This window comes from Haemaphysalis longicornis, unplaced genomic scaffold, assembly GCF_048455015.1.
Source record: "Haemaphysalis longicornis isolate Haplotype H1 unplaced genomic scaffold, Haemaphysalis longicornis Haplotype H1 scaffold_13, whole genome shotgun sequence".
In the NCBI taxonomy this organism is placed as follows: domain Eukaryota; kingdom Metazoa; phylum Arthropoda; class Arachnida; order Ixodida; family Ixodidae; genus Haemaphysalis; species Haemaphysalis longicornis.
This window is the reverse complement of record NW_027526233.1, coordinates 50,676,936-50,749,024: the sequence shown is the minus strand read 5'-3', so window position 1 is coordinate 50,749,024 and position 72,089 is coordinate 50,676,936. Positions and strand designations below refer to the sequence as shown.

The following is a 72,089-nucleotide window of genomic DNA, read 5'->3' as shown; positions in this document are numbered from 1 at the left end:
AAAAACACTGTCCACACGAACGTTATTTCCAACACCCTGCTGCAAATCACGTTTCGGGTGGGGAAAAGCGCTACCCGTGCAGCAGAGCGAAACCGCACTTATGGCGTCGGCACCGCCACGCAGGTAGTTCCGTTGCATAGTCGAAAGCCTAGTGCATACGCCCGTCAGCAGTGCAAGCAACAAGAGCTTGTATGTCTGTGGAGAGATGTATAGCAGACTGAAGGTATGCGATTTGGAAAACGGTTTCTTATTCAACTCAGGCTACATATACATAGAAAACGATTTATGTGAGTGGTCTGGTTACACGTTTGTGCATGTCATTGTAAGTGAGGAATTTGGTTTCTCATGGCGAGCACATGGCATATAGCTTCATGTGGTACGTAAACACCTACAGTGCCATTTTTTAAACAACCAATTAGTACTCCTTAACCCATCGCAATCATTTAGTTTTTTAAGCGAAAAATTACGCCTGTGATATGCTTCAAACTCAATGCAGTGATGCGCTGCATTTTGCCTCTTCTGTGGCGTTGAAATCATCGACCGGCGGACTTGTTTTCCCACCTGCTGGCGCATTGAGGAGTGCTCTTAAAAGTTCTTCTAGGTAAGCCTTCCCATTCAATCGCAATTTAGAAATAACCTTTTCGGTCAGATTGGAGAAAAAGCTACATGGCGACGGTGTTGGATTTGTGTGTTGGGTCATGGCCAGAACCACCACTCTTCCCATCAATGTTCTGAAGTGTTGTGAAAAGTAAAGACAGTTTCGCTGTCGAGGATAAGCTCTCAGGCTTGCTGCGATAATTCTAAAACTGTGTTGAACACTGCCCTGTGTACTTTGTTGGTGATGCCCTAGTGTATGGGGCCAACACTGAGAGCAGGTTATTTTGTGTCCTCTTTGGTGCACGTCGGAAGTTCTACGGCTGGCACTCCTTTTTACTCTGGAAGAACAAATCTCCATGTGCACCGCACATTAAAATTGGTCTTATCAATGCAGTTGCACTACATTGCCCTCATTTTGCAGTGATTCCGCGTACTCATGGCACAATAATACGACCCTAGTTCGCTTGTTCTAAATGGGCCGGGGAAAGTGCTCCAACTATCCTATTATTCCGGTAAAAAGGATAATTACAGCAGTTTGTCTTAACCGGTTTCAGCATGGCCAACTTCAGCGAATAGCCGTGGCAGTCTAACGAGTGCTGAATGCTGGAGGAAATAATTTCAAGATGTAGCATGGCTTTTCTGCCAACAGACTGAATCTAAAAAAGAGTGAAGGACGTGTGGGTGTCGAAAATTTCAGTCACCACTTGCACGTGTCTCGTGGGAACTTTTCGCTGAACCACCAGGCGTTTTGGAAGTGGTGCGGTCTGTTGCTGCAAAAAAAAAACATTTACCGCGTATCGGCTCCTTTCGTTGCAAATGCCGTGCAAAGACGACAGTCTTTATCGGATTTTGCGAAGTAAATGCTTCCCTTCGCTTTCCCGCTCACTTCTCATGTTGTTCCTCTTGCGTCGCGCTCCTCCCAAGGTAAAGACGCCAAAGGTTTGCTTAAGTCATTTCAAATTTCCCGCCTTCCTCTGCTCCAAACCGGGTGTCTCGATGCGAATGCTATCGTACGTCGAAGACGCCCGTTAATCGAGGCGCCCTACTTCAGCGTTTATTGAACCGCGTTTCCCTACTCCACGTGAGTTGCAAGCAGAACGTGGAACTTCTCTAGTTGAACCTTGCGTAACTGTTGCCGGTTGATTTCTTAAAAAGGCGTCAGAAGCTATAGGGGCGCGGGCGACAGCAGGCGACGGCGGAGTGAATTCTTTTTCTGTAGTTGATGAAGTATTTATTTAGCAAAATTCAAGCATGTTTGATTTTTTTATAAAGGAACACTGCAAATATCACTTCTGTATTGATTTGTTGTCTCATATTTGCGTAATGTCTTGTTCTTCTTCAACAGTGTTGACAAGTATGAACATTACACCGGACATAGACGGGTAGATTTAGCTGTGACTATATTGTTGCAGGCAGTGTTTTGCTTTGACCGGGTGGCTGAATCAAGTCACAGACACACAGACGGGCAGACAGACAGACATACAGACAGACCAAAATTTCTGGGTTTAAGTAGCCGAAGAAAGACTATCGTCTTTAATAGCCATTTTGACGTTAATGCCAAGCACGTCGGTGAGATCTTTTAAGTCGCCATCGCACCTATACACCTCAAAGTTTTGGTCTGAGTCGACCTTTGAAATGGAATGGCGCTTTTTTTCTTCACCAGGAGCTTTCTTCGGTGTTCCATGAAAACGTAGCGTTTTTTATCCATTCTGTGCAAAATATATTTTGTGTAGAGCTACTTTGGTAGTCACTACCCGTGAAAGACCAGGAGAGCGGTCTGTCAGAGCCTCGCGTATATATCGCCTTCTCGCGTAACAATACACAGGAAAAGTACTTTATTAAAACACAATTCCTAAATGTCTTTGTTATTGAATTTTGAATCAATTTTTTTTCAATAGTGGTCTAGAAAAACTGTCGGAAAGTCAAGGCAAAGCTCCTTGAGTAGGCAGAATCGCTGCACAATAAGGGCACGTTGGTGTCTGCAGCAATTCTTCCTACTCAAGGTGCTTTGCCTTTACTTTCGGGTTTTTTTCTTCACCAGCATTAGAAAACAACAGCTGACACTTCGAAAAGACATTGATTCAAAATTTAATAACAAAGGCATTTAACAATTGTGTTTTACCAAAGGAACTTCACGTGTATTGTTACGTGAGCGGACGATTTAGATGCCGGGCACCGACTGAAAGCTCTTCTCGTTGCCGCATGTAATGGAATGACTGTAATTTCTACGAATATGGTATTTCATAGAGAATGTATTGAAAAACGTTCTTGTGGAACATTAAAAAAGCTGCTGGTGGAGAGAAATACAACTCCTTTTCAAATGTCGACCCCACCCGAATCCTTGACGTGTATTGGCGCTGTGGCGACTCGAAGCTTCTCCCTGAAATGCTTGGCATAAATGTCAAGTCGACCACATTTCTTGCAGCAACGAACCGCAGCACCGCCAAAAATCATTTTTGTTGAACAGATTTTCGATGAGGTGCTCATGCAAGTTCTGTCTGAAATTGTAGACAACCCGTATTTTATACTTCCTCCGATTCGGTCTGCTATTAACATAGCCATTTCAGGCCTTGAGATTAGTTCCTCTTGCATTGACCACTTGTTTGACAGCCATAAAAGTTCGCTGGAGTTGGTCACAGTGAAGCGCCGTGAGTACGCAGGATCGTTGCTGAAGGTGGGCACGATGTTGTAATGTCACTACATTAATGATACCAATTTTAATGTGAGGTGCATCTGAAGTTTTGTTTTGTCCGAGCGAAGAGTGTTGCTCCTGCTGTAAAACTTGTGACGGACACCGAAGAGGAAACAAACATCCTGCTCGTAATGCTGGCCAACAGCGCATTCACTCGAGTATCGCTGACAAGGTACACTAGGCCGTCTTCGACGAATTTCGTGAAGAATCATTGCAGCGAACCCAAGAACATGACCCCAATGGCGAAGCCATCTTCACCTTTGACAATGCTTCAGCCTATTGACGGGCTGAAGTGACGACTTTGGCCTTGACCCACGACAGAATTCAGTCTGCCGCTGTTCCATCCGACCAAATTTTTTTTTCAAAATTAAAATTGGATTTGAAGGCTTACTTAGATGAACCTTGACAAGCACGCCTAAATGATCCAGCAGGTGGAGAAAAAATGCTGGTCAAGGCTTGTGAATGCCACAGAAGGGACAACATGCAGCACATCAGCCACATTGAGTGTGCTCCGTATGGCAGGCATGGTGTTTCGGTTGCTTGCGCTGCATTGAACATAGAGAATATGCAAGAACCTTCACTGTGTCACTTAAAATGACACTGGTTTCAGTCATAAAATGACACAGAACTGTTTGCTTATTCCTTGTTTGCCTAAATAATGCTTGTTCAACACAACATTTAAAAATCCTGCTTAATGTTGAACTCCCAGTTAGTAAGAAATTTCACCTAAACAAGTCGCAGTCATAAACATATGATTGTATTGGACAAATATTAGTTGGTAAACCAACCTTTTGTTGATTTCGTCCTATTAATATATGTAAAAAAATTTAGCAATATAAATGTTAAATCGTACCTAACAGCCATAGGGTGTCATTCAAAGAGCTAAATATAATGACAATATGTGAGTGTGGGGATGCGTCTATCTCGTACCTGCAGTGAAAGACTTCATACTTGGATGCAAGTTAAGAACAGCGATAGATCGTGTGGTGTATCACTCTGCTGAAGCGACAGATCCGGATGTCAACCTTCGCTCTTCTTGAAAGGCAATTGGCTCATGCACGGCATCGTCTGCTTTGGCTTGGTGAGCTCCTGCGGCCCATTTTATGGCGATGAGCTCATGCTAGCACAGTTTAGAGTCTCGGTGAGAGCAGGCTAATAAAGACTGTTGGCTGATGCGCATCAAAGGTTTGTCGGTAAAGCGACATCAATGGCGAACAAACATGTTGGCAAACAAAAAATGGACACATTGGTCACAGGATATCATTAGAGATCATTGGGCAACAGCCTATGGCCAGTGGAAATCAAGGTTAATGGGCCTTGGCATTTTTTAGGTCTTCAGCTGCATGCAATGGTCTATGAGTAAACCCTCGCAATATTCCACGTTAACAGTGGATCAGGGCACACAGCTTTCATAATTGCATGCTTTGCACACCAGCTTCAGACATAGCGCCATTTTTCTAAATCCTTTTTTGTGGCGCTATCTAAAGGCATAAAGAGCAAGTAACCGCTTGATTTTTTTTACCTGCAGTATTTGTCGACAGCTACATCTCATTTTTGCCTTGTTTTGTTTTGTTTTTCTTTTTAGGTGCCATTCGGAACTTGGGGACAACGAAAGATGAGGGAGCTAGGTACATCGCAAACAGCAACAGCTTTACGCGGTTTATGGGCTCCTGCTTTAAGACCCAGGTTATTCGTGGAGACAGCCTTCCAGCAAGGGACCTTCGAATACGTCTGCTGCGATGGATATAATAAAAATGTAGCCTGTGTGCATGGACAATACCGTTCCATATCAACGCGCGAGAGTTGGCAACATAGAGATGTCTCGCGTAAAGATATGAAGAGGCAATAAAAGGGAATTTGAATTTCCAAAATATCCTGCCGTAACGTATTCCAGCGGCAGCGCACGCGAAAAACAGCGCCAGCGCGCGCGAAAAACAGCGCGAGCCCACACAAAAAACAGCAACAGCACACGCGGTGTCCACCAGACAGCGCCGCTGGAAAACGCGTGCGCTGGCCCGGAAATCATGCGCGCGCTGCCCGCTGCCCGCCAGCGCGCTGCAGTTTTGGATAGAGAAGGTAGAGGCAACTGAAGAAACCTCAACTGGTAATGGCACTGGCAACTTTGGGGAGTAGGGGAGCTGCGTCAGTCAGCATCTTTGCGGAAGGGGGGGGGGGGGCTTCCCCCCTCCCCTCGGAAAATCGCGGAGGGGACCCCGGCTCCCTCCGAGATTTGAAATCACAAGCTTTTAATGCATCTCCACTTCCGCTATTCTAGAAATAAACGAGTCACTTTTCCAATTTTACACTAACTGCAATTGAATGGCGTTAGAACGTTGGTACATATTCGCGAAAGTTCTTATTCACGTTTCCGTCGCTTTTTTTCCTGGGCTGTTTCTTTTTTTGTGTGTGTGTGCGCTGCACAGATTAATATATGTTTCATTTGTGTAATCAAGTTTTATAATGACCAGGTTTTTCGTGCGTTTTTTGTTGTTCCGATATTCTGTCTGATGCTTCACCTACATCACTATATTGCAAGGAATAAATGAGTACATTCGCCTATTGTTCATTTTTCGGGAAATTGAGTATTTGTTCTGCTTTCGAGAGTTTTTCCCGTGTTTTCGTCGTAATTGTCCCTGTTTTTTGCTGTCTTCTTTTTCGGAGAGTGGTGTATTGAAGCAAAGCTAGCTAGCTCTACCACGCAATGGTTTTTTCGTCGCGTGAGGAACAAGTCCCAACAGGGCGGAGGCTGTGGCGGGGGGAATGGGACGGAGGTTATCACTCACGCAGCACACTGTAGATGGCGTGGCGAATTTACCCTGCGTTCCCCACGCTGAAGTACCTGCTCGCTTGCGGCAGCGTCGTCGGTGGTACGGCTTTGTCGTCTGCTTTAGAGATGGTTCTTTTGTATCTGTTTTAGAGCAGCTTCGCGTCCATTGCACGGTGCCTTCGCACGGCTTGATTAACGTGTTCGACAGCCCCTCGAGGGTAACCCGCACCCGACGAAAATAAGTGGTCATACAGCCAACATGCGTTAAGGATACGCTTTCAAGGCGGGAACACAAAATGTAGAGAAACATACAATATTCTGGCCACTAGGGAAACGCTACCTTTTGCGCACTGCTTGCCACGAATATAACTTTTTTTAAGTTTGTGAATACTATTTCGGTTGTGTTTAAGAGGCATTACAAAAGACTAAAGTGGCAACTAGATCTGATAAATAGCAATTATAATAGTTCCCTCAGCTTTCTCGCACTTATGAAACTTACGAAAATAACTAGTTTAAATCGGTATTATTGAGAATCACTAATCTCACATGCCTAGTTGTTTCGGTGTGCACTTGTGTCGCACGGTGTTGTAACCCTAAGGTAGCACATCAGGATAGCTAGGATCCGTTGTCTCACCCTTCGAAAGACGCTCCTCTCGTTCAGCTTTTTCCGAACTCAAGGCCGGGCGGGCTACAGCCGCGGCGTCCGCTGCTCTAGCCTAGCCATGGCCGACGCTGCTGCGGCGTTCGGCACGCCGCCCCCGCGAATGCCAGGTAACGGCTGGAAGAATCTCTGCTTTCACTCGTTGTAGGGCCCCGTGTGTGAATTCAAGTGACGTCTCATAGGAAGTTGTTGTGAGTGCCGTTTAACGCTTTGCTTTCCCACCACCTTAAGAGCCTAGATGGAGCCAATTTTTTTTTAAATTTCTTAGTTCAGTTTTATTAAATTGGCTGTTTCCTGACTTTTGGGTGGGTTTTGGAACTTCTGTTTGAGCAATAGCAATTATCTCCATAAATGCAATTATACCGATAAAATGTGTGACTTCCGCAAATCATGCATTTGTGTTCGAATGCGTGTCGTCGCAAGGTTATTCATGTTTCCTTCCTTCTTTTCCTGGCTTTTTATAGCGGCTTTCGTTTTCGAGGTGGCGTGAAGGGCCCATATATTTGCTTTGGTTTGATCATATTTTATTCAGTTTTTCTTTGCGTATTTCAAGCTTTCTAAAAACGTTTTTACTGTGTTATAACAAATACATTTACGCCGGTATAACGTATAAATGTGTTACTTGAAGTCAAGGGTATGACGGAAGCCCGTCTGGTCGGGACGCCTTTTGATGAAGAAAAACGAGGACGCCTACCACTAGTCCGAGTTTAAAAAACAAATTAACGTTTCGGCTTCCACTCGGAAGTCTTGGTCACAATAAAATCTTGAAGGCAAATAATCGCCTTAAATACGTTTGATAACGCTGTGCAGTTAACTTGCGTCGATTGGCGGCAGGTTTTCGGAGTTCCTATTCAGCGTGTGTTCCGTCATTTGTACGTGAAGTGGTTCCAGTAGCAGGCATGAGGTAGCATTTCTTTCTATGCCCGCAGCAGAACAGTTGATTGTGTCCAGTGCTCGGCAGGGTGCTTGTCGATACGTGGCTCTTGTTTACATCATGTCGATGTTGCTGCAGGCGCTTGGCAAAGTTTCCTGACTCAGCAATATACGTGGGAAGGCAATCTCTACAAGGAATGACGTTAAAAACGCCGGGATGCTTCTGTGTGTGCAGTTTGTCCTTGACGTTCACAAGTTCGTGCCTTAGTTCGCGAGACGGCACATGCGCAGTTTGCGCGTGTATAATCTGTGTATAATCGTAACTTTTCTGTATCTGTTGTACTTTTGCTGCTATATATTTCCCCTTGTTTCAATAAAATTCAGTTGGAAGTAGCGCTTGCTCTCATCTACTGCGTCCTTGTTTTTTTCTGCGCTTAAGAAGAACGTTACGGACTCCAAAAGCACGCGCCAATTCCGTACGTGCCTGGAATCAGCGAGGCTCTGTCGAGGTACGCGCGACAGAGCCTCGCTGATGCCAGGCATGTACGGAATTTGCGCGTGCTTTTGGAATCCGTAACGTTCATCTTAAGCGCAGAAAAAAACAAGGACACAGTAAATGAGGGCAAGCGCTACTTCCAACTGAATTTTATTGAAACAAGGGGAAATATATAGCAGCAAAAGTACAACAGATACAGAAAAGTTACGATTACACACAGATTAAAATAAGGCAATCGCTTGCCGCTGTGCCACACGTGTCAGCTAGTCATTACACGACCAGTTCTTTTTTAAGAAAGCTGCCTCTTTATCGGACAAGGCTACTGATGCCGTGCTGACACACTCAAAATCACCTAGTTGCATTTCAGCTGCCTCTACTATCTCATGCGTGCGCTGATCAGAGTCGTGAAACGATATCACAGAGTTTTTAAAGTATGGTTCACACTTGAGGCATTCACAGCAGTGTGTCGACAGGTTACCATCCTTTCTTTTGTGTACGTTATTTGGATGCTCACGTAACCTGGAGTTGACGCACCGTGCCGTCTGCCCTATATATACCCTTCCGCAGGCTAACGGAACACCGTACACAACCCCTCTATCGCATTTCACGTACTTGTTTTGGTGCCCAACGTGAAATGCGATAGAGGGGTTGTGTACCGTGTTCCGTTAGCCTGAGGAAGGGTATATGTTGGTGGCACCTGGTGGCAGTTGGTGGCACCTCTTGGGCCGTCACTAAGGGTTTTAGTTGTTGCCGCAGCCTGGATGATTCCTGTCTGCACCACCTGACGCTGCTGAGCTTGGTTTGCACAACCTGCTCAATGGATGTCAGGATTTCGTCAGCGACACGCAGCAGGAGATGATGATTGGCTGAGACCTTTGGGCTCTTAGGTGCAGCACGGGCACCAGGTGGCAGTGACGCGGTGGCATTGCCTTCATAACGCCCGGCCTACAGGCATTCGCCGCAGTTGGTGGCACCTCTTGGCCCATCACTAACGGTTTTCGTTGTTGCCGCAGACTGGACGATTCCTGTCTGCACCGCCTGACGCTGCTGAGCTTGGTTTGCGCAACCTGCGCAATGGATGTCAGGATTTCGTCAGCGACACGCAGCAGTGGATGATGCTTGGCTGAGAAGTTTGGACTCTTGGGCGCAGTGCGGGCCCCAGGTGGCAGTGGCGCGGTGGCATCGCCTTCATAACGCCCTGCCTACAGGCATTCGGGGCAGTTGGTGGCACCTCTTGGCCCGTCACTAACGATTTTCGTTGTTGCCGCCGGTAAGCTGGATGTAATGTATATTGTTTAGTTACGTTCAAACTGCGACTGAGTTGTGCCGCCAACTGCCACTGTGTTTTGATCTGTGATGGCTGAAACAAAATGTGCCCAGTGTCTGCAATGTTTTAAAGCAAAGCTTTCTACCTCTACCCCCCAAGGGTTCTTTCGCGACCGTTGGTGTCACCAGAAAACTCCAGCGAACAAATAAAAGAATTTACTGGCACCGCCGGGAATCGAACCCGGAACTAATAGACTAACAAAGCGAGAGCCCGTTGTCTTACCGATTTAGCTACGAGCCCACGCGAACACCGGAAGACAAATGGTGTACTGGCCAAGCACGTCTACGGGTTTACCCGCTGCGTTCTCGCTGAAGGCCACTTGAAAGCGTCACGCGACCACTCACGCCCGGCCCTGTGCGCATCCTGCTCATGTGCTAAGGGTTACAAAAATTAAAGGAAGCTCACACCAATCCATGGAATTTCACTTTTAGTACGACAATGTGCTAAAGCCTGTGGCCTCCAGTGTTCACGTAAAAAATCACAGCTCCTTGTTGTCCGCCCTGACGCCAAATCAAAGAATACATTCAAATACTCCTTGATGACCAGGCCATCACTCCAAACCCCAGCATCAAGATCCTGGGCCTACATTTCCAGGCCAACACCAAGAGTGACGTCTCCTTGCAGCACCTCAAAAACAGCATTAATCTAATCATACACATGATCAGGCGAGTTGCCACCAAGAAGCGAGGCCTAAAAGAATCCGGTACCTTTCGATTAATTGAAGCTTTTGTCCTCTCGAGAGTTACTTACGACAAACCCCTATCTTCTTCTCGACGAGGAAGACATAGAGATGCTTTATATAATGATTAGAAAGGCGGTTGAGCAGGCCATTGGTCTTCTCAAGAGCGCGTCCACACTGAGGCTGCTTAGCACGGGCTCCACAACACGGTGGAAGAGCTGATCGAAGGCCATCTTTCTAACCAGAAGGTCCGACTCAGAACTGCGGTGGGTAACCGCATGCTTCACCAGATTGGCTGGGCAGCCCAGAATGTCACTCCGCTTGGCGTACTCCCAGACTCTTGGCGACTAAAACTAAAGATGCTCCCTTTGCTTAGAAATATGAACCCCTCACATGACGAGGGTCAACGAAAAGCACGGGCTCAAGCGCTAAACACCACCCTCGGTGGGGATCATGCAGTTATCTACACAGACGCCTCGAAACATCGAGGGCAGCAACACGCCATCATCGTGGCTACCTCAGGAACCAACCTCCTTGCGTGTACCTCGCTTAGGACCCAACAAATGACGGCACCAGAAGAGGCAGCCATCACCTTGGCTCTCACTCAACCAGGGGTTCGGAGGGTAGTCACCCATTCCCAGCAAGCCTACTGGAATTACCAGTCGGGTTGGGTGTCCTGACCTGCACTGTGCGTGCTAAAAAACCACTCCCCAAACGGTTCCATTCAGCTCATCTGGACACCTCCTCACGCTTCAATGGAGGGCAACAAATACGCCCACCCAACAAGCCTGCGCTTTTACCTCCCATGCTAAGGAGCTGCACGAGGACAGTCACCCGCTTGTCACGTCCAGGGAGATAATCCAGCATTATCGCCTTCTGAGACAGACCGCACCTTCGCCTTACCCTGACCTTTCCAGAGAACAACAAACTACCCTGCGGCTCATACAATCCGGGCTCCTTCCCACAGCCTACGCGTATTCACGTAATGCATCCGAATCGCTACGACGCTGAATGTAAATTTTTCTCAGAAGTAGGAATACTCCGCCCCGTAATCGGGGTGTGCGACTTTAGCCCTCAGCACCTCCTCTCTTTCCGTCAACTACCCAATTAGAGCAATGGGAGATGCTGCTGTCCAGGCCCTCTCTACCTACCCAGCTTCAGCGGGTGGACAATACACAGGCCGCGCGGACTGCATATGGGCCCCACAGAAGAAGGAATCACTCCCCAGGGCTGCACTCTGGGCCGTTCAGAAATCTGAACAGAAGCATTTCTTCCTCCTCCTTCTCAGCCGCAAGTCTCGTTGCCTCCGTCCGCGGCGCAGAGACGGAGAAGTCAGATCGTCTAACACCGGGTTGGAGCTTACTTTGATTTTATAAAAAAAAGTTTCCACTCTTGTGGAAACTTTTACCAAGAATATCTCTGTGAAGTAATAAATGGTGTGGTTAAGTGCATTTCACTTCTCTCTGGTTATACTATTTGTAGAGCGATGTGAGTGATTTTAAGTGACGGCGCATGAGTAATCGTTATGGGTGCCGTTTACAGCTTTGCTTTCCAACCACATTCACGGGGTGGATTGGCGCGATTTTTTTTCTGCAACTGATCGGTTCATGAAATGTAGTAGTTGCGCATGCTTGAATCACCTCGGACCTGAATGTTCCGGGATAAGTGAATCGACGTTTTCGTCTGTGGGTGCGAAGCGTGAAAAATGGTGGTGCAAGCAATGCCCTTCAGGGCCTCTTTTACAAACAGAGATGGAGACCACGTCTGCGCAGATCGGTTCTATCAATGACAGGCTCAAAATATTGGAATCTAACAAAGAGCACGTTGAGTCGATTGCTTCTTTGAACGCCAACTTCGACGAACTTCTAACCTTGAAGCCGGAAATTGAGATTGTCAAAACTGCGATAACAGACCTATCTGATAAGTACGATTCCCTTTTGGCGGAATCAAAGGCTCGTGATAATGTGATATAGGAGCTAACTGCGCAAATGAAGACACTTGAGAATCACATTTCTTCCCAGGACGCCGTGATTGACAGACTGCATGTTGAGCTGAACGAATCTGAGCAGTATAATCGAGCTGTCAACCTAGAAATTCAGGGCTTGCCTGTAACTCCTCATGAGGATTTTTTGAAAGAAATGACCGACTGGGCGATCAAGCTTAAACTCACTTCCTCCAAAGTAGACCAGGTTATTGCTGTACATAGGCTTCCTGTGCGTGGAAACAAACCGGCCCCCATCCTGGTTAAATTTGCAAATGTTGTCTTCCGTGACGCGTGGCTGAGTGCTCGGTCAAAGCTACGGAAGCTCTGCGAGTATGATGAGCTACCGCAGATATTCCTTTCTAAAATCTGACCAACCAAAACAGGGACCTGTTCTGGGCAGCGAGGGCAAATGCGAAAGAGAAGGGTTATAAATTCGTCTGGGTGAAGAGTGGAAGGATTTACCTACGATAGAAGGAGGGGATCCGGCTGTGCGTGTAATTCACTGTTCTGATTTGGCTCAGCTGCGCTAAACAAGTGGCATTGCTATTTCTTCTAATATTTTTTTTCTTCTGGCTTTTCTTTTGTTTCTTTAACGAATTGAACAGCGCTACAATTTCAAAACTTTTGTGGTTGTCCCGATGTGCTTTTAACAACAGATCCAGGTTTTACTGTTTTGCACGTGAACATAAGAAGTATTCGCAAACACTGGGATGAATTTTGCCATGTTGTTAACATACTCCACGATTTGGTAGATATACTTGTACTGACTTAGATAAACATATCAAAGCAGCTGTCAGATCAGTTCTTTCTTAGCGGTTTGCATACTTACTTCTACACTCGCGAATCTTATCTAGGAGGCGGAATCGCGTTATTTGTTTGAGATAGCTGCGTTTCTTGTTCCTTAAACATTTTCTTTTCATGTCCAGAATCCTTGGCCGTCCGTGTTCATAACTTCGTTTTTGATATAACACTGCTAGCTATAAATTGGCCTCCGAATCAGAATGCTTATAAATTTGTTGAAGAACTAAGTGCGATTCCATTTACGCCAGGGCATGTTTGCATTATTGGGGATGTAAAAATTGATGTTCTGAAAGGCAGAAATAAGGTAGTTGTCCAATATTTAAACGTGCTTGCGGGAGCGGGCATCGTGGCAACAGTTACTATTCTAAGACGCGTGTTGAGATTCTGGGCGACACGTTGGCACCTTCCTGCCTGAATCACGTGAATTTCCGGCCAGAGCAAAACGACATCCTTTCTTTTATGATTGAACAGAAAATGGCTCATCACTTCTTCATTGGTTGTCGTATTTTATCACAACTTGCACACCAAACAGAAAATAAGGGGCCTTCTAATCACATTTAAATTACGGACCACTCGAGGCTGGGCCGATATCTTTCAGAGTATAACTGGGTGTCCTTTTTAGACGATGTACTTGAGTGCGACGTTTACGACCAGTTCGTCAATATTTTCGCGCTGATGGTCAATGCATCCAAGTAAATGATTACAGTAAAGCGAAGACGGCCCATTTGTCCTTGGATTATTCAAAATGCTCTTTCTGCTATTGCCGAAAGGGAATGTGCATGGACAAAAAGTCGCCGTTCACCGAAAAATGCTCAGCTGAAAGCACTTTATAAAACTGCACGTAATAGAGCACATGCGTTGCTTCGGGCAGGAAAGCGCAAACAATTCAACTACCGCTTTCAAAAATTGAGGACTAGCCCATCGAAAACATGGACTCTTGTCAATGAATTGCGCGGCCTAGCCTCCAAAAACACGGTCGACACTATCATTAAAAACTTCGGAGGAATATCTGCTTAGCTGGCTGATCACTTTAATTCCTCTTTTGCAATGGGGCTAACGGCTGGGCGTTCCACTGCAAGTAGGGCAAATGGGAGCATGTGTGCCCTTGATTCCGCCTTTTTGCCGCTTTGTGCTGAGGAAGATTTTGGATGTATTTGGTTTAACTTTAATCGGCGAAAATCTCCCGGTTTGGATGGCGTATCTGTTGATGTTCTATGTAAGCATTTTGAGCAACTCAAACACGTATTTCTTGCTATTTTAAATAACATATTCTCTACGCAAATTGTACCAATGGGTCTGAAACAAGCCTTATTTAGACCTATGTTTAAAAGTGGGGAAAAAAAACAATGTCAAAAATTATAGGGGTATTTCAACCCTACCAACCACAGCTTTGATACTGGAAAAGCATGTTTGTTCAGTATTACTTAGTTTCCTTCAATCTAGTGATGTCTATTCACCTAACCAGTTCGGTTTTGTAAGTGGTCGAGGCACACAAAAAGCCTTAGAAGAAATTTTTGATTTCCTGAATGAGGCCATTGATCAAAATGAATTCGCTTGTGCTCTCTTTTTAGATGCCACCAAGGCATTTGATTGTGTTCGTCATAGGATATTGTGTGATAAACTGTATAATATGGAATTTGTGGTCCATTAATTATCTCACTGACAGATCTCGGACCGTTGTCATTGGAAAAGGTACAAGTGCACAAATTCCTTTTTGTAGTGGAGAGCCACAAGGGTCTATTCTTGCACCTGTTCTGTTCAATTTATATGTTAACGATCTGAGTGATTCCATATTTTACTGTCGCGTTGTTCAGTACGCAGATTATACACTTTTGATTTCTAGACACATTGAATATGCAACAGCTGTGAAGAATTTACATTACGATTGTGAACAACTAATGGAATGGTTGGAAAACAACGTGATAGGGATTACCAAAACTAAAACACAAATTCTATGTTTTCACAATCCTCTCAAACCTACCTCCCAAGAAATACCAATCTTCCTACACAAGTCGTTTTTTAATAATTGCACTTGTTCTCCAGTTAATTATGTCTGGACTGTTAAGTACTTGGGAATATTTTTCGATTCTGACATGTTATGGAAAAGCCAGTTGGTCTACATTTGTTCCCATCTTCGTAAAATGGTCTGTTTGTTATTTTCAACGCGCTCAATATGTCCGGTTTCACTCCGTAAACAGATCGTGCACGCTCTTGGTTACAGCGTACTGAGCTATGGTATTTGTTGCTTTTATTTTTGCTCGGCCTTTTGGCGGAACAAAGTTGACAGTTTATTAAAACTGGTATTGAAATCGATGTTGTACAGTACGAATATTGTTGGCAATGTCTGTATTTTCTCATGGTCTGAAATGCCAAAATTCTCAGTTCTGTATACACAAACAGTAGTTCTGAAATGTGTTTGGATGAAAGAGTACTGCGTTCCGTACATTCCTGTGAGGGACCTTCGTCATCGCAGTCGTTTCGTTTTGCCTAGGACATGAACTAGGTATGGGGAACGTATTCGCGCTTTCTATGTCCCACATACAATGAATCAGTTACCAGACGATGTTTTCTCCCTCAGTAGCCGAAAATAAATTAAGAAATGTCTGTTTGAACTTTTCTATTAACTATTCGCTCATCACTCACCACATTTTTTTCTCTTTTTTCTTTCCTTCTCTTTTTTGTGTGTCCGTACCGGCGAAGCGATTGTCCTCGGTGCCGCCAACTGCCGGGCACTGCCCTACAAGCCTTCTGTGGCTTCGGCAGGCCCGCAAATGTACCATGTATATTGCAATAAACATATATTATTATTATGACTTGCTGCAGATCCTGTAAGCTCTGCGGAAAAGGGAGGCGACCACAGACCGCTTCTGTGCTGCCGGATGCACCAAATTCTAGTGTAGGTACCGGCCGTTGTGAGTCATTCTGAACACCGTAAAAGACAGCGCCACACCATCAAACTTCACCAGGAAGTCTAGGATGGCAGACGCCCATCCGCTTCTTTCTGAGTCTGAATTGGATGGCCGGGTACATTCTATTGAGGTGAGCTGGGAAATACTCTATTGAATCTTCTGGTAGCACAGAAGCAGTCGTCGACGTAACGCAGGAACGTCCTCGGGTGCTCTGCAAATGAGTTGAGGGCATGCTCCTGGAGTACCTCCATCGTCAGGTTGGTGATTGTCACCGAAATAGATGCACCCATCGCCGCTCCGTGAATTTGCATGAAGAATCTCTCGTTTATGTGAAGTGTGCGTTCGACAAATAAAACTGCAGCAGCCGCCCGATGTCATGTGCCTCGATGGGGCTTCTCCTTGTAGCGTGGGGTCAGTACTGACTTCCGAAGTGCACAAGTCCACAGCCAAATCATTGTAACGCTCGTAAATTGTGACGTTACGTGAAACGATGCCATTTTACCGGAGACGTTGAGCTGAAGGTTTTGAAAGCTTTCATTGAAGTCCTCACTGGTGCGGAGATGGGCTTGGCTGCATCTGCCGAGTGGGCAGAAGACGTGATGCAGGAAGCCGGGGAGCCTGTGGAGCACGAACGGGTGAAGTCTGCTATTTGCCGCAATCGAGCACCAGGCTTGTGCAGCTTGGGTAGACCGTAAATTTCTGCTGCTGATCCGTTGTGGCAGAGCAGCTTGTAATACAACCCCTTGTGTTGCGGTGGTACAGCGTGGAAGACGTTAGCCAAGAGCTTCTGCAGTTATCTTTGAACCTTTTGAGTCGATTCCTTCCTAAGACTTGCATAGGTGCCAGCATGGCCCAACAATGCGAGCATTTTGATCCTGTACTGCTCAGCGTCCACTGCGACGATGGCGTTGCCGTTGTCTGCAGGAAGTCCAACGATTTGGTCGTTGTCGCGCAGGCTTCTTAAAGCCTCGCGTTTAGTTTCTGATAGTGGGAATACGTCAGGTTTGGCGCGTAGCTTGCAGAGGACGTTAAGTCTACGTGCACTGGCCTCGTCACGGAGTGAAGGCTCTACAAGAGAGATGGCCTCTTCCACCGCCCATACTACTTTGTGGGGTCGAGTGCAGGTCGCGTATTGAAGTTCAGGCCACGCCCGAGAACAGACAATTCAGCCTCTGTCGGCTGGTAGAACGAAACGATATGCACAGCATTCTTCGGAGCTTGAAGAAAGCGTTGTCCCTTTCAAGCTTATTTTAGTGAGCGCGTTCGTTTTTTTTTCGTTTTTTCGGCTCGGCAGAGACGGGTGAGAATTCGCGTGCAACTGGATACGCGCAAGCTCTAGCACTCCTCAAGATGTCGGCGAGCAAAGAGGGTGTCATTTTGTAGCTGCTTCATCCTATCTTTGCATTCAACGACAGGCGCTCGTCATCCAAAAGTGTTACTTGCGCAAAATACGCATTTTTGTGCAAATGCAGAGAGTGGCACTATTGGCGTTGGGAGTAAGAAGTATTGGCAAAATTATACGCATTAACACTGTATGTTTACTGGACGTTTTCAAGACCGTGCAAAGGAGGGTAACCCCACTCACAGAACACCAGCAATCTAAACCTGTTCTCTCAAGTGCACTGTTTCGCAAATCTGGTCATGGGCTGGTCTCTCACGTTTAGAGTTGAGCACTCATGACACATTGCTTCAAGTTTCACCGAATGAGTCATGCATTCGTGTCTAGTTAAATTCCCCGATCCAACATCCTGCATAATACCTTTCCAGAGAAGTGAGACGTCGCCTCGGAGGCCCTTGCTGAAGGAGCAGGAGAAGGAAAGATCTCGTGGCATCGTCAAGGAAGTCTTCGCGCGTGCCGTCGCTGTGCTCGTACTGGCAAGCGTTGGTGTCACTGTTGCCGTCCACCTGGAAGGGTGGCCTCCGGTTCCGACATTCGCGCCAGATCCCCCCCCAAGCAAGGACCATGTTATTCTACAGAGGATTAACAAGGTCATGGATACGAAGCAAGACCCTTGCAAGGATTTCTACGCTTTCGTGTGCGGCAACTACAAGAGTGCCTATGGCAGCATGTTAGTGAATTTGGACGGCGAGATGTACAAGGAGCTGCACGATACCATCGACCATTTCAAAGTTTCTTTGCATGCACAAGACAATCCGTTCGCAGCCCATAAAGCCGCCGCCTTGCATAGGCAGTGCCTAGTCGGAAGACCGGCCCGCAAGCCGAAGGAGATACGGTATCTGAAAGATTTCCTTGAGAGTGTGGGTCTTAACTCGTCTTCATACGCAAACAGGCCAACCCTGGATAAGGTTCTGTTCATGTTCTTCAAGTACAACATGAACACGCTGCTAGGTCTCTCTCTGGAGGACGGCGTGCTGCACCACAGCAAGCGCATACTGCGGCTCAGCTTGAACGAAAAGCAGGTGTGGTGGTTTAGCATTCGCGAAAACCCCACCGGGATAGCGTTCTACGAAAACACGCTTGACTTCCCCAAGGAAGAAATCGTCCAGATCGAAAACGAGGCCGCCGGGAGGCTCACGCAAGATGTCCTGCGTGGGCTTCATAATATCAGCTTCGATACTGTGCTCGGACTGGAGAGTCTCACGCCTACACTCAACGAGACGGGAGGAAGGTGGACGACACTCGTCGAAGCTCACACCGATAACTTGTACCTCAGGGACTATCCGGTTCTGGTAAGTTACTCCTTCCTTTTGGTCAATGTAAAGTGTGCGTTTATCCAGAAAGCTAGGCTAGTGTACCACAAGAACAAAGACGCCACACTCCCGGTGCATTGTGGGTGGGGTTTCCCGTCAGTGCCTCCTCGTAAACAGCGCACGCAACTAGGAGAAAAACTTACCCTATCCTTAGTATGAAAGGGCGAAATGCGGCAGCCATTGAACTAGTAAGGATAAATATTTCTTTAAACAGACCCAGATGGAAATGATTTCCAGTCCCGGCTGTCTTATGAAAGTCTTCCAGCCTGAAATCATTTTCAGCCTGGACTGGAGCGAGGTGTCAGCCGGAACCACCGGCTGGAAATCAAAATTTCCAGGTTAGTCTCCTGCCAGAAATGGCAGGTCTACTAACTGGAAATTGCACCATTCCCAGATGGAAAACTGCCCACTTCTTTTCCTTTTCTTTCACCCTTTTCTTTCGGGAAATACCATTATTTCCAGCCAGATTGCAGTAGCTTACCAGCTGGCACTTGCTTTATTCTTGCTGGATTCTGCCCACTTTCCAGCGAGAAATCACTTCTTTCATGCTGTGTTCTTTTTCATTCCCAGCAAGAAAATCACTTCTTTGGTACGTTTTGCACTAGCGCACATTACGAAATTTAATTTTTATGTACATCATTCTGACCTGAAGTCATTTGTAGCAGCCACCAAAACACCACCAGGATTTCTGAATGAAAAAACTCTTCTGTGTGAGCTGTCGTGCCCTGATGCAGTAACACAGAGGCCATATTAAATATTTAAATCTATATTGTCGCGCCATATATTACATATCTTCAGCATTGTCACTTGTGTACCCTGAACATTCACAGGGGCCAGAAACTCTACCTTCTTTGGTTAAATGGGTGTTCCAGTGATTAAGGTAGCCTATAGGTAGCGTATTCAGGTAGCTATTAAGGTAGCCTATTCAGGTAGCCTATGAGAAACCGCAAGGTCAAGTGATTTTGTGAGCTTTGCAAAACTGCCAATCAAACCATTTCCATCTTTTTATGTGCTTACCAGAGTTCGTGATGCCACTTTTCGGTCATTTTGCCGGCACTCTTCTGGTTTGCAAGCCTCGTGTACCGCATTCTGCCACGTAGACGTTGCTTCACAGATACTTGAAAAAACAGAAGATAAAGTGATTTATTATAGATTTTTTCACCTTGTAACACGTTGCATGTGTCTGTCTGCTGCAGTTCAACTCTTGATGGCGCAGGACGGCTCATGCATTAATTACGCTGTGTATTTAAATAGACGCCGAGGTCGGGAACGCAATAACACCTTCGACAGGCACTCTCTCACTGTGCACAGGCCACAGGCAATGAGCCTGTCGAAACTTAGCGAGGCCCAAAGCACTGTTTTTACGAGCGCCACTACACATAGTGCCAAGTTGCTGCAATGACCAAGATTGCATTAGGGCTACAAGCTTTCACGCATTTTGATTCCGAAGACCACAGAAGCCCAACATTAAAGAAATCTACAAGCTCATGAATTTGAGCAAATCAATATGAATGTGCACTTACCTATATTTGGTAGTATCAGTGCATGTCAACGGTACGCAGTCCATGGTTGCAACCACATCTTTTTCCGAGCATATAACTTTGTTATAGGCAAGCGACGTGATTAACGCGAAAACATTCCTCTCAGCGTCCTTCACGAAAGCACGAGCGCGCACAAAACAGCTGTACAGAACAGAATTGGGTACACTGTAAAGTTGAGTACAAAAGAGGACGTAAAAAGTGCTACAGCCATGTGCGGGCCTCTGCACGTGCGCCAACTGGAGCGGCAGAACACATTATAATAAGTGAGATGGCGCCGAGTACAGGCGCATAAAATTGTAGTCCGTGCAGAATTAAAACACTTTTGAAGATGTTGTTGCTTTTTTGTTTGGGACTGCTTATTGTTGAACTATTTAAAGTGATAAGCACACTTTTTCATGTTGTTAGGCATTTTAATAGCTCGAAGTTTACAGTGTTCATTTCCAGGAGCACCTCCGGCTGGGGCTGGAAATATCTTTTCCAGCCAGAATCAGGAATTCCAGCTCCAGCTGGAAGTCTTTCCGGCCGGGTCACAAATTTCCCGTGAGAAAAAAATTGTGTTCTGGCTGGATATTAATATTTCTCGTTGGGAAAGTTACGTTCCCAGGGGGAAATTGATATTCACAGCTGGAGCTGGAAAATTACGCTGGAAATGTGGCCGGAAATCTATATTGCCAGCAAGAATATGCAGTCTACTTTCATCTGGGTAGAGCGCATAACTTTTGCGTACCCTAAATGACAGTGGACCGGCACCGCACGACTCGCTCTAGCTTAGATGTAAAATGCCCTGAACGCTCCTTCAAAAGACAGTAAATTCCTTGCTCGGCGTGAATGCAATTCAGTAAGTCAGCAATGCTTCCTTGCGAAATCACAGTGGCAAAGCTCCACAGGACTTTGAATAACATTGTCTTGTACGGCTGGCGTCCACGCAGGTCAGCAAAGCCGCCATGCAGTACTTCGACAAGCTGTACGCTGACCTCGGCAACACAAAGCTCTGCCTTCTCACTGCATGGGAGCTGCTGCGGAAGCTGATTCCTTTCGCCAGTGTGAAACTGCAGTCTTTTTTAACCACGGATACGTTGAGAGTCTTGTGCCGCGAGGCAGTCTTAGATGTCATGGAGGTGCCGCTAATGTCGTGGTACCTGTTTCCGGTGGTGCCGTCCGAGGCGGTGCGTCACAGCGCGAAAATTGCGATCCAGATACAGCTTTCTATCCTGAAAGAAATCCAACGCTCGCGCTGGATTGACGACGACACCAGAAAGATGGCACATTACAAGATTAGCAACATGAGCATACACATGGGCTACCCCAAGCACCTCGCATCCTTTGATGCCATCAACAAGGTATACAGGAAGTACCCGTGGGCTCCCGACAGCTTCCTCTACCATTGGTTCCGGGCTATGAAGAAGACCATGTGGAACCTCCTGCAGGATGCCACTCATTTCAGGTTAGCATTTTCTCTTTACACGTGATGTCTCGAGCAGTTACCACGTGCGGGTCACCTATGAACTGCGGTGAACTCACATCTTAAGTTCGGGCCCCTCACTTATTTATTAAAACTGCCCGGCAACTAGACGCCTTTCGCTGGGGTTTGCTTGTGTACCTGTATGCTGTTTGTTTTCACCCAGACGAGCCAAGAAAGCTGACTTGGGCGCCAGGGATGTAAGGAGAAACCGCGGAGGCATCTTTGTTATTGGCCGCGCTTTTGTGTCCACCCGACGAGCGGGACCGCAGATCACGCCTACAAGCGCGTCGGTCACTCAACAATAGCTGAAAGCGATGTAAGCTTTCATATAAGGATTATTTCCTTGCGTTCGTTTGAGAACCCGGCGGAAGGGGACCGTTGACATTTTAATGACCGCGATAATCGCCACGACAATCCCCGAAACGAACGGGAGCTGAGGGTCAGTCAAGGGGTGAAACCTTGCGTCAAGTATAGGGAGAGGTCACCAGACGTTCTGTCTGTGATAGTTGCGCTGCTCAAAGCTACTGGGCAACGATTTTGTTCGTCACGCTTCTGAACCTCGCGATTCGGCGGCTGGGCTGCGTCAATAGGTAGGCGACTGCGCTTTCTTAGGAGCTCGACCTGTCTACAAAGGAAAGAACTGTGGCGGCGCGAAGCACAAACATAGGCGTGCACGGTATGACAATAATTTGAGACGCGCCGCCCATGAGCCGATTCGCGGCGTTTGGCCAGCTTTTAGTTGGTTAGTTTTTATTTCTGTTATATTTACTGCATTTTACTAGAGAAAAATAGAGGCGGAAGAAGAAGTACAGAGAACACTCGCAAGACACTCCCTTGCGAGTGTCCTGTGCACTTTTTCTTCCTCCGCGTTGATTTTTCGCTAGTAAAATGCAGTCAGATAACCAACTAGCCCAACTTGATGCCTTTACTGTAATATTTACGTTTTGCGGAATACCTTTGGGTTTCTGTATGAGAGTGAGAGATGTAGGTCACGTGACTATTTTGAACCCACCAAGCTTTGTTTGTCAAGGTGGCCAATCAGTGGCCCAGTGTGGGGTAATCAATGAGCCATCCTCTCTCTGTAGTGTTGACGTCCCTTTTGTGTGCGGGGTTGGTAAAACCGAGGAGTTTCAGGTTTTTGTGGACACAGAGGAGGGAAGAAAGAGTGTGGCTAGCCCCGCTCGACGCGGGCCTTGCCCGACCTCTTGTATGCGATCATGAGCCATGGAAGTGGTAAATATGTAAAGTAAATAAAGTGTACATATTGTACATCTTGCGTTTGCTTGGAGTAGACTCTAAAGTGTACATATTGTACATCTTGCGTTTGCTTGGAGTAGACAGTCGTCGGCTATGTGCCACCGGCCAACGAGCCAGCCATTCGTCGCTTCATCGGATCAGTGATCATCGACTTCGGCGACCGAACCACACCTTCAAAAGTTAACTGCTGCCGTGACCAGAATCGGTCGACATAACACTTTTTGCGGACGACGGAGAGCGCACTGAAAGGCTGGGGCGACATCTTGGTGACAGGCTCCAAGGAGCAGGCGCTCCAAGCTGCAGCGACGACACCAAGCCAGAGTCCGGGGTGCCATCTTGGCGAGAGACCCCGGGGAGCAGAAGCGCCAGGCTGCAGCGGTGTGTACGACCTAGATCGACAACGAGAGAGAACTGCCTTCTCTACGGCAGCACCCGGCGTCATCAGCGGGAGGCGTTCGAGAGTTCGAGCTTAAGCACGGAAGCTGGGGCGACATTTTGGTTAGAGGCCCCAGGGAGCAGACGCTCCGGGTGCAGCGGCAACAAGACCAGAGTCCGGGGTGACATCTCGGTGAGAGACCCCGGGGAGAGAAGCTTCAAACTGCAGCGGTTAGGACGACCTCGACAACGGGAGAGAGATGCGACCTCTACGGCAGCGCCCGGTGTAAGCGCGGCGTTCGAGAGTCCGAGCCAGAGTTCGGAGGCTGGGGCGACATCTTTTTGAGAGGCCCCAGGGAGCAGACGCTCCACACCATCGAGGCGTCGTCAGGACCGGGAGAGAGCTGCATTAGCTAAGAACGGACACGGCACCAGCGGCGAGAGCGGCGCCGCGTACCCACGAGCGGCCGCATCCCCGTACGAGGCACCTTAAGTAATCATGGTGAAGGTATTGGGCGACATCACGGTCCTGGAGCCCCCATACTCACGCTGTAACCGACCATGATAATGAGTATAAAGTTGAAGGGTAGAAACCTCAAACGGTGGCCGTCGGATCCCAAATCAAGCTCCGGTGGATGGGCTCCCGAGCTACCTGCCTGTCTACCAGACAGGGAGCTCGGGGCATGTCTTGGTATTAGGGTAACCCGAGCGAAGAAAGTACCCTGGTCCCCTGCTTTTATACTATTGCTTATGGTATTATGCAAACCCCACCCCAAACATGATCGGCCCCCGAAATGTTGCCGCACCAAAGTTCCTTTTCCACCACTTTCTAACTTGATTATTCCGGAACCGAAGAACTACTCTCGCTTCTTAGTGATAGAATCAGTTGATCAGTTGAAACCTCTTACTTCCAAGTAAGTATTTCTAGTCTGCAAATTTCTTGAAGGTGTAATCGGCCAAATAAAGCCAAAAAACAAAGAACCGGTGAAATCTTTGTTGAGGTCAGTAGCCAGGATCAGGCTGATAACTACTTGCACAAACCCGCATCGCCGATCTGGCCATGCGAGTCAACCCCCACCGCAGCCTAAACAGCTCCCAGGGCGTGATTTCCAAATATGACCTACTAAATAAAACTGAAGGTGACCTGCTGGAGGACCTTCGTGGTCAGGGCGTAACAGTGGCCAGGCCCATAACCATACGCAGAGGTGAGAAACAAATACTGACAAAGCACCTCATCTTAAACTTCGATAGGTCGACCATTCTAGAATTCATCAACCCAGGTTACATCCGATGTCCAGTGCGGGCTTACATCCCGACCCCGTGGCGGTGTTTATGTGCCAACGGTTCGGGCACGGCACCAACTGCTGCATCCTCCACTTCCGCTTCACCGTCCCAAACAACACGCGAGGGCACAGAGGAGATGGAGGCAAGGGACCCAGTGGCAGCTCCCACCCCCACCACCACCGCACCACCTGTGCAATCAGAGGCGTTCCTGAAACCCTCGGTGGTTGCGGGTCAGTCAAAGCGCGTCGAAAAGGGTGCGCGGTCCAAGGAGACTGATCACACAGGCACTCCGAGGGCATCCGAAGACGAAATGAACGTCGGACCGTTCTTGTCTGCGGTGCACCTAAAGGAATGCGTCCTGACACCAAAGCCTCCCGACAAGCCACAAAAGGCGAGAGGCACAGCCCCGAGAGGCGACACAAAAATATGCACACTGCAGTAGCTCTCACACTAAATAATGGGAAGTGAAAACACAATTCAATGGAACTGTAGAGCCTTTTTAAAAACCTTGACGATGTGTACAAGATGCTGCACTCCAATCAGCCAAATGTAATGTGTCTTCCAGAAACACGTCTAAACTCACAACACACAAATTTCTTGAATAGCTACTTCGTATTTAGGAAGGACAGGGATGGTGGTGGTACATCTTCAGATGGTGTGGCCATCATTGCCGGGAAATCGTTGGCACGTCACACCATCCTATACAGACTTTCCTTTAGGCAGTCGCCATTGCAACCATAATCTTTGGAGTGTTTGAGTGTCTTTTTGTCGTGTTGTAGTGAAAGAATGGCCCTGCATGCGTTGGTACTATTGCGGTTTGTAATGTTACTCGAGTTGTATTTTCCAGTGTTTACATCATTCGTGGGGTTTGTTGCCTCTAAATGTCAAGGGGAAAGTGTTCTTACATGTTTTGGCTATAAAGCGAGATCGCTTTTGTGTGTCAAGTTGTTTAAGGCTGTAACTTTTTTGGAGGCTAGAGGGGAGCTTCTTGGTGCTTTCTTTCTTGGTATAATGCGTCCTTTGGGACAGTTTTAAGTTTAAATTCTGTGTGGCTGAGTTTTCGTTTAGTGTTTGAATTTCCGGAAGAAGAGCCGCTTTTCGTGAGGGTAATGAGGATATTGTTGTACTTCGTTTTCTTTTTTGCAAGTGTTGTTTGTGACAGTTAAGACTTTACGTTTTGTTCGTGCATAGTGTTTAAGCTACAGTACGTCTGGGAATGTTTCATGCTGTTTTGTATGTAACAAGTGTTCTGAGTGACTTTCTTGGTTGTTATATATTGTGTTTTTGGAACCCACAGCCAGAATGTATGTTGTACGTACAGCTAGTGTACGGAGAACATTCTTGGTGGTAAGGTGAAAGTTCGGGCCCCTCACTTCACATTTTAAATGGCCCGGCAACTAGATGTCTTTCGCTGGGGTTTGTTTGTTTATCTATCTGGTGTTTGTTTTTACCCCGGCGAGCCAACACGGCTGTCTTGAGCGGCAGGGGTGTAAGGAGAAACCGCGGATGCTTCCTTGTTATTCGCAACGCTTTTGTGTCCACCCGACGAGCGGTCACGGAGACAACGCCTAGAAACGCGTCGGTCACTCCACAATAGCAGAAAGCGATGTAAGCTTTCGAAGAAGGAGTATTTCCTTGCGTTCGTTTGAGAAGTAGGCGAAAGGTTATCATTTACATTTTAACGACCGCGATTATCGCCACGAGAATCCCCGAAGCAGACAGGAGCTGAGGGTCAGTGAAGAGGTGAAATCTTGAGTCAACTATAGGAAGAGGGGCTTGCGTTCGGGCTAGTTGGTATTCCATAACGTTCACCTTAAGCGCAGAAAAAAACAGGGACACAGTAGACGAGGACAAGCGCTTGTCCTCGTCTACTGTGTCCCTGTTTTTTTTTTCTCGGCTTAAGATGAACGATAGGAAGAGGTCACCAGACGTTGTCTGTGATAGCTGCAACTCTCAAAGCTACTGGGCGACGATTCCGTTCGTCACGCCTCTGAACCTGGGGATTCGGCGGCTGGGCTGCGTCACTAGGTAGGGGACTGGGCTTTGTTAGGTGCTCCACGTGTCTATAAAGGAAAGCAAGTGTTGCGGCTCGGAGAACAAACGTAGGCATGCACGATTTGACAATACTTTGAGACGTGCCGCCCGAGAGGCGATTCGCGGCGTTGCGTGTGCTTTTAGTGGTTGGTTTTCATTTCTGTTATATTTATGTTTTACGGAGTACCTTTGGGTTTCTGTATGAGACTGAGAGAAGTGGGTCACGTGACTATTTTGGCCAATCAGTGGCCCAGTGTGGGCTAATCAATGAGCCATCGTCACTCTCTAGTGTTCACGTCTCTTTTGTGTGGGGTTTTTCTTGGCAAAACCGAGGCGTTTCTAGCTTGTGTGGACAGAGAGAGAAAAGGGGAGAGGAGAACGCGGTGAGCCCTGCTCGACGCGGGCCTTGCCGGACCTCTTGTATGTGATCATGAGCCTGGGAAGTGGTAAATATGTAATGTAAAGAAAGTGCGCGCGTTGCGCAGGCGCGTGTCGTCGACTCGAATGCCGCGGCGTCTGCTCTGCAGGCTTTTTTCTTTCGGCGCAAGTGTTTCTGGAACCGTCGATTCACATCCAGAACATTGTAGATCACAGAATATTATTCTGGGCTAGCGACGTTAGGGCGAAACAGTCTGCTTATCTGAATGTGATAGCCCGTGCCCCATAACTGTAAAGAATGGAAGACGCGCTTTGCTTAGAACGCAGATAACACAGCCGGGCGTGACCCGGACCTAAAAACAAACAATAAATACACAAACCCGTACATGGTTTGCGGCATTACCCCCTTCTAAGAGTGCATCGACCCGATGCTAAAATAAAAGGCAGTCCGAACAAACAACAAAAATGCCCGTCATCTTGCATAGTAAGGTTTCATGCGAGCCACGTGGACGACTTCGGGCCGCGTGCGTCGTCGTGATGTTCTGGAATCACTATCGGGGATCACTTCGTAGGTAAGTTGGCCGACACGTCGTAGAATCTGGTAGGGTCCGAAATATCGTCGCAGAAGCTTCTCATTGAGTCCGCGTCGTCGGATGGGAGTCCAAACCCAGACACGCTCCCCTGGGTCGTACTCTACGTCTCTTCGTCGGAGGTTGTAGCGCCCGGCATCCACCAGCTGCTGGTCCGCTGTACGAACTCGAGCGAGCTGGAGAGCCTCCTCCGCACGTAGATGTTAACCTTGGACTTCGGGGTTGAGGTCGTCGTCTTCTACATGTGGAAGCGTGGCGTCAAGCATCGTAGTCAGCATTCTTCCGTAGACAAGCTCGAACGGCGTCATTTGCGTAGTGTTCTGTATAGCCGTGTAGTACGCGAAGGTGAGATACGGCAGCACTTCGTCCCAACGTTCAACGTCGACGTACATTGACAGCATATTCGCGATCGCCTTGTTGAGTAGTTCCGTTAGTCCGTTCGTTTGGGGGTGGTACGCCGTCGTTCTTCGGTGATCCGTGTTGCTGTACCGTTAGATTTCTTGCGTTAGCTCCGCAGTGAAGGCCGTTCCGCGGTCCGTGATTAGGACTTCAGGGGCTCCATGTCGCAGCAAAACCTGCTTTATGAAGAACTTTGCCACTTCTTTATAGAAATTATCTCGTAAGAAGGAAACCGGAGCTAATAAAATATACAAAAACATTAAAAGTTTTAGAAGAAATGACAATACTAGTTAACGCTAATATTCAACAATACTAACCCCTCAGACATTTTGTCACAATTTAACTCACACGCAGAAGCAAAGTCAGCGGCAAATAACGCCATAATAGCCTTTAGATCTTTTGTATTTATTATTGTTCTCTAGTAAGTCATTTTCTGCGTAATTATCGTGTTTAATTACCTTTTTACGTCTTTTTAATTTTATATCCATACATCCATTTTCAATGCATTTAATTTACCCGTCATACCTCGGTGGAACGGGAAGGGTTTCAGTTTTTGAGCCCGTTTTATAAAGTCCCCCTAGGAAGAGCGGCGGTCTCTGCGAAGCGCGTCATGCAGTCTGTCGCTACAACAATCCACTGGTTCTGTGATTGTGACGTAGGGAACGGGCCTGGAAGGCCCATTCCAATCTGTTGAAAGGGCCTCGAAGGGGCGGCGATAGGTTGCAGAAAGCCGGCGGGTCTTGTCGGCGGCGTTTTTCGTCGCTGGCAGTCACGGCAACACATAACGTAGTGGGTGACCTCAGATGTAAGGTGGGGCCAGAAGTACTTCGCCTTGATTTTTGCAATATTGCGAGCTGTGCCGAGAGCTCCGGAAGATGGGTCGTCGTGGCACACTTCCAAAATTTCGTCGCAGAGCTCTGCGGGGATGACCAGTAGATAATTCGTTCTCGTTCCGGGGTTGAAATTCTTGCTCACGAGGACGGACTTTTCGAGGCTGAATGCTGGTAAGTTCCGCTTGAACGCCCTTGGCACGTTGACATTGCGTCCTTCCTGGTAGTCGATCATGACGTGCAGGTCGAGGTCGGCACGCTGCTGCGAGGCTAGGTAACTCTCCGTAACGACTCCGAAGAACGCGCTGCCTTCATCGGAGTCTTGTGGTGGTGCGGGACAGGCAGTCGGCGTCGGAGTGTTTCCTGTGGGATTTGTAAACGATTGTAACGTGGAACTCTTGCAGACGCAAGCTCCACCGCCAAAGAAGGCCAGAGGGGTCCTTCAAAATGGCGAGCCAAAACAGCGCATGGTGGTCTGTCACAACCTTGAATGGTCGACCTGCAGGTACGGGCAATATTTTGAAATGGCCCATATAATTTAGGGGCATTCTTTTTAAGAGCTGAGTATTATTTCCCCTCCTTCGAAAGACCACAGCTGGCAAAGGAGATTACTTTTTCGCAACCGCTTTGCTTTTGGACGAGCACGGCACCCAGGCCTATATCGCTGGCGTCGGTGTGCATTTCCGTTTCGGCGTTTTCGTTTAAATGAGCGAGCACGGGCGGGTTTTGCAGGTGTAGTTGCAGCTCACAAAATGCTTTTTCTTGGGCGTTTTCCTATGCGAAAGGGGTGCTATGTTTTGTCAGGCGCGTGAGTGGGTCTGAAATGCGTGCGAAGTTTGAGACGAAGCGCCGGTAGTATGCGCACAGTCCGAGAAATCTTCACACGCCCTTTCTTTCTTTCAGTCTTGGGAAGTTCGCTATGGCTGATGTTTTCGCCGGGTCAGGCAGGACTGCCCCGGCGTTGACGACGTGTCCCAAACACTTGAGGTCCTCGTAAGCGAATAGGCACTTTTCAGGCTTTAGCGTTAACCCCGACTTGCGAATAGGCTCGAGTACAGACTCCAACCTCGCAAGGTGTTTGTCGAAAGTCCGGGCGAATACCACAACATCTTCGATGTATACGAGACAGGTTCCCCAATTCAGGCCGGCTAGCACAAAGTCCATGACTCCTTGAAACATTGCTGGCGCCGTGCACAGCCCAAACAGCATCAACTTGAACTCATATAGACCGTCCGGGGTTATAAATGCAGTCTTCTCTCTGTGTCTCTCGTCCACTTCAATTTGCCAGTAGCCGGTCTTCAGATCTATCATTGAGAAGTACTTCGCATGGCAGAGGTCGAGGGCTTCATCGATTTGTGGCAGGGAGTACACGTCCTTTTTTGTGATTTTGTTCAGTCGCTGGTAGTCAACGCAGAGCCTCAAAGTGCCGTCTTTTTTCTTCATGAGTCAACAGCGGCCAACAAAGCGACTTGCGCAGGCGAGTGTCGTCGAATCGAATGCCGCGGCGTCTGCTCTGGAGGCTTTTATCTTTCGGCGCGAGTGTTTCGGGAACCGTCGATTCATATCCAGAACATTGTAGATCACCGAAAATTATTCTGGGCTAGCGATGTTAGGGCGAAACAGCTTGCTCATGTGAATGTGATAGCCCGTGTGGCATAAAAATAAAGAATGGAATTCATGCTAAATTTTTCCGCAGCGTAAGACAAGGACAGATGCAACAAGAGACACGAAGACCAGCGCAGGCTGCAACTTTTTCAAGTTTGTGCGACAGTCCGTGCACGTACGGGATTACTGAAAACTTACTATCTGGGCTATTTTCTTTCGCCTTGCACTCCAATTTTATTCTCTTCAATAGCCTTTCACTCGCAGTCAGCAACACCGATGTCGGGTACCCCGCCTTTTTGAGGCGATGCTCTTGCTCAAGGTAGGCTTCACCCATTTTGTGCTTGCAAGTCTTGGTGAGAGCGGCTTTGAAACATCCCATGGCGATACCGTTTTTCACAATCCTTGAATGCCCAGACGTGTAATTCAGGAGTGGTTTTTCCGTGCGTGGAGAGTATTGCCAGCAGATATGGTGCTCTCCAAACATGAACTTCACATCCAGGAACTGCAGCCTGTTTTCTTTCGGCACCTCATACGTGAAGCTTAACCCTTCGCCTCTCACTCTGAAGACGTCCAACACTTGTGCCTTGAACATCTCCAACTCTGTACCTTGGCCCAGTACTAAATAATTGTCTACGTATCTAAAGATTCTCAGCACCCATCCTTCTAAATCAGTTTTCACTCGACTATCCACCCTACCCAAAAAAATTGCGCTTAACACAGGGGCTACTTTCGACAGGGGCTACAATGCACACGCCCTGTTTCTGAAGGAACACCTTTTCTTCGTACTTTACGTAAGTACTCGCCAGATACAGAATCAGTAGTTCTAGAAAGGCCTCCAGCGACATTCCACTCATATTACGAAACGACACTTCATCATTGTCCTGTTCGACTCAATATTTAACACTCTGCAGTAAGCCCCCCTGAGGCAGAGAATAATATAGGTCTTGTATTTCAACGCTTAAAGCCATGTAATTCCTTTTGTTCGTACCCGAAACAAATTCCACAACTTCTTCGGAATTGTTTACCAGAAATGGGTCAATCACTCTCAATGACGCGAGAATTTTTTGAAGGAAGCCTGATACTAGAAACTGCCACGAATTGTGCTCTGAAACCATGGCTCTGAACGGAACTTCTGGCTTGTGTGTTTTTGCTGCGAAAAACACTTCCAGCGTTTGTCCTTTTTCCTGTTTTACTTGTGAAGCCAAATTGATTAGATTGCACCTTTCAAGCAAGGCCAAAGCTTTGTTCTTCGCATTCTGAGGCTTTACGGTTACTTCCTTAAAGCACTTGAGCATCACGTTCTGGCCTCTTTCAGAGTACATAGTATCAGGCATCACCACACGTAGACGAATATTTAGTACTGGGCCAAGGTACAGAGTTGGAGATGTTCAAGGCACAAGTGTTGGACGTCTTCAGAGTGAGAGGCGAAGGGTTAAGCTTCACGTATGAGGTGCCGAAAGAAAAAAAGGCTACAGTTCCTGGATGTGAAGTTCATGTTTGGAGAGCACCATATCTGCTGGCAATACTCTCCACGCACGAAAAAACCACTCCTGAATTACACATCTGGGCATTCAAGGATTGTGAAAAACGGTATCGCCATGGGATGTTTCAAAGCCGCTCTCACCAAGACTTGCAAGCACAAAACGGGTGAAGCATACCTTGAGCAAGAGCATCGCCTCAAAAAGGCGGGGTACCCGGCATCGGTGTTGCTGACTGCGAGTGAAAGGCTATTGAAAAGAATAAAATCGGAGTGCAAGGTGAAAGAAAATAGCCCAGATAGTAAGTTTTCAGTAATCCCGTACGTGCACGGACTGTCGCACAAACTTAAAAAAGTTGCAGCCTGCGCTGGTCTTCGTGTCCCTTGTTGTATCTGTCCTTGTCTTACGCTGCGCAAAAATTCAGCATGAATTCTGAGTACCAACTAGCCCGCCTGACGGTGTTATTAAAGAATGGAAGACGCGCTTTACTTAGCACGCAGATAACACAGCCGGGTGCGGCCCGGCAGTAAAAACAAACAATAAATAAACATACCCTTACATGGTTCGCGGTAATATTGTACATTTTGAGTTTGCTTGGAGTAGGCCGTCGTTGGCTACGTGCCGTGGGCCAACGAGCGAGCCATTCGTCGCTTCATTAGATCAGCGATCATCGACTTTGGCGACCGATCCACACCTTCGAAAGTTAACTTCACGTGACCACCATTTCCGTGTCACCCAGTGTTCACCACTGACATATCATGGTGAAATATCCGTATAGATCCATAATTATTTCATCAAGCCAAAAAGTTTTAAAGAAACAGTTGCTAACTCAATTGCAAAGAAACGTTCTGAGGCCCTTGGAGAGGCGCTACCGAGAAGAATGGCTGGGGCATGGTTTCGAGCAAAGAAACGCAGATTCCGCAGATCGCCAGTGACGAGGCCGTGGCCCTCTGATGCGCTGCTTTCGCTAGCACCAACGGAGAGACCGAAACAGGGCCTCGAGTTTAAAACCAAGCAAGCATATCTGAAACGTCGAAGGATTATAACACCAGAAAGATGAAATTATGCGAGAGTCAAAAACTAAGAGTTAATTAAACAGACGTTACTCACAGAGAACGTCATCTACAACCTCAACAATTCACTGGCGATCTAAAACTATGAAGACTGAAATATTCACTGACCCGACCGATAGCGAGAAGAAATCCCGATAATCGTTCCCAAATGCACATAGGTGTTGGGCCACTTATCTCCATTGTTCTTTTGCATCGGCAGATTTCGCTATGACAAGCGAAATATGCCAGTGTATTCTAGTGCGTCGAAGGTATAAAGCGAAGCTTCCACGGCCTCACTGATCGCGTCGTTCGTAGCGCGCAATGCCCTACATAAAACTCAACTTGTCACTTGTGTTTCAAAGACACAAGAAGCGCCTGAAAGAAATGCTTTTCATGGTCAGAATCGAACGGAGGCCTTAGAATTATAAAGCCGATGCCCATCAGAGTCCGCCATTGTAATTCTGTTGAAGCGCTTTGCAATTTTGGCACTGAGGTTGCAGGGTAGGAAGGTTGTGTACGAACCATGTTTTTCTGAAGAAAAAGGCTTCGTTTTTTTGGTCCTTTTTGCCGCGGACGTAAACTGACACTATTGGATGGCTTGCGTCCGTATTCTGAGTCCCTTCCACACTCCATTAACTCCCTCAACTCGGCTGAGCGGAGGATTCCGCAATGGTTTTGCATTGGGAAATCGCTTTCAAGAACCTTCTTCACTGAATACTCGAGTGGGGTGTGTATTCAGAATTTCAGGGTAAGTGCCTGATTATTTACAATGCAGTATTTATGTTCAGATGCAAAACGTATTATACCGTCAATCAATTTAACGACGGTTCTGTTTCTCATCGTTGCTTTCAGCAGCTTTGTTATTTTTCTACCGTATTTGGCAGAAGAATATGACCTTCATATTGCCGCGAACCATGTACGGGTTTGTTTATTTATTGTTTGTTTTAATGCCCGGCCGCGCCCGTCTCTGTTATCTGTGTCCCATGCGAAGCGCGTGTTTCATTATTTTTATGCCGCACGGGCTATCTCATTCAGATAAGCAGAGCGTTTAGCCCTAACGCCGCTAGACCAGAATAATCTTCTGTGATCTACAATGTTCTGGATGCGAATCGACGGTTCGAGAAACTCTCGCGCGGAAAGATAAAAACCTGCATAGCAGACGCCGGTGCATTCGATTCTGCAACGCTCGACGACGCACGTACGTCACTTTGTTGACCGCTGCTTCGCGGCCTCTGTATTCTTTTCAGTTGTTAGGGGAGCACAAGCTCGCTCCAATAACCTTGTTTCTTTTCCAAACAACTGCTTCGTAATTGGCTTCGTGACAATATTTTCATTCCAAAAGTTGAAATTTTCATTTTCTGCATTTTTCGCTTTTTCTCGGAATTTCGCTTGATCAAGTACGTCTCGATTTACGCTGTTATAAAATTAAATGACTTTCTTCCCCTGATTACGCATTCTGGTGCAAATGCAATGTTTTACGCGGCTGGTGTCATTCACAATTTTAAGTGCAGAACAATTGTGGCGCTGACTGTGCTGCTACCAAGAAATATGCATTCTTGTGCCCTGCAGCCAGCGCCTCCTCGCACCTGGGGACGAGAATCCATATTGTTCAACGGCTATCGAATAGTGTAATGGCGCTTTTTATGTGCGTTGTGGACTATGCTCCCCGATGGTGGCGCAGGTTCCCGGTGACAAACACGAACGGTGCCTACTCGGTGCACCGAAACAAGGTGCAGATGCCGGCGACCGTGCTCCGCCACCCCCTGTTCTCGATGACGGCTCCGAGCGCAGTGAACTATGGTGGAATGGGCGCCCTTTTCGGCCACCAGATGATGCACGCCTTCACCAAGGGTTCCATCCACTACAACGCACATGGCGAGTACGGCCATTGGTGGACCGCCCACTCCTGGGCCGGATACGACTCGCGTCTGCGGTGCCTGCGACAGATGCACAACGTAACCGACGTAAGCCTGCGCCCCGGCCTTGTGCTTTCACTTCGTAGAATTCTTGGCCGAGTATACCCCCATAGCCAGGACCATGTAACGCCCTACATTTCCATAAAAATGCTGATTTAACGGGAGTGACACATATAATCGTTATAACAGCTAATTGGGTATAATCGGTCAAACGGGATTCTAAAATGAAGAAAAATAAAAAAAAATAGTGAGAATGGTGGAACGTGCTACGCCTATATTTTAACAAAATGCAGATTTCGTGGACGTAACACATGCTATCGTTACAATAGCGTGAATAGAGGTAATGGGTCAGACAGAATTTTGGAAAATCAAAAAGTAAGAAAAAGAGAAACAACTATAGAAAATTGCGAACTGTGTAACACCCTTCATATTCACAAAAAAGCCGATTTGGTGGAAGTAGCACCTGTAACCATTATAATAGCGTCAACGGAGACTCGGTTGGAGAATTTCGAAAACGCAAATTTTTGCTGTAAAGAACACACCCTAGATGAGCGGCATCTGAATACTACGCCTTAGTAAACAGTGCTCTGAAATTCTGCGGATTTCTTAACGCCCAATTGTGTCTCCCGGAGCAGAAATACGGTCCACCGTACGGGTACAATTATTTCGAAAATGTCTCGCCAATCGGCCTTTTGGGACAAATAGACCCTGCCTATTCTACCGAAGGACACACATGCCCAGACGCCGTGTTTCGTCAAGGCTCGAAGTGGCCTCGCTGCAGGAAACCTTCAGCGGCAAAGTCCTGCGCTTCCATGTTAGTCATGATGAGAACGTCCCTGTATAACTTTTTCGTTACACGTGTGCGTGGTGTAAGCATTGTTCTTTATTCTGTTACTGTTGTTTACGGAAAAAGCAAACATCTGCTGGCAGCACATACGAGGCACACTTCATCAAGATTTCACAATACGACAATACAGAATGCGTTGGGTGTTGTTGCAGGATATGCCTGTTTAGATTTTTGCAACAGAACGCATATATGTGCGGCCAAAACACACCGAAAAAATCAAACACACCGCAACTAGGTTCAAGTGTATTCATAAGCGTTAAATAAGGCTAAGATCCAGATTCGGGAGCGCGGCCTTTAAAGAGCTGGTGGAAGCATAACTTTCTGCGTGGAGATATCAATGAGGCCGCTTTGATGAAGAAAACGCAGGGAAGACATATTAAAGGCCCGAGTCGTAAAAGCCCGAGCACAAAACTGCGCTTCCATTGTGTCAAAACGGTATCTGCATTGTTCAATTTCTGAACACATACCGTACATTTCATTACGACTCATTACTGTCGAACACCCGTATCGGTCCTCTAGTCGTTATCATCCTTCCATTTTGCGTAGTTTATAAGCGAAAGTTGTTCACAAGACCGATTGCGCCCTGTGAAATACACTAATGCCTTTCCCCATAGCCGGGTTAGTCGACTGAAAAGGTCTGACAAGATATCTCCCCTCACTGCCCTAGCGCAAAACCGGGCTTCAATTGTGTCAATACGGTATCTGCATTGTCCACTTTCTGAACATACATTTCATTACGACGCAATAGTGCCCAATACCCGTATCGGCCCTCTGGTCGTTATCATCCTTTCCTTTTGCGTAGTTTATAAGGGAGAGTTGTGCACAAGACCGATAGCGCCCTGTGAAAAAAAACTAATGCATTTCCTCATAGACGGGTTAGTCGACCGAAAAGATCTGACAAGATATCTGGTCTCACTGCCCGAGCGCGAAACCGGGCTTCTATTCTATCAATATGGTATCTGCATTGTCCAATTTCTGAACACACAATTCAGTACGACTCATTAGTTCCCAATACCTGTATCGGTCCTCTGGTCGTTATCATCCTTTCCTTTTGTGTAGTTTATAAGCGAAAGTTGTTCACAAGACCGATGGCGCCGTGTGAAAAAAGTATTGCATATCCCAATAGACGGGTTAGTCAGCCGAAAAGATATCTGGCCTCACTGCCCGAGCGCGAAACTGGGCGTTTATTGTGTCAACACGGTATCAGCATTATTCTTTTTCTGAATTCACATTTCATTGCGACTCATTACTGTCCAATACACGTAACAAAACTCTGGTCGTTATCATCCTTTTCTTTTGCATTGTTTCTAAGCGAAAGTTGTTCAGAAGACCGATGGCGCCCTGTGATAAAAACTAATGCATTTCCCCATAGACGGGTTTGTCGACTGAAAAGCTCTGACAAGATATCTGGCCTCACGGCCCGAGCGCAAAACCGGGCTTGCATTGTGTCAATACAGTATTTGCATTGTCCAATTTCCGAATGCACATTTCATTATGACTCATTAGTGTCCAACACCGATATCGGTCATTTGGTCGTTATCATCCTTTCCCTTCGCGTAGTAGTTTTTGACAAGACCGATGGAGCCCCGTGAAAAAAACGAATGCATTTCCTCATAGCGGCTGAGCCGACCGAAAAGACCTGACAAGATATCAGGGCTCACTGCCCAAGCGCCAAACCGCGCTTACATTGTGTCAATACGGTAGCTGCATTGTCCAATTTCTGAACGCATATTTCATTAAGTACATCAGAGTTAAATACCCATATCGGTACTCTGGTCGCTATCCGCCTTTCCTGTTGTGTACTTTGTAAGCTAAAGTTTTTGACAAGAACGATGGCACCTTGTGAAAAAAACTAATGCATTTCCCCATAGCCGGGTTAGTCGACCGAGAAGCTCTGACAAGATATCTGGCCTCCCTGCCCGAGCGCGAAACTGCGCTTCCATTGTGTCAATACGGTATCTGCATTGTCAATTTGTGCACGCACATTTCGTTACGACTCATTTGTGTCCAATACCCTTATTGGTCCTGAAATCGTTACCATCCTTTCCTTTTGCATAGTTCGTACGCGAAGGTTCTTGACAAGACTGGTGGCGCCCTGTGAAAAAACTTTTCATTTCCATTTAGACGGGCTAGTCGACCCAAAAGCTCTGACGAGATATCTGGCCTCCCTGCCTGAGTACGAAGCTCCGCTTCCATAGGGTCAATACGGTGCCTGGATTCTCCAATTTCTGAACAAACATTTCATTACCACTCATCACAGTCAAATACCCGTATTGGTCCTCTGGTCGTTATCATCCTTCCCTTTTGCGTAGTTTATAATCGAAAGTTGTTCACAAGACCGATGGTGCCCATGAAAAAAACTTATTCATTTCTCCATAGCCGGGTTAGTCGGCCGAAAAGCTCTGACAAGATATCTGGCATCACTGCCCGAGTGCAAAACCGCGATTCCATTGTGTCAAAACGGTATCTGCATTGTCAAATTTCTGCACGCACATTTCATTACGACTCATTAGTGTCCAATATCCATATAGGTCCTCCAGTCGTCATCATCCTTTCCTTTTGCCTAGTGTATAAGCGAAAGTTGTTCACAAGACCGATGGTGCCCGTGAAAAAATCTAATTCATTTCCTCATAGCCGGGTTAGTCGGCCGAAAAGCTCTGACAAGATATCTGGCCTCACTGCCCGAACGCGAAACCGCGCTTCCATTGTGTCAATTCGGTATCTCCATTCTCCAATTTCTTAACGTACATTTCATTACGACTCATTAGTGTTTAATACCCGTATCGGTCCTCTACTCGTTATCATCATTCCCTTTTGCGTAGTTTATAAGCGAAAGTTGTTCACAAGACAGATGGCGCCCTGTGAAAAAAACTAATGCATTTCCCGATAGATGGTTTAGTCGACCGAAAAGCTCTGACAAGATATGTGGCCTCACTTCCCGTGCGCAAAACCGGGCTTCCATTGTCCGAATACGGTATCTGCATTGTCCAATTTCTGAACGCATATTTCATTACGAGTCATTAGTGTCCAATACCCGTAACGGTCCTCTGGTCGTTATCCTCCTTTCGTTTTTCGTAGTTTATAAGCGATTGTTCTTCACAAGACCGATGGCGCCCTGTGAAATAAACTTATGCCTTTCCCCATAGCCGGGTTAGTCGACCGAAAAGGTCTCACAAGATATCTGGCCTCACTGCCGAGCACGAAACTAGGCTTAAATTGTGCCATTATGGTATCTCGATTGTCCAATTTCTGAACACACATTTCATTACTACTCAATAGGGCCCAATTCCCGTATCGGTCCTCTGGTCGTTATCATCCTTTCCTTTTGCGTAGTTCCTAAGGGAGAGTTGTGCACAAGACCGAGAGCACCCTGTGAAAAAAAATAATGCATTTCCTCATAGACGGGTTAGTCGACCGAAAGCACTGAGAGATATCTGGCATCACTGCCCGAGTGCAAAACCGCGATTTCATTGTGTCAAAACGGTATCTGCATTGTCCAATTTCTGCACGCACATTTCATTACGACTCATTAGTGTCCAATATCCATATAGGTCCTCCAGTCGTCATCATCCTTTCCTTTTGCCTAGTGTATAAGCGAAAGTTGTTCACAAGACCGATGGTGCCCGTGAAAAAAACTAATTCATTTCCCCATAGCCGGGTTAGTCGGCCGAAAAGCTCTGACAAGATATCTGGCCACACTGCCTGAGCGCGAAACCGCGCTTCCATTGTGTCAATACGGTATCTGCATTGTCCAATTTTTGAACACACCATTCCTTACCACTCATCAGAGTCAAATATCCATTTCGGTCCTCTGGTCGTTATCCGCCTTTCCTGTTGTGTACTTTATAGGCGAAAGTTTTTGACAAGACCGATGGCACCCTGTGAAAAAATCTACTGCATTTCCCCATAGCCGGGTTAGTCGACCGAAAAGCTCTGACAAGATATCTGAACTCACTGCCCGAGCGCGAAACTGCGCTTCCATTGCGCCAATACGGCATCTGCATTGTCCAAATTGCGCACGCACATTTCATTACGACTTATTAGTGTTCAATACCCATATCGGTCCGCCAGTCGTTATCATGTTTTCCTTTTGCGAAGTTTTTAAGGGAAAGTAGTTCACAAGAGCGATGGTGCCCGTGAAAAAAACTAATTCATTTCTCCATAGCCGGGTTAGTAGGCCGAAAACCTCTGACAAGATATCTGGCCTCACTGCCCGAGCGCGAAACCGCGCTTCCATATTGTCAATACGGCATCTGAATTGTCCAATATCTGCACGCACATTTAATTACGACTTATGTGTGTTCTATACCCATATCAGTCCTAGAGTCGTTATCATCCTTTCCTTTTGCGTAGTTTATAAGCGAAAATTTTTGACAAGACCGATGGCACCCTGTGAAAAAAAAACGAATGCATGTCCCCATAGCCGGGTTAGTCGACCGAAAAGCTCTGACAAGATATCTTTCCTCACTGCCCGAGCGGGAAACTGCTCTTCCATATAGTCAATACGGCATCTGCATTGTCCCATTTCTGCACGCACATTTCATTACGACTTATTTGTGTTCAATACCCATATGGTCCCAGAGTCGTTATCATCCTTTCCTTTTGCGTAGTTTATAAGCGAAAGTTGTTCACAAGACCGATGGTGCCCGTGAAAAAAACTAATTCATTTCCCCATAGCCGGGTTAGTCGGCCGAAAAGCTCTGACAAGATATCTGGCCACACTGCCTGAGCGCGAAACCGCGCTTCCATTGTGTCAATACGGTATCTGCATTGTCCAATTTCTGAACAAACAATTCCTTACCACTCATCAGAGTCAAATATCCATATCGGTCCTCTTGTCGTTATCCCCCTTTCCTGTTGTGTACTTTATAGGCGAAAGTTTTTGACAAGACCGATGGCACCCTGTGAAAAAATCTACTGCATTTCCCCATAGCCGGGTTAGTCGACCGAAAAGCTCTGACAAGATATCTGAACTCACTGCCCGAGCGCGAAACTGCGCTTCCATTGTGTCAATACGGCATCTGCATTGTCCAATTTCTGAACGCACATTTCCTTAGTATTAATTTGTGTCCAATATCTGTATCGGTCCTCCGGTCGTTATCATCCTTTCTTTTTCCGTAGTTTATCAGTGAAAGTTGTTCACAAGACCAATGGTGCCTGTGAAAAAAACTAATTCATTTCCCCATAGCCGGGTAGTAGGCCGAAAAGCTCTGACAAGATATCTGGCCTCACTGCCCGAGCGCGAAACCGCGCTTCCATATTGTCAATACGGCATCTGCATTGTCCAATTTCTGCACGCACATTTCATTACGACTTATTTGTGTTCAATACCCATATCGGTCCTAGACTCGTTATCATCCTTTCCTTTTGCATAGTTTATAAGCGAAAGTTGTTCACAAGACCGATGGTGCCTGTAAAAAAAAACCAATTCATTTCCCTAAAGCCGGGTTAGTCTGCCGAAAAGCTCTGACAAGATATCTGGCCTCACTGCCTCAACGCGAAACTGCGCTTCCATTGTGTCAATACGGTATCTGCATTGTCCAATTTGTGCACGGAAATTTCATTACCACTCATCAGAGTCAAATAACCATATTGGTCATCTGGTCGTGATCCACCTTTCCTGTTAAGTACTTTATAAGCGAAAGTTTTCGACAAGACCGTTGGTGCCCCATGAAAAACACAAATGCATTTCCTCATAGCCGGCTGAGCCGACCGAAAAGCTCTGACAAGATATCTGGCCTCACTGCCCGAACGGGAAACTGCGCTTCCATTGTGTCTATACGGCATCTGCATTGTCCAATTTCTGCACGCAAATTTCATTACCACTCATCAGAGTCAAATACCCATATCGGTCCTCTGGTCGTTATCCGCCTTTCCTGTTGTGTACTTTATAAGCAAAAGTTTTTGACAAGACCGATGGCACCCTGTGAAAAAATCTACTGCATTTCCCCATACCCTGGTTAGTCGACCGAAAAGCTCTGACAAGATATCTGGCCTCACTTCCCAGCGCGAAACTGCGCTTCCATTGTGCCAATACGGCATCTGCATTGTCCAATTTGTGCACGCACATTTCATTACGACTTATTAGTGTTCAATACCCATATCGGCCCTCCAGTCGTTATCATGCTTTCCTTGTGCGTAGTTTTTAAGCGAAAGTTGTTGACAAGAGGGATGGCGCCCCATGAAAAACACAAATGCATTTCCCCATAGCCGCGTTAGCCGACCGAAAAGCTCTGACAAGATATCTGGCCTCACTGCCCGAGCGCGAAACCGCGCTTCCATATTGTCAATACGGCATCTGCATTGTCCAATTTCTGCACGCACATTTCATTACGACTTATGTGTGTTCTATACCCATATCGGTCCTAGAGTCGTTATCAACCTTTCCTTTTGCGTAGTTTATAAGCGAAAGTTTTTAAAAAGACCGATGGCTCCCTGTGAAAAAAACTAATGCATGTCCCCATAGCCGGGTTAGTTGACCGAAAAGCTCTGACAAGATATCTTGTCTCACTGTCCGAGCGGGAAACAGCGCTTCTATTGTGTCAATACGGTATCTGCATTGTCCAGTTTCTGAACACACATTTCCTTAACACTCATCACCGTCAAATACCCATATCGGTCCTCTGGTCGTTATGCGCCTTTCCTGTTAAGTACTTTATAAGCGAAAGTTTTCGGCAAGACCGTTGGTGCCCCATGAAAAACACAAATGGATTTCCCCATAGCCGGGTTAGTCGGCTGAAAAGCTCTGACAAGATATCTGGCCTCACTGCCTGAACGCGAAACTGCGCTTCCATTGTGTCAATATGGTATCTGCATTGTCCAATTTCTGCACGCAAATTTCATTACGACTCATCAGAGTCAAATACCCATATCAGTCCTATGGTCGTTATCCGCCTTTCCTGTTGTGTACTTTATAAGCGAAAGTTGTTCACACGACCGATGGTGCCTGTGAAAAAACTAATTCTTTTCCCCATAGCAGCGTTAGTAGGCCGAAAAGCTCTGACAAGATATCTGGCCTCACTGCCCGAGCGCGAAACCGCGCTTCCATATTGTCAATACGGCATCTGCATTGTCCAATTTCTGCACGCACATTTCATTACGACTTATGTGTGTTCTATACCCATATCGGTCCTAGAGTCGTTATCAACCTTTCCTTTTGCGTAGTTTATAAGCGAAAATTTTTGACAAGACCGATGGCACCCTGTGAAAAAAAACGAATGCATGTCCCCATAGCCGGGTTAGTCGACCGAAAAGCTCTGACAAGATATCTTTCCTCACTGCCCGAGCGGGAAACTGCTCTTCCATATAGTCAATACGTCATCTGCATTGTCCCATTTCTGCACGCACATTTCATTACGACTTATTTTTGTTCAATACCCATATGGTCCCAGAGTTGTTATCATCCTTTCCTTTTGCGTAGTTTATAAGCGAAAGTTGTTCACAAGACCGATGGTGCCCGTGAAAAAAAATAATTCATTTACCCATAGCCGGGTTAGCCGGCCGAAAAGCTCTGACAAGATATCTGGCCTCACTGCCTGAGCGCCAAACCGCGCTTCCCTTGTGTTAATACGGTATCTGCATTGTCCAATTTCTGAACACACATTTTCTTCCCACTCACCAGAGTCAAATACCCATATCGGTCCTCTGGTCGTTATCCGCCTTTGCTGTTGTGTACTTTATAGGCGAAAGTTCTTCACAAGACCGATGGCACCCTGTGAAAAAATCTACTGCATTTCCCCATAGCCGGGTTAGTCGATCGAAAAGCTCTGACAAGATATCTGAACTCACTGCCCGAGCGCGAAACTGCGCTTCCATTGTGTCAATACGGCATCTGCATTGTGCAATTTCTGCACGCACATTTCATTAGACTTGTAAGTGTTCAATACCCATATCGGTCTTCCAGTCGTTATCATCCTTTCCTTTTGCGTAGTTTATAAGCGAAAGTTGTTCACAAGAGCGATGGTGCCCGTGAAAAAAACCTATTCATTTCCCCATAGCCGGGGTATTCGGCCGAAAAGCTCTGACAAGATATCTGGCCTCACTGCCCGAGCGCGAAACCTCGCTTCCATTGTGTCAATACGGTATCTGCGTTGTCCAGTTTCTGAACACACATTTCCTTACCACTCATCAGAGTCAAATACGCATATCGGTCCTCTGGTCGTTATCCACCTTTCCTGTTGTGTACTTTATAGGCGAAAGTTTTTGACAAGACCTATAGCACCCTGTGAAAAAATCAACTCCTTTTCCCCATAGCCGGGTTAGTCTACCGAAAAGCTCTGACAAGATATCTGAACTCACTGCCCGAGCGCGAAACTGCGCTTCCATTGTGTCAATACGGCATCTGCATTGTGCAATTTCTGCGCGCACATTTCATTAGACCTGTTAGTGTTCAATACCCATATCGGTCTTCCAGTCGTTATCATCCTTTCCTTTTGCGGAGTTTATAAGCGAAAGTTGTTCACAAGACCAATGGTGCCTGTGAAAAAAACCAATTCATTTCCCTAAAGCCGGGTTAGTCGGCCGAAAAGCTCTGACAAGATATCTCGCCTCACTGCCTCAACGCGAAACTGCGCTTCCATTCTGTCAATACGGTATCTGCATTGTCCAATTTGTGCACGCAAAATTCATTACCACTCATCAGAGTCAAATAACCATATTGGTCATCTGGTCGTGATCCACCTTTCCTGTTAAGTACTTTATAAGCGAAAGTTTTCGACAAGACCGTTGGTGCCCCATGAAAAACACAAATGCATTTCCTCATAGCCGGCTGAGCCGACCGAAAAGCTCTGACAAGATATCTGGCCTCACTGCTCCAACGGGAAACTGCGCTTCCATTGTGTCAATACGGCATCTGCATTGTCCAATTTCTGCACGCAAATTTCATTACGACTTTTTTGTGTTGAATACCCATATCAGTCCTAGACTCGTTATACTCCTTTCCTTTTGCATAGTTTATAAGCGAAAGTTGTTCACAAGACCAATGGTGCCTGTGAAAAAAACCAATTCATTTCCCTAAAGCCGGGTTAGTCGGCCGAAAAGGTCTGACAAGATATCTGGCCTCACTGCCTCAACGCGAAACTGCGCTTCCATTCTGTCAATACAGTATCTGCATTGTCCAATTTGTGCACGCAAATTTCATTACCACTCATCAGAGTCCAATAACCATATTGGTCATCTGGTCGTGATCCACCTTACCTGTTAAGTACTTTATAAGCGAAAGTTTTCGACAAGACCGTTGGTGCCCCATGAAAAACACAAATGCATTTCCTCATAGCCGGCTGAGCCGACCGAAAAGCTCTGACAAGATATCTGGCCTAACTGCTCGAACGGGAAACTGCGCTTCCATTGTGTCAATACGGCATCTGCATTGTCCAATTTCTGCACGGAAATTTCATTACCACTCATCAGAGTCAAATACCCATTTCGGTCCTCTGGTCGTTATCCGCCTTTCCTGTTGTGTACTTTATAAGCAAAAGTTTTTGACAAGACCGATGGCACCCTGTGAAAAAATCAACTGCATTTCCCCATAGCCGGGTTAGTCTACCGAAAAGCTCTGACAAGATATCTGAACTCACTGCCCGAGCGCGAAACTGCGCTTCCATTGTGTCAATACGGCATCTGCATTGTGCAATTTCTGCACGCACATTTCATTAGACCTGTTAGTGTTCAATACCCATATCGGTCTTCCAGTCGTTATCATCCTTTCCTTTTGCGTAGTTTATAAGCGAAAGTTGTTCACAAGACCAATGGTGCCTGTGAAAAAAACTAATTCATTTCCCCATAGCCGGGTTAGTCGGCCGAGAAGCTCTGAAAAGATATCTGGCCTCACTGCCCGCGCGCAAAACCTCGCTTGAATTGTGCCAATACGGTATCGGCATTGTCCAATTTCTGAACACACATTTCCTTACCACTCATCACAGTCAAATACCCATATCGGTCCTATGGTCGTTATCCGCCTTTCCTGTTAAGTACTTTATAAGCGAAAGTTTTCGACAAGACCGTTGGTGCCCCATGAAAAACACAAATGCATTTCCTCATAGCCGGCTGAGCCGACCGAAAAGCTCTGACAAGATATCTGGCCTCACTGCCCGAACGGGAAACTGCGCTTCCATTGTGTCAATACTGCATCTGCATTGTCCAATTTCTGCACGCAGATTTCATTACCACCCATCAGAGTCAAATACCCATATCGGTGCTCTAGTCGTTATCCGCCTTTCCTGTTGTGTACTTTATAAGCGAAAGTTTTTGACAAGACCGATGGCACCCTGTGAAAAAATCTACTGCATTTCCCCATAGCCGCGTTAGCCGACCGAAAAGCTCTGACAAGATATCTGGCCTCACTGCCCGAGCGCGAAACCGCGCTTCCATATTGTCAATACGGCATCTGCATTGTCCAATTTCTGCACGCACATTTCATTACGACTTATGTGTGTTCTATACCCATATCGGTCCTAGAGTCGTTATCAACCTTTCCTTTTGCGTAGTTTATAAGCGAAAGTTTTTAAAAAGACCGATGGCTCCCTGTGAAAAAAACTAATGCATGTCCCCATAGCCGGGTTAGTTGACCGAAAAGCTCTGACAAGATATCTTGTCTCACTGTCCGAGCGGGAAACTGCGCTTCCATTGTGTCAATACGGTATCTGCATTGTCCAGTTTCTGAACACACATTTCCTTAACACTCATCACCGTCAAATACCCATATCGGTCCTCTGGTCGTTATGCGCCTTTCCTGTTAAGTACTTTATAAGCGAAAGTTTTCGACAAGACCGTTGGTGCCCCATGAAAAACACAAATGGATTTCCCCATAGCCGGGTTAGTCGGCTGAAAAGCTCTGACAAGATATCTGGCCTCACTGCCTGAACGCGAAACTGCGCTTCCATTGTGTCAATATGGTATCTGCATTGTCCAATTTCTGCACGCAAATTTCATTACGACTCATCAGAGTCAAATACCCATATCAGTCCTATGGTCGTTATCCGCCTTTCCTGTTGTGTACTTTATAAGCGAAAGTTTTTGACAAGACCGATGGCACCCTGTGAAAAAAGCTAATGCTTTTCGCCATAGCCGGGTTAGTCGATCGAAAAGCTCCGACAAGATATCTGGCCTTACTGGTAGAGCGGGAAACTGCACTTCCATTGTGGCAATACGGCATCTGCATTGTCCAATTTCTGCACGCACATTTCATTACGACTTATTAGTGTTCAATACCCATATCGGTCTTCCAGTCGTTATCATCCTTTCCTTTTGCGTAGTTTATAAGCGAAAGTTGTTCACACGACCGATGGTGCCTGTGAAAAAACTAATTCTTTTCCCCATAGCAGCGTTAGTAGGCCGAAAAGCTCTGACAAGATATCTGGCCTCACTGCCCGAGCGCGAAACCGCGCTTCCATATTGTCAATACGGCATCTGCATTGTCCAATTTCTGCACGCACATTTCATTACGACTTATGTGTGTTCTATACCCATATCGGTCCTAGAGTCGTTATCAACCTTTCCTTTTGCGTAGTTTATAAGCGAAAATTTTTGACAAGACCGATGGCACCCTGTGAAAAAAAACGAATGCATGTCCCCATAGCCGGGTTAGTCGACCGAAAAGCTCTGACAAGATATCTTTCCTCACTGCCCGAGCGGGAAACTGCTCTTCCATATAGTCAATACGTCATCTGCATTGTCCCATTTCTGCACGCACATTTCATTACGACTTATTTTTGTTCAATACCCATATGGTCCCAGAGTTGTTATCATCCTTTCCTTTTGCGTAGTTTATAAGCGAAAGTTGTTCACAAGACCGATGGTGCCCGTGAAAAAAAATAATTCATTTACCCATAGCCGGGTTAGTCGGCCGAAAAGCTCTGACAAGATATCTGGCCTCACTGCCTGAGCGCCAAACCGCGCTTCCCTTGTGTTAATACGGTATCTGCATTGTCCAATTTCTGAACACACATTTTCTTCCCACTCACCAGAGTCAAATACCCATATCGGTCCTCTGGTCGTTATCCGCCTTTGCTGTTGTGTACTTTATAGGCGAAAGTTCTTCACAAGACCGATGGCACCCTGTGAAAAAATCTACTGCATTTCCCCATAGCCGGGTTAGTCGATCGAAAAGCTCTGACAAGATATCTGAACTCACTGCCCGAGCGCGAAACTGCGCTTCCATTGTGTCAATACGGCATCTGCATTGTGCAATTTCTGCACGCACATTTCATTAGACTTGTAAGCGTTCAATACCCATATCGGTCTTCCAGTCGTTATCATCCTTTCCTTTTGCGTAGTTTATAAGCGAAAGTTGTTCACAAGAGCGATGGTGCCCGTGAAAAAAACCTATTCATTTCCCCATAGCCGGGGTATTCGGCCGAAAAGCTCTGACAAGATATCTGGCCTCACTGCCCGAGCGCGAAACCTCGCTTCCATTGTGTCAATACGGTATCTGCATTGTCCAGTTTCTGAACACACATTTCCTTACCACTCATCAGAGTCAAATACGCATATCGGTCCTCTGCTCGTTATCCGCCTTTCCTGTTGTGTACTTTATAGGCGAAAGTTTTTGACAAGACCTATAGCACCCTGTGAAAAAATCAACTCCATTTCCCCATAGCCGGGTTAGTCTACCGAAAAGCTCTGACAAGATATCTGAACTCACTGCCCGAGCGCGAAACTGCGCTTCCATTGTGTCAATACGGCATCTGCATTGTGCAATTTCTGCACGCACATTTCATTAGACCTGTTAGTGTTCAATACCCATATCGGTCTTCCAGTCGTTATCATCCTTTCGTTTTGCGGAGTTTATAAGCGAAAGTTGTTCACAAGACCAATGGTGCCTGTGAAAAAAACCAATTCATTTCCCTAAAGCCGGGTTAGTCGGCCGAAAAGCTCTGACAAGATATCTGGCCTCACTGCCTCAACGCGAAACTGCGCTTCCATTCTGTCAATACGGTATCTGCATTGTCCAATTTGTGCACGCAAAATTCATTACCACTCATCAGAGTCAAATAACCATATTGGTCATCTGGTCGTGATCCACCTTTCCTGTTAAGTACTTTATAAGCGAAAGTTTTCGACAAGACCGTTGGTGCCCCATGAAAAACACAAATGCATTTCCTCATAGCCGGCTGAGCCGACCGAAAAGCTCTGACAAGATATCTGGCCTCACTGCTCCAACGGGAAACTGCGCTTCCATTGTGTCAATACGGCATCTGCATTGTCCAATTTCTGCACGCAAATTTCATTACGACTTATTTGTGTTGAATACCCATATCAGTCCTAGACTCGTTATACTCCTTTCCTTTTGCATAGTTTATAAGCGAAAGTTGTTCACAAGACCAATGGTGCCTGTGAAAATAACCAATTCATTTTCCCTAAAGCCGGGTTAGTCGGCCGAAAAGGTCTGACAAGATATCTGGCCTCACTGCCTCAACGCGAAACTGCGCTTCCATTCTGTCAATACAGTATCTGCATTGTCCAATTTGTGCACGCAAATTTCATTACCACTCATCAGAGTCCAATAACCATATTGGTCATCTGGTCGTGATCCACCTTACCTGTTAAGTACTTTATAAGCGAAAGTTTTCGACAAGACCATTGGTGCCCCATGAAAAACACAAATGCATTTCCTCATAGCCGGCTGAGCCGACCGAAAAGCTCTGACAAGATATCTGGCCTCACTGCTCGAACGGGAAACTGCGCTTCCATTGTGTCAATACGGCATCTGCATTGTCCAATTTCTGAAGGGAAATTTCATTACCACTCATCAGAGTCAAATACCCATATCGGTCCTCTGGTCGTTATCCGCCTTTCCTGTTGTGTACTTTATAAGCAAAAGTTTTTGACAAGACCGATGGCACCCTGTGAAAAAATCAACTGCATTTCCCCATAGCCGGGTTAGTCTACCGAAAAGCTCTGACAAGATATCTGAACTCACTGCCCGAGCGCGAAACTGCGCTTCCATTGTGTCAATACGGCATCTGCATTGTGCAATTTCTGCACGCACATTTCATTAGACCTGTTAGTGTTCAATACCCATATCGGTCTTCCAGTCGTTATCATCCTTTCCTTTTGCGTAGTTTATAAGCGAAAGGTGTTCACAAGACCAATGGTGCCTGTGAAAAAAACCAATTCATTTCCCTAAAGCCGGGTTAGTCGGCCGAAAAGCTCTGACAAGATATCTGGCCTCACTGCCTGAACGCGAAACTGCGCTTCCATTGTGAAAATACGGCATCTGCATTGTCCAATTTGTGCACGCACATTTCATTACGACTTATGTGTGTTCTATACCTACATCGGTTCGAGAGTCGTTATCATCCTTTCTCGTTGCGTAGTTTATAAGCGAAAGTTTTTGACAAGACCGATGGCACCCTGTGAAAAAAACGAATGCATGTCCCCATAGCCGGGTTAGTCAGCCGAAAAGCTCTGACAAGATATCTGGCCTCACTGCCCGAGCGGGAAACTGCGCTTCCATTGTGTCAATACGCCATGTGCATTGTCCAATTTCTGCACGCAAATTTTATTACCACTCATCAGATTCAAATACCCATATCGGTCCTAGACTCGTTATCATCCTTTCCTTTTGCATAGTTTATAAGCGAAAGTTGTTCACAAGACCGATGGTGCCTGTGAAAAAAACCAATTCATTTCCCCATAGCCGGGTTAGTCAGCCGAAAAGCTCTGACAAGATATCTGGCCTCACTGCCCGAGCGCGAAACCTCGCTTCCATTGGGTCAATACGGTATCTGCATTGTCCAGTTTCTGAACACGCATTTCCTTAACACTCATCACCGTCAAATACCCATATCGGTCCTCTGGTCGTTAGGCGCCTTTCCTGTTAAGTACTTTGTAAGCGAAAGTTTTCGACAAGAATGTTGGTACCCCATGAAAAACACAAATGCATTTCCCCATAGCCGGGTTAGTCGGCCGAAAAGCTCTGACAAGATATCTGGTCTCACTGCCTGAACGCGAAAGTGCGCTTCCATTGTGTCAATACGTATCTGCAGTGTCCAATTTCTGCACGCAAATTTCATTACTACTCACCAGAGTCAAATACACATATCGGTCCTCTAGTCGTTATCATCCTTTCCTTTTGCATAGTTTATAAGCGAAAGTTGTTCACAAGACCAATGGTGTCCATGAAAAAAAACTAATTCATTTCCCCATAGCTGGGTTTGTCGGCCGAAAAGCTCTGACAAGATTATCTGGCCTCACTGGCCGAGCGAGAAACCGCGCTTTCATTGTGTCAATAGGCTATCTGCATTGTCCAATTTGTGCACGCTCATTTCATTACGACGTATTAGTGTTCAATACCCATATCAGTCCGCCAGTCGTTATAATGCTCTCCTTTTGCGTAGTTTTTAAGCGAAAGTTGTTCACAAGAGCGATGGTGCCCATGAAAAAAAACTTATTCATTTCCCTATAGCCGGGTTAGTCGGCCGAAAAGCCCTGACAAGATATCTGGCCTCACTGCCCGAGCACGAAACCTCTCTTCCATTGTTTCAATACGGTATCTGCATTGTCCAGTTTCTGAACACACACTTTCTTACCACTCATCAGAGTCAAATACCCATATCGGTCCTCTGCTCGTTATCCGCCTTTCCTGTTAAGTACTTTATAAGCGAAAGTTTTCGAAAAGACCGATGGTGCCCCATGAAAAACACAAATGCATTTCCTCATAGCCGGCTGAGCCGACCGAAAAGCTCTGACAAGATATCTGGCCTCACTGCCTGAACGGGAAACTGCGCTTCCATTGTGTCAATACGGCATCTGCATTGTCCTATTTCTGCACGCAAATTTCATTACCACTCATCAGAGTCAAATACCCATATCGGTCCTCCGGTCGTTATCTTCTTTCCCTGTTGTGTACTTTATAAGCGAAAGTTTTTGACAAGACCGATGGTGCCCCATGAAAAAAACAAATGCATTTCCTCATAGACGGCTGAGCCGACTGAAAAGCTCTGACAAGATATCTGGCCTCACTGCCCGAACGCGAAGCTGCGCTTCCATTGTGTCAATACGTCATCTGTTGTGTCCAATTTCTGCACCTAAATTTCATTACCACTAATCAGAGTCAAATACCCATATCAGTCCTCCAGTCGTTATCATCCTTTCCTTTTGCGTAGTTTATAAGCGAAAGTTGTTCACAAGACCGATGGTGCCCGTGAAAAAAAAAAATAATTTCCCCACAGCTGGGTTAGTCAGACGAAAAGGTCTGACAAGATATTTGGAATCATTGCCCGAGCGCGAAACCGCGCTTCCATTGTGTCAATACGGTATATGCATTGTCCAATTTCTGAACACACATTTCAATACCACTCACAAGAGTCAAATACCCATATCGGTCCTCTGGTCGTTATCTGCCTTTCGTGTTGTGTACTTTATAAGCGAACGTTTTTGACAAGACCGATGGTGCCCCATGAAAAACACAAATGCATTTCCTCATAGCCGGCTGAGCCGACCGAAAAGCTATCACATGAAATCAAGCCTCACTGTGCGAGCGCGAAACAGCGCTTCCATTGTGTCAATACGGCATCTGCATTGTCCAATTTGTGCACGCAAATTTCATTACCACTTATCAGAGTCGAATACCCATTTCGGTCCTCAAGTCGCTATCATCCTTTCCTTTTGCGTAGTTTGTAAGCGAAAGTTGTTCACAAGATCGATGGTGCCCATGAAAAAACTAATTCATTTTCCCATAGCCGGGTTAGCTGGCTGAAAAGCTTTGACAAGATATCTGGCCTCACTGCCCGAGTGCGAAACTGGGATTCAATTGTGTCAATGCGGTATCTGCATTGTCCAATTTCTGTACGCAAATTTCATTACCACTCATCAGAGTCACATACCCATATCGGTCCTCCAGTCGCTATCATCCTTTCCTTTTGCGTAGTTTATGAGCGAAAGTTGCTCACAAGACCGAAGGTGCCCGTGAAAAAAAATTATGCCGTTCCCCTAAGCCGGGTTAGTCGACCGAAAAGCTCTGACAAGATATCTGGCCTCACTGCCCGAGCGCGAAACTGCGCTTCCGTTGTGTCAATACGGCATCTGCATTGTCCAATTTCTGCACGCAAGTTTCATTACCACTCATCCGAGTCAAATACCCATATCGGTCATCCGGTCGTTATCTGCCTTTCCTGTTGTGTACTTTATAAGCGAAAGTTTTTGACAAGACCGATGGTGCCCCATGAAAAACACAAATGCATTTCCTCATAGCCAGCTGAGCCGACCGAAAAGCTCTGACAAGGTATCAGGCCTCCCTGCCCGAGCACGAAACCGCGCTTCCATTGTTTCAATACGGTATCTGCATTGTCCAGTTTCTGAACACACACTTCCTTACCACTCATCAGAGTCAAATACCCATATCGGTCCTCTGCTCGTTATCCGCCTTTCCTGTTAAGTACTTTATAAGCGAAAGTTTTCGAAAAGACCGATGGTGCCCCATGAAAAAAACAAATGTATTTCCTCATAGACGGCTGAGCCGACTGAAAAGCTCTGACAAGATATCTGGCCTCACTGCCCGAACGCGAAGCTGCGCTTCCATTGTGTCAATACGTCATCTGTTGTGTCCAATTTCTGCACCTAAATTTCATTACCACTAATCAGAGTCAAATACCCATATCGGTCCTCCAGTCGTTATCATCCTTTCCTTTTGCGTAGTTTATAAGCGAAAGTTGTTCACAAGACCGATGGTGCCCGTGAAAAAAAAAATAATTTCCCCACAGCTGGGTTAGTCAGACGAAAAGGTCTGACAAGATATTTGGAATCATTGCCCGAGCGCGAAACCGCGCTTCCATTGTGTCAATACGGTATATGCATTGTCCAATTTCTGAACACACATTTCAATACCACTCACAAGAGTCAAATACCCATTTCGGTCCTCTGGTCGTTATCTGCCTTTCGTGTTGTGTACTTTATAAGCGAACGTTTTTGACAAGACCGATGGTGCCCCATGAAAAACACAAATGCATTTCCTCATAGCCGGCTGAGCCGACCGAAAAGCTATCACATGAAATCAAGCCTCACTGCCCGAGCGCGAAACAGCGCTTCCATTGTGTCAATACGGCATCTGCATTGTCCAATTTGTGCACGCAAATTTCATTACCACTCATCAGAGTCGAATACCCATTTCGGTCCTCAAGTCGCTATCATCCTTTCCTTTTGCGTAGTTAGTAAGCGAAAGTTGTTCACAAGATCGATGGTGCCCATGAAAAAACTAATTCATTTTCCCATAGCCTGGTTAGCTGGCTGAAAAGCTTTGACAAGATATCTGGCCTCACTGCCCGAGTGCGAAACTGGGATTCAATTGTGTCAATGCGGTATCTGCATTGTCCAATTTCTGTACGCAAATTTCATTACCACTCATCAGAGTCACATACCCATATCGGTCCTCCAGTCGCTATCATCCTTTCCTTTTGCGTAGTTTATGAGCGAAAGTTGCTCACAAGACCGAAGGTGCCCGCGAAAAAAAATTATGCCGTTCCCCTAACCCGGGTTAGTCGACCGAAAAGCTCTGAAAAGATATCTGGCCTCACTGCCCGAGCGCGAAACTGCGCTTCCGTTGTGTCAATACGGCATCTGCATTGTCCAATTTCTGCACGCAAGTTTCATTACCACTCATCCGAGTCAAATACCCATATCGGTCATCCGGTCGTTATCTGCCTTTCCTGTTGTGTACTTTATAAGCGAAAGTTTTTGACAAGACCGATGGTGCCCCATGAAAAACACAAATGCATTTCCTCATAGCCAGCTGAGCCGACCGAAAAGCTCTGACAAGATATCTGGCCTGTCTGCCCGAGCACGAAACCGCGCTTCCATTGTTTCAATACGGTATCTGCATTGTCCAGTTTCTGCACGCACATTTCATTGCGACTCATTAGTGTCCAATACCCATATCGGTCCTCCAGTCGTTATCATCCTTTCCTTTTGCGTAGTATATAAGCGAAAGTTGTTCACAAGGCCGATGGTGCCCGTGAAAAAAAAAATAATAATTTCCCCACAGCCGGTTTAGTCGGACGAAAAGGTCTGACAAGATATTTGGAATCATTGCCCGAGCGCGAAACCGCGCTTCCATTGTGTCAATACGGTATATGCATTGTCCAATTTCTGAACACACATTTCAATACCACTCACAAGAGTCAAATACCCATTTCGGTCCTCTGGTCGTTATCTGCCTTTCGTGTTGTGTACTTTATAAGCGAACGTTTTTGACAAGACCGATGGTGCCCCATGAAAAACACAAATGTATTTCCTCATAGCCGGCTGAGCCGACCGAAAAGCTATCACAAGAAATCAAGCCTCACTGCCCGAGCGCGAAACAGCGCTTCCATTGTGTCAATACGGCATCTGCATTGTCCAATTTCTGAACGCTCATTTCATTACGAATCATTAGAGTCAAATACCCATTTCGGTCCTCTGGTCGTTATCTGCTTTTCCTGTTGTGTACTTTATTAGCGGAAGTTTTTGACAAGACCGATGGTGCCCCATAAAAAGCACAAACACATTTCCTTATAGCCGGCTGAGCCGACCGAAAAGCTCTGACAAGATATCAGGCCTTACTGCCAGAGCGCGAAACTGCGCTTCCATTGTTGCAATACGGTATCTGCATTGTCCAATTTCTGCACGCACATTTCATTGCGACTCATTAGTGTCCAATACCCATATCGGTCCTCCAGTCGTTATCATCCTTTCCTATTGCGTAGTTTATAAGCGAAAGTTGTTCACAAGAACGATGGTGAACATGAAAAAAACTAATTCATTTTCCCATAGCCGGGTTAGATGGCTTAAAAGCTTTGACAAGATATCTGGCCTCACTGCCCGAACGCGAAACCGCGCTTCCATTGTGTCAATACGGTATCTGAATTGTCAAATTTCTGAACACACATTTCCTTACCACTCATCACAGTCAAATACCCATATCGGTCCTTTACTCGTTATCCACCTTTCCTGTTAAGTACTTTATAAGCGAAAGTTTTCGAAAAGACCGATGGTGCCCAATGAAAAACACAAATGCAATTCCTCTTAGCCGGCTGAGCCTACCGAAAAGCTCTGACAAGATATCTGGCCTCACTGCCCGAACGGAAAACTGCGCTTGCATTTTGTCAATATGGCATCTGCATTGTCCTATTTCTGCACGCAAATTTCATTACCAGTCATCAGAGTCAAATACCCATATCGGTCCTCCGGTCGTTATCTGCCTTTCCTGTTGTGTACTTTATAAGCGAAAGTTCTTGACAAGACCGATGGAGCCCCATGAAAAAAACAAATGCATTTCCTCATAGACGGCTGAGCCGACCAAAAAGCTCTGACAAGATACCAGGCCGCACTGCCCGAAGGCGAAACCGCGCTTCCATTGTGTCAATACGGTATCTGCATTGTCCAATTTCTGAACACACACTTCCTTACCACTCATCACAGTCAAATACCCATATCGGTCCTATGGTCATTATCCGCCTTTCCTGTTAAGTACCTTATAAGCGAAAGTTTTCGAAAAGACCGTTGGTGCGCCATGAAAAACACAAATGCATTTCCTCATGGCCGGCTGAGCCGACCGAAAAGCTCTGACAAGATATCAGGCCTCACTGCCCGAAAGGGAAACTGCGCTTCCATTGTGTCAATACGGCATCTGCATTGTCCAATTTCTGCACGCAGATTTCATTACCACTCATCAGAGTCAAATACCCATATCGGTCCTCCGGTCGTTATCTGCTTTCCCTGTTGTGTACTTTATAAGCGAAAGTTTTTGACAACACCGATGGCACCCTGAGAATAAATCTACTGCATTTCCCCATAGCCGGGTTAGTCGACCGAAAAGCTCTGACAAGATATCTGGCCTCACTGCCCGAGCGCGAAACGGCGCTTCCATTGCGCCAATGCATTGTCCAATTTGTCCAATTTGTGCATTGTCCAATTTGTGCACGCACATTTCATTACGACTTATTAGTGTTCAATACCCATATCGGTCCGCCAGCCGTTATCATGCTTTCCTTTTGCGAAGTTTTTAAGCGAAAGTTGTTCACAAGAGCGATGGTGCCCGTGAAAAAAACTAATTCATTTACCCATAGCCGGGTTATTAGGCCGAAAAACTATGACAAGAAATCAAGCCTCACTGCCCGAGCGCGAAACTGCGCTTCCATTGTGTCAATACGGCATCTGCATTGTCCAATTTCTGCAGGCACATTTCATTACGACTCTTTTGTGTTCAATACCCATATCGGTCCGCCAGTCGTTATAATGCTCTCCTTTTGCGTAGTTTTTAAGCGAAAGTTGTTCACAAGAGCGATGGTGCCCATGAAAAAAAACTTATTCATTTCCCTATAGCCGGGTTAGTCGGCCGAAAAGCCCTGACAAGATATCTGGCCTCACTGCCCGAGCACGAAACCTCTCTTCCATTGTTTCAATACGGTATCTGCATTGTCCAGTTTCTGAACACACACTTCCTTACCACTCATCAGAGTCAAATACCCATATCGGTCCTCTGCTCGTTATCCGCCTTTCCTGTTAAGTACTTTATAAGCGAAAGTTTTCGAAAAGACCGATGGTGCCCCATGAAAAACACAAATGCATTTCCTCATAGCCGGCTGAGCCGACCGAAAAGCTCTGACAAGATATCTGGCCTCACTGCCTGAACGGGAAACTGCGCTTCCATTGTGTCAATACGGCATCTGCATTGTCCTATTTCTGCACGCAAATTTCATTACCACTCATCAGAGTCAAATACCCATATCGGTCCTCCGGTCGTTATCTGCTTTCCCTGTTGTGTACTTTATAAGCGAAAGTTTTTGACAAGACCGATGGTGCCCCATGAAAAAAACAAATGCATTTCCTCATAGACGGCTGAGCCGACTGAAAAGCTCTGACAAGATATCTGGCCTCACTGCCCGAACGCGAAGCTGCGCTTCCATTGTGTCAATACGTCATCTGTTGTGTCCAATTTCTGCACCTAAATTTCATTACCACTAATCAGAGTCAAATACCCATATCGGTCCTCCAGTCGTTATCATCCTTTCCTTTTGCGTAGTTTATAAGCGAAAGTTGTTCACAAGACCGATGGTGCCCGTGAAAAAAAAAATAATTTCCCCACAGCTGGGTTAGTCAGACGAAAAGGTCTGACAAGATATTTGGAATCATTGCCCGAGCGCGAAACCGCGCTTCCATTGTGTCAATACGGTATATGCATTGTCCAATTTCTGAACACACATTTCAATACCACTCACAAGAGTCAAATACCCATATCGGTCCTCTGGTCGTTATCTGCCTTTCGTGTTGTGTACTTTATAAGCGAACGTTTTTGACAAGACCGATGGTGCCCCATGAAAAACACAAATGCATTTCCTCATAGCCGGCTGAGCCGACCGAAAAGCTATCACATGAAATCAAGCCTCACTGTGCGCGCGCGAAACAGCGCTTCCATTGTGTCAATACGGCATCTGCATTGTCCAATTTGTGCACGCAAATTTCATTACCACTCATCAGAGTCGAATACAAATTTCGGTCCTCAAGTCGCTATCATCCTTTCCTTTTGCGTAGTTTGTAAGCGAAAGTTGTTTACAAGATCGATGGTGCCCATGAAAAAACTAATTCATTTTCCCATAGCCGGGTTAGCTGGCTGAAAAGCTTTGACAAGATATCTGGCCTCACTGCCCGAGTGCGAAACTGGGATTCAATTGTGTCAATGCGGTATCTGCATTGTCCAATTTCTGTACGCAAATTTCATTACCACTCATCAGAGTCACATACCCATATCGGTCCTCCAGTCGCTATCATCCTTTCCTTTTGCGTAGTTTATGAGCGAAAGTTGCTCACAAGACCGAAGGTGCCCGCGAAAAAAAATTATGCCGTTCCCCTAACCCGGGTTAGTCGACCGAAAAGCTCTGAAAAGATATCTGGCCTCACTGCCCGAGCGCGAAACTGCGCTTCCGTTGTGTCAATACGGCATCTGCATTGTCCAATTTCTGCACGCAAGTTTCATTACCACTCATCCGAGTCAAATACCCATATCGGTCATCCGGTCGTTATCTGCCTTTCCTGTTGTGTACTTTATAAGCGAAAGTTTTTGACAAGACCGATGGTGCCCCATGAAAAATACAAATGCATTTCCTCATAGCCAGCTGAGCCGACCGAAAAGCTCTGACAAGATATCTGGCCTGTCTGCCCGAGCACGAAACCGCGCTTCCATTGTTTCAATACGGTATCTGCATTGTCCAGTTTCTGCACGCACATTTCATTGCGACTCATTAGTGTCCAATACCCATATCGGTCCTCCAGTCGTTATCATCCTTTCCTTTTGCGTAGTATATAAGCGAAAGTTGTTCACAAGACCGATGGTGCCCGTGAAAAAAAAAATAATAATTTCCCCACAGCCGGTTTAGTCGGACGAAAAGGTCTGACAAGATATTTGGAATCATTGCCCGAGCGCGAAACCGCGCTTCCATTGTGTCAATACGGTATATGCATTGTCCAATTTCTGAACACACATTTCAATACCACTCACAAGAGTCAAATACCCATTTCGGTCCTCTGGTCGTTATCTGCCTTTCGTGTTGTGTACTTTATAAGCGAACGTTTTTGACAAGACCGATGGTGCCCCATGAAAAACACAAATGTATTTCCTCATAGCCGGCTGAGCCGACCGAAAAGCTATCACAAGAAATCAAGCCTCACTGCCCGAGCGCGAAACAGCGCTTCCATTGTGTCAATACGGCATCTGCATTGTCCAATTTCTGAACGCTCATTTCATTACGAATCATTAGAGTCAAATACCCATTTCGGTCCTCTGGTCGTTATCTGCTTTTCCTGTTGTGTACTTTATTAGCGGAAGTTTTTGACAAGACCGATGGTGCCCCATAAAAAGCACAAACACATTTCCTTATAGCCGGCTGAGCCGACCGAAAAGCTCTGACAAGATATCAGGCCTTACTGCCAGAGCGCGAAACTGCGCTTCCATTGTTGCAATACGGTATCTGCATTGTCCAATTTCTGCACGCACATTTCATTGCGACTCATTAGTGTCCAATACCCATATCGGTCCTCCAGTCGTTATCATCCTTTCCTATTGCGTAGTTTATAAGCGAAAGTTGTTCACAAGAACGATGGTGAACATGAAAAAAACTAATTCATTTTCCCATAGCCGGGTTAGATGGCTTAAAAGCTTTGACAAGATATCTGGCCTCACTGCCCGAACGCGAAACCGCGCTTCCATTGTGTCAATACGGTATCTGAATCGTCAAATTTCTGAACACACATTTCCTTACCACTCATCACAGTCAAATACCCATATCGGTCCTTTACTCGTTATCCGCCTTTCCTGTTAAGTACTTTATAAGCGAAAGTTTTCGAAAAGACCGATGGTGCCCAATGAAAAACACAAATGCAATTCCTCATAGCCGGCTGAGCCGACCGAAAAGCTCTGACAAGATATCTGGCCTCACTGCCCGAACGGAAAACTGCGCTTGCATTTTGTCAATATGGCATCTGCATTGTCCTATTTCTGCACGCAAATTTCATTACCAGTCATCAGAGTCAAATACCCATATCGGTCCTCCGGTCGTTATCTGCCTTTCCTGTTGTGTACTTTATAAGCGAAAGTTCTTGACAAGACCGATGGAGCCCCATGAAAAAAACAAATGCATTTCCTCATAGACGGCTGAGCCGACCAAAAAGCTCTGACAAGATACCAGGCCGCACTGCCCGAAGGCGAAACCGCGCTTCCATTGTGTCAATACGGTATCTGCATTGTCCAATTTCTGAACACACACTTCCTTACCACTCATCACAGTCAAATACCCATATCGGTCCTCTGGTCGTTATCCGCCTTTCCTGTTAAGTATTTTATAAGCGAACGTTTTTGAAAAGACCGATCGTGCCCCATGAAAAACACCAATGCAATTCCTCATTGCCGGCTGAGCCGACCGAAAAGCTCTGACAAGATATCTGGCCTCACTGCCCGATCGGGAAACTGCGCTTCCATTGTGTCAATACGGCATCTGCATTGTCCTATTTCTGCACGCAAATTTCATTACCACTCATCAGAGTCAAATACCCATATCGGTCCTCCGGTCGTTATCTGTCTTTCCTGTTGTGTATTTTATAAGCGAAAATTTTTGACAAGGCCGATGGTGCCGTGAAAAAAACTAAATAATTTCCCCACAGCCGGGTTTGTCGGACGAAAAGGTCTCACGAGATATCTGGAATCATTGCCCGAGCGCGAAACCGCGCTTCCATTGTGTCAATACGGTATATGCATTGTCCAATTTCTGAACACACATTTCAATACCACTCATAAGAGTCAAATACCCATTTCGGTCCTCTGGTCGTTATCTGCCTTTCCTGTTGTGAACTTTATAAGCGAACGTTTTTGACAAGACCGATGGTGCCCCATGAAAAACACAAATGCATTTCCTCATAGCCGGCTGAGCCGACCGAAAAGCTATGACAAGAAATCAAGCCTCACTGCCCGAGCGCGAAACTGCGCTTCCATTGTGTCAATACGGCATCTGCATTGTACAATTTCTGCAAGCAAATTTCATTACCACTCATCAGAGTCACATAACTATATCGGTCCTCCAGTGGCTATCATCCTTTCCTTTTGCGTAGTTTATAAGCGAAAGTTGCTCACAAGACCGATGGTGACCGTGAAAAAAACTAATGCAGTTCCCTTTAGCCGGGTTAGTCGACCGAAAAGCTCTGACAAGATATCTGGCCTCACTGCCCGAGCGCGAAACGGCGCTTCCATTGTGTCAATACGATATCTGCATTGTCCAATTTCTGCACGCACATTTCATTACGACTTATTTGTGTTCAATAAGAATATTGGTCCTCAAGTCGTTATCATCCTTTCCTTTTGCGTAGTTTATAAGCGAAAGTTGTTCACAAAACCGATGGTGCCCGTGAAAAAACTAATTCAATTCGCCATAGCCGGGTTAGATGGCTGAAAATCTTTGACAAGATATCTGGTCTCACTGCCCGAACGCGAAACTGCGCTTCAATTGTGTCAATACGGTATCTGCATTGTCCAATTTCAGCACGCACATTTCGTTAGTACTTATTAGTGTTCAATACCCATATCGGTCCTCTAGTCGTTATCATCCTTTCGTTTTGCGTAGTTTAGAAGCGAAAGTTGTTCACAAGACCGATGGTGCCCGTGAAAAAAACTTATTATTTCCCCATAGCCGGGTTCGTCGGCCGAAAAGCTGTGACAAGATATGTGACCTCACTTCCCGAGCGCGAAAACGCGCTTACGGTATCTGCATTGTCCAATTTCTGAACACATATTTCCTTAACGCTCATCAGAGTCAAATACCCACATCGTTCCTCTGGTCGTTGTCCGCCTTTTCTGTTAAGTACTTTATAAGCAAAAGTTTTCGACAAGACCGTTGGTGCCCCTTGAAAAACACAAATGCATTTCCTCATAGCCGGCTGAGCCGACCGACAAGCTCTGACAAGATATCAGGCCTCAATGCCCGAACGGGATACTGCGCTTCCATTGTGTCAATACGGCATCTGTATTGTCCAATTTCTGCACGCAAATTTTATTACCACTCATAAGAGTCAAATACCCATATTGGTTCTCCGGTCATTATCCGCCTTTCCTGTTGTGTACTTTATAGGCGAAAGTTTCTGACAAGACTGATGGTGCCCCATGAAAAACACAAATGCATTTCCTCATAAACGGCTGAGCCGCCCGAAAAGCTCTGGCAAGATATCAAGCCTCACTGCCCGAGCGCGAAACTGCGCTTCCATTGTGTCAATACGGTATCTGCATTGTACAATTTCTGCACGCACATTTCATTACGATGTAGTTGTGTTCAATACCCATATCGGTCTCCGAGTCGTTCTTATCCTTTCCTTTTGCTTAGTTTATAAGCGAAAGTTGTTCACAAGACCAATGGTGCCCGTGCAAAAAACTAATTCATTTACCCATAGCCGGGTTAGTCAGCCGAAAAGCTCTGCTTCACTGCCCGAGAGCGAAATCGCGGTTCCATTGTGTCAATATGGTACCTGCATTGTCCAATTTCTACACACACATTTCATTACGACTCATTAGTGTCCAATACCCGCGGTCCTCCAGTCGTTATCATCCTTTCCTTTTGCGTAGTTTATAAGCGAAAGTTGTTCATAAGACCGATGGTGCCCATGAAAAAAACAAATTCATTTCCCCATAGCCGGTTTAGAAGGCCGAAAAGCTCTGACAAGATATCTGGGCTCCCTGTCCGAGCACGAAACCGCGCTTACCGTGTGTCAATACGGTATCTGCATTGTCCAATTTCTGAACACACACTTCCTTACCACTCATCAGAATCAAATACCCATTACGGTCCTCTGGTCGTTATCCGCATTTCCTGTTGTGGACTTTATAAGCGAAAGTTTTCGAAAAGACCGATGGTGCCCCATGAAAAAAATAAATGCAATTCCTCATAGCCGGCTGAGCCGAGCGAAAAGCTCTGACAAGATATCAGGCCTCACTGCCCGAACGGGAAAATGCGGTTCCATTGTGTCAATACGGCATCTGCATTGTCCAATTTCTGCACTCAAATTTCATTACCACTCATCAGAGTCACATACATATATCGGTCCTCCAGTGGCTATCATCCTTTCCTTTTGCGTAGTTTATAAGCGAAAGTTGCTCACAAGACCGATGGTGACCGTGAAAAAAACTAATGCAGTTCCCTTTAGCCGGGTTAGTCGACCGAAAAGCTCTGACAAGATATCTGGCCTCACTGCCCGAGCGCGAAACGGCGCTTCCATTGTGTCAATACGGTATCTGCATTGTCCAATTTCTGCACGCACATTTCATTAAGACTTATTTGTGTTCAATACCGATATGGGGTCTTCAAGTCGTTATCATCCTTTCCTTTTGCTTAGTTTATCAGCGAAAGTTGTTCACAAGACCGATGGTGCCCTTGCAAAAAACTAATTAATTTACCCATATCCGGGTTTGTCAGCCGAAAAGCTCTGACAAGATATCACGCTTCACTTCCCGAGAGCGAAACCGCGGTTCCATTGTGTCAATACGGTATCTGCGCTGTCCAATTTTTGCACACACATTTCATTACGACTCATTAGTGTAAAATACCCATTTCGGTCCTCTGGTCGTTATCCGCATTTCCTGTTGTGTACTTTATAAGCGAAAGTTTTACAAGACCGATGGCACCCTGTGAAAAAATCTACTGCATTTCCCCATGGCCGGGTTAGTCGACGAAAAAGCTCTGACAAGATATCTGGCTTCACTTCCCGAGCGCGAAACTGCGCTTCCATTGTGCCAATACGGCATCTGCATTGTCCAATTTCTGCACGTACATTTCATTACGACTTATTAGTGTTCAATACCCATATCGGTCCTCCAGTCAATCTCACCCTTTCCTTTTGCGCAGTTTATAAGCGAAAGTTGTTCACAAGACCGATGGTGCCCGTGAAAAAAACTTATTCATTTCCCCATAGCCGTGTTAGTCGGCCGAAAAGCTCTGACAAGATATCTGGCATCCCTGCCCGAGCACGAAACCGCGCTTGCATTGTGTCAATACGGTATCTGCAATGTCCAATTTCTGAACACACACTTCCTTACCACTCATCAGAGTCAAATACCCATATCGGTCCTCTGGTCGTTATCCGCCTTTCCTATTAAGTACTTTATAAGCGAAAGTTTTTGAAAAGACCTATAGTGCCCCATGAAAAACACAAATGCAATTCCTCATTGCCGGCTGAGCCGAGCGAAAAGCTCTGACAAGATATCATCCTCACTGCCCGAACGGGAAAATGCGGTTCCATTGTGTCAATACGGCATCTGCATTGTCCAATTTCTGCACGCAGATTTCATTACCACCCATCAGAGCCAAATACACATATCGGTCCTCTGGTCGTTATCCGCCTTTTCTGTTAAGTGCCTTATAAGCTAAACTTTTCGACAAGACCGTTGGTGCCCCATGAAAAAAACAAATGCATTTCCCCATAGCCGGGTTAGTCGACCGAAAAGCTCTGACAAGATATCTGGCCTCAATGCCCGAGCGGGAAACTGCGCTTCCATTGTGTCAATACGGCATCTCCATTGTCCAATTTCTGAACACACATTTCCTTACCACTCATCACAGTCAAATACCCCTATCGGTCTTCTGGTCGTTATCCGCCTTTCCTGTTGTGTACTTTATAAGCGAAAGTTTTTGACAAGACCGATGGCACCCTGTGAAAAAATCTACTGCATTTCCCCATAGCCGGGATAGTCGGCCGAAAAGCTATGGGAAGATAACTGGCCTCACTGCCCCAGCGCGAAACCGCGCTTCCATTGCGTCAATACGGCATCTGCATTGTCCAATTTCTGCACGCACATTTTATTACGACTCATCAGTGTCAAATACCCATATCGGTCCTCTGGTCGTTATCCGCCTTTCCTGTTTTGTACTTTATTGGCGAAAGTTTTTGACAAGACCGATGGTGCCCCATGAAAAACACAAATGCATTTCCTCATAGATGGCTGAGCCGACCGAAACGCTCTGACAATATATCAAGTCTCACTGCCCGAGCGCGAAACTGCGCTACCATTGTGTCAATACGGTATCTGCATTGTCCAATTTCTGCACGCACATTTCATTACGACTTATTTGTGTTCAATACGCATATTGGTCCTCCAGTCGTATTCATGCTTTCCTTTTGCGTAGTTTATAAGCGAAAGTTGTTCACAAGACCGATGGTGCCCGTGAAAAAAAGTTATTCATTTCCCCATAGCCGGGTTAGTCGGCCGAAAAACTATGACAAGATATGTGACCTCACTGCCCGAACGCGAAACCGCGCTTACGGTATATGCATTGTCCAATTTCTGAACACCATTTTCTTACCGCTAAGCAGAGTCGAATACCCACATCGGTCCTCTGGTCGTTGTCCGCCTTTCCTGTTGTGTACTTTATAAGCGAAAGTTTTTGACAATACCGTTGGTGCCCCATGAAAAACACAAATGCATTTCCTCATAGCCGGCTGAGCCGACCGATAAGCTCAGACAAGATATCAGGCCTGAATGCCCGAACGGGAAACTGCGCTTTCATTGTGTCAATACGGCATCTGCATTGTCCAATTTCTGCACGAAAATTTCATTACCACTCATCAGAGTCAAATACCCATATCGGTCGTCCGGTCGTTATCCGCATTTCCTGTTGTGTACTTTATAAGCGAAAGTTTTTGATGAGACCGATGGCACCCTGTGAAAAAATCTACTGCATTTCCCCATAGCCGGGTTAGTCGACCGAAAAGCTCTGACAAGATATCTGGCCTCACTGCCCGAGCGCGAAACTGCGCTTCCATTGTGCCAATACGGTATCTGCATTGTCCAATTTCTGCACGCACATTTTATTACGACTTATTAGTGTTCAATACCCATATCGGTCCTCCAGTCATTATCATCCTTTCCTTTTGCGTAGTTTATAAGCGAAAGTTGTTCACAAGACCGATGGTGCCCGTGAAAAAAAGGTATTCATTTCCCCATAGCCGGGTTAGTCGGCCGAAAAACTATGACAACATATCTGGCCTCACTGCCCGAACGCGAAACTGCGCTTGCATTTTGTCAATATGGTATCTGCATTGGCTCATTTCTGCAAGCGAATTTCATTACCACTTATCACAGTCAAATACCCATATCGGTCCTCTGGTCGTTATCCGCCTTTCCTGTTGTGTACTTTATAAGCGAAACATTTTAACAAGACCGATGGCAGCCTGTGAAAAAACTAATGCATTTCCCCATTGCCAGGTTAGTCGACCGAAAAGCTCTGACAAGATATCTGGCCTCACTGCCCGAGCGCGAAACTGCGCTTCCATTGTGTCAATACGGCATTTGCATTGTCCAATTTCTGCACGCACATTTCATTACGACTTATTAGTGTTCAATACCCATATCGCTCTTCCAGTCGTTATCATCCTTTCCATTGGCGTAGTTTATAAGCGAAAGTTGTTCACAAGACCGATGGTGCCTGTGAAAAAAACTAATTCATTTCCCCATAGCCGAGTTAGTAGGCCGAAAAGCTCTGACAAGATATCAGGCCTCACCGTCCGAGCGCGAAACTGGGCTTCCATTGTGTCAATACGGTACCTGCATTGTCCAATTTCTGAACCCACATTTTATTACGAATCATTAGAGTCCAATACCCATTTCGGTCCTCTGGTCGTTATCCGCCTTACGTGTTGTGTACTTTATTAGCGAAAGTTTTTGACAAGACCGATGGTGCCCCATAAAAAGCACAAATACATTTCCTTATAGCCGGCTGAGCCGACCAAAAAGCTCTGACAAGATATCAGGCCTTACTGCCCGAGCGCGAACCTGCGCTTCCATTGTGTCAATACAGTATCTGCATTGTCCAATTTCTGCACGCACATTTCATTACGACTCATTAGTGTCCAATACCCATATCGGTCCTCCAATCGTTATCATCCTTTCCTTTTGCGTAGTTTGTAAGCGAAAGTTGTTCACAAGACCGATCGCACCCTGTGAAAAAAACTAATGCATTTCCCCATAGCCGGGTTAGTCGACCGAAAAGATATTACAAGATATCATGCCTCAGTGCCCGAACGCGAAACCGCGCTTTCATTGTGTCAGTACGGTATCTGCATTGTCCAATTTCTGAACGCACATTTCATTATGACTCATTACTGTCCAACACCGGTATCGGTCATCTGGTCGTTATTATCCTTTCCTTTTGCGTAGTTTATAAGCGAAAGTTCTGTCACAAGACTGATGGCGCCTTGTGAAGAAAAATAGTGCATTTCCCATAGCCGGGTTTGTCGACCGAACTGCTCTGACAAGATATCTGGCCTCACTGCCAGAGCGCGAAACCGGGCATTCATTGTGTCAACACGGTATCAGATTGTCCGATTTCTGAATTCATATTTCATTACGACTCATTAGTGTCCAATACCTGTACCAGTCCTCTGTTCGTTATCATCCATTCCTTTTGCATAGTTTCTAAGCGAAAGTTGTTGACAAGACCGATGGCGCCCTGTGATAAAAACTAATGCATTTCCCCTAAGACGGCTTAGTCGACCGAAAAACTCTGACAAAATATCTGGCCTCACGGCCCGAACGTGAAACCGGGCTTCCGTTGTGTCAATACGGTATCTCCATTGTCCAATTTCTGAACGCACATTTCATTACGACTCATTGGTGTCGAATTCCCGTATCAGTCCTCTGCTCGTTAGCATCCTTTCCTTTTGAAGTCGAGGGTTTTACGGAAACCCGTCTGGTCCGGAAATATGTTGGAGTTGAAGCGGAGACACCGACGAAAAGAAACTTAAAAACTTTAAAACAACAACAAGACGTTTCGGCTTCGTTACTGAAGCCTTGTTCATAATGAGGCGAATAAAAGTTCATGCAGGCTTATTTTCGTGAGCACGTGACGTAGGCAGCGTCTGTACGACGGGGGAGAGATCCTTCATTTCGATTAAGTGTATGACGTGTCGTCTGTATTTCTAGAGACTCGAGATAGAGCCGCGATCCGAAGTTCCTTTCTTGGCCGATGATTGTCGAATGATCCCAATCAATCCCATGGCCCGTTGCACCCACATGCTCGGCAAGAGCATTCGACGCCACACGCTTGTTTTTGATATCGTTCTGGTGCTGCCGTAATCTCTGTTTGAAGTCACCCGATTCACCTATGTAAGCGAAATCGCAATCTGCGCAGGAAATCTTTTAGACTATGCCAGAAAACGATTCTCTTGGAAGCCTGTCCTTTCCGCCCACTTGCGCGTTCCGCAGCTTACACGCAGGCACGTGTGCCACCTCAACTCATAACTACGCACCACGTCATCAACCTTCGCCCGGCGAATAGCCAACCCGTTATCACCGAAATTCGCCGTTATGTTTCCCTCACAACCCGCGTTGCCGCATTTCATGAACATCTGGACTTCAACCTAACCTGCCAAGCTCGGGGACTCATTCCGCGTTTTTTGCACCTAAACAGGCCTGTACCTTCCAAGTTTGGTTATAGCGTCATCGCAAAGGCACAGAGAATGTTGCTACAGGCCAGATAAATGGACTGCCGTGACGCCATTAGAAAGCTAGAAAACGAAGCGTTTTTTGTACGACGCCGCCTGGAGAACCACTGTCCGGACCATTTTGCAAGCATCCAGCTACACGCCAACATTCAAGCCAATGTACACGCTCGCCGGTCACAGTCCGTGCATAGTGTCAAGCTTTGCAGACTTTAAAAAAAGCCAGGCCGTACCGTCAGCCAAACAAGACAACGGTGTACAACCTTGCCACGCTCAAAGTCGACTCGGCCGAGGCCTCCGTCCTGGAACTTGGGCGGAACTTCAATGTCGCTCCTGCCCCTGACGTAAGAAAGGTTGTGTGTGCGGTGGAGTGTGCGGTTAACCAAGATGATCCGTCCCGCCGTGACGAGGCGCGCTCCCGCGCTATTGGCGTACTTTCTGGGCTGCACCGCGGAAGTTCGTCTCGCCCCTTTCTGCGGATGAACGGAAGGCTGTGAAGCGACTCCAGGCGAACACCGAAATCGTGATTCGTCCGGCTGACAAGGGGAATTTGACGGTAATAATTGACACGTCTGTCTACAAAAGCAAGGTACTGGCTCTGCGGGATGACCAGGACACGTACGTCCGACTCACTCGGGACCCGACCTTGAAAGTACAGAGGGACTTACAGACACTCCTGGCGGATGTGTTTCGCTTCGTTCCTCCCGAGCGCAAGCCTCTATAATATTCGCTTCTGAGCCATAATGGCGCCGCACCTGCACTGTACAGCCTACCGAAGGTTCACAAGCCTAATGTCCCCCTGCGTCCAATCGTTGACTACACCCGGTCCCCTCTCTACAATTTGTCCGGATACCTGCACAAAATTCTGTCTCCACTCGTCGGGAAGGGCTCCACGCATGTAAGCAACTGCTGCAATTTCATTGAAAAAGTTTGTGACGTGGCAATAGACGACGACGAAGTGATGGTCTCTTTCGATGTGGTGTCGCTATTCACCTCGATTCCGACTGATATGGCTGTGGAAGCATGCCCTACTGTGCTAGAATCCGGCCGGACTTTGCCAAACAGGTCGCCGATTGATGTTCCTGACCTCAAGAGGCTCCTCTGCTTTTACCTTGCGAACACATACTTCTGCTTCGATAAGGTCTTCTACAGGCAAGTCCACGGTACCGCAATGAGTGCCTCCGTCTCTGTTACTGCTGCCACTCTTACGATGGAATGGCTGGAAATTCGCTCACTCGCTTCCTTCAGTCCACACCCATGAGTTTTTCTGCGCTATGTGGACAAGTGTTTCTGTGTGGTTCGACGCAGCGCCTTGGCTTCGTTCACTGCGCATCTGAACAGTCAAGAAAAGGCCATCTAATTCACAGTAGAGACTGAGGTCGACCAAAGACTCCCATTTTTGGACGTGCTTGCCAGCCGATGCGATGGAACATTCTCTTTTAATGTGTACAGAAAGGATACGCACACTGGCCGATACCTAAAGTTTCGGTCCGTTCACCCTGAAGCTCACAAAAGGTCTGTTGCTGCCTCGCTCTTCGGCCGCGCGAACCACTTTTGTACGAAAGCAGAAGACCGTTTCACCGACCTCGACAGGGTACGAAACGATCTCGGCAAACGGCTATCCCCGGGCGTTCTTGAATGGGGTGGAACGCTGCCTGTCCAATCCTGCCGGACCGGCTGATCCCCGACGAAGAAAGCGTGCTGCCATTCCCTACGTCCCTGGTGTAAGCGAAGCCTTGTCCCGCGTGCTGCGTGGTTATGACATTGAGGTGGCACACGTGCCTGCGTGTAAGCTGCGGAACGCACTCGTGGGCAGTAAGGGCAGGCTTCCAAGTGAATCGTTTCCTGGCGTAGTGTACAAGATTTCCTGCGCAGATTGCAATTTTGCTTACACAGGTGAATCGGGTAACTTCAAACAGAGATTACGGCAGCACCAGAACAATGCAAAAAACAAGCGTGTGGTGTCGAATGCTCTTGCCGAGCATGTGGGTGCAACGGGCCATGGGATTGATTGGGATAATTCAACAATCATCGGCCAAGAAAGGAACTTCGGATCGCAGTTCTATCTCTAGTCTCTAGAAATACAGACGACACGTTATACACTTAAACGAAATGAAGGATCCCTCCCCCCGTCGTACACACGCTGCCTACGTCACGTGCTCAAGAAAAATAAGCGTGCATGAACTTTCATTCGCCTCATTCTGAACAAGGCTTCAGTAACGAAGCCGAAACGTCTTCTTGTTGTTTTAAAGTTTTTAAGTTTCTTTTGATCGGTGTCTCCGCTTCTACTCCATCCTTTCCTTTTGCGTAGTTTATAAGCGAAAGTTGTTTACAAGACCGATGGCACCCTGTGAAAAAAACTAATGCATTTCTCCATAGACGGATTAGTCGTACTGAATAGCACTGACAAGATATCTGGCCTCACTGCCCGAGCGCGAAACCGGGCTTCCATTGTGTCAACAAGGTATCTGCATTGTCCAATTTCATCACGCACATTTCATTACGACTCATCAGTGTCCAATACCAGTATCGGTCCTCTGGTCGTTATCATCCTGTCCTTTTGCGTAGTTTATAAGCGAAAGTCTTTGAAAAGACCGAAGTGCCCAGTGAAAAGAACGAATGCATTTCCCTATAGACGGGTTAGTCGACCGAAAAGCTCTGAAAAATATCTGGCCTGACGGCCCAAGCGTGAAACCAGGCTTCCGTTGTTTCAATACGGTATCTGTATTGTACAATTTCTGAACGCACATTTCATTACGACTCATTAGTTTCCAATGTGGGCTCGGTTCCGAGGTGGGCTCGGTGCCTGTGCCATGACACGGTTTAAACCACTTCTGCTCGTCATGCAGGATTTCGTTTGCGCTATCTCCTGCGTGCTGGTCCCCGTTCTTCTGGGCCCAGTATCAGCCATCCACGTGAACAACCCTTTCCCGGCAAGCCTTGTCACCGTGGACGACCAGCGCCTCCTCCCACCGTTGGCCACCACAGTTTGTACGGCGCTGGAACCTGCAAACTGGGCGCTCGAAAGGGCAATTAAAGCCACACCGTCATCGACTTCATCAGGCGCACCGTGTATAAATCGTCCCCGGCTGCCTGGCGCGCTCTGTGGGCTCGGTGGCTGTGCCACGACACTGTCTAACCCACTTCTGTTCGTCATGCAGGATTTCGTTTGCGCTATCTCCTACGTGCTGGTCCCCGTTCTTCTGGGCCCAGTTTCAGCCATCCACGTGAACAACCCTTTCCCAGCAAGCCTTGTCACCGTGGGCGACCAGCGGATCTTCCCAGCGTTGGCCACCACAGTTTGTACGGCGCTGGAACCTGCAAACTGGGCGCTCGAAAGGGCAATGAATGCCACACCGTCATCGACTTCATCAGGCGCACCGTGTATAAATCGTCCCTGCCTGCCCGACGCGCTCTGTGGGCTCGGTGTCTGTGCCACGACACAGTCTAACCCACTTCTGTTCGTCATGGAGGTCAGTAACCAGTATTGCCTTTTCGCTAAAAAATCAAGCAATCGATGCCTTATTCAGCTACCGAGCCCCTAGTGCTGTGTTTGTATCGTGTCTGATTGTATGGCCACTGTTTTAAAGCAAAGCTTTTTAC

The 72,089-nt window shown here is 46.5% G+C and overlaps 1 protein-coding gene and 1 pseudogene across 1 annotated transcript; both read left to right on the top strand.

Annotated features, from left to right (window-relative positions):
• Positions 1-16,346: 16,346 nt before the first annotated feature.
• On the top strand, positions 16,347-37,679 carry LOC144163825 (endothelin-converting enzyme 1-like). Its single transcript, XM_077694519.1, has 5 exons — positions 16,347-16,421; positions 17,554-18,477; positions 20,969-21,483; positions 34,465-34,747; positions 37,671-37,679. The coding sequence occupies exons 1-5, from the start codon at positions 16,347-16,349 to the stop codon at positions 37,677-37,679; spliced, it is 1,806 nt and encodes a 601-aa protein (XP_077550645.1).
• Positions 37,680-71,641: 33,962 nt separating this feature from the next.
• Positions 71,642-72,089, top strand: part of LOC144163824 (uncharacterized) — a 3,448-nt pseudogene continuing 3,000 nt past the window's right edge.

Bases quoted from the DNA above. Each gene is read 5' to 3' on its own strand.
- LOC144163825 (XM_077694519.1), top strand. From the start codon at position 16,347: ATGGGCTTGGCTGCATCTGCCGAGTGGGCAGAAGACGTGATGCAGGAA. The intron at 16,422-17,553 runs GTGAAGTCTGCT...ATACCTTTCCAG, and splicing joins AGCCTGTGGAGCACGAACGG to AGAAGTGAGACGTCGCCTCG. The intron at 21,484-34,464 runs GTTAGCATTTTC...ATGGTGGCGCAG, and splicing joins CAGGATGCCACTCATTTCAG to GTTCCCGGTGACAAACACGA.